The sequence below is a fragment of the Nicotiana tomentosiformis genome, chromosome 1 (assembly GCF_000390325.3).
Source record: "Nicotiana tomentosiformis chromosome 1, ASM39032v3, whole genome shotgun sequence".
NCBI lineage: Eukaryota > Viridiplantae > Streptophyta > Magnoliopsida > Solanales > Solanaceae > Nicotiana > Nicotiana tomentosiformis.
Window position 1 is genome coordinate 2923842 of NC_090812.1, and position 72089 is coordinate 2995930.

At 34.8% G+C, this 72089-nt stretch overlaps 2 protein-coding genes across 7 annotated transcripts; both read right to left on the reverse strand.

Moving 5' to 3' along the window:
• Nucleotides 1-16179: 16179 nt before the first annotated feature.
• LOC104114265 (callose synthase 2) lies at nt 16180-41850 on the reverse strand. Of its 3 annotated transcripts, none has more exons than XM_009624656.4 (44): nt 41627-41850; nt 41236-41322; nt 40785-41021; nt 40057-40157; nt 39326-39447; nt 39134-39227; nt 38825-38935; nt 38624-38740; nt 38428-38520; nt 38248-38339; nt 37594-37720; nt 36738-36875; nt 36578-36654; nt 36424-36508; nt 34867-34989; nt 34643-34760; nt 33328-33662; nt 33153-33205; nt 32991-33051; nt 31795-31876; nt 31640-31689; nt 31463-31549; nt 30901-31035; nt 30727-30821; nt 30453-30537; nt 30197-30357; nt 29965-30088; nt 29784-29881; nt 29580-29703; nt 22170-22321; nt 21296-21405; nt 21067-21192; nt 20901-20969; nt 20628-20817; nt 20385-20538; nt 19812-19931; nt 19616-19731; nt 19386-19469; nt 18899-19011; nt 18591-18820; nt 17696-18493; nt 17558-17608; nt 16784-16969; nt 16180-16703 (listed from the first exon to the last, which is right to left on the reverse strand). In XM_009624656.4, the coding sequence occupies exons 3-44, from the start codon at nt 40969-40971 to the stop codon at nt 16455-16457; spliced, it is 5823 nt and encodes a 1940-aa protein (XP_009622951.1). In that variant the 5' UTR covers nt 40972-41021; nt 41236-41322; nt 41627-41850; the 3' UTR covers nt 16180-16454. The 3 variants fall into 3 exon arrangements, with proteins under 3 accessions (XP_009622951.1, XP_070032248.1, XP_070032253.1); XM_070176147.1 differs by having other exon boundaries at nt 40785-41052; nt 41627-41826; XM_070176152.1 differs by lacking the exons at nt 31640-31689; nt 31795-31876; nt 40785-41021; nt 41236-41322; nt 41627-41850 and having other exon boundaries at nt 40057-40175.
• A 9226-nt stretch (nt 41851-51076) lies between these two features.
• Nucleotides 51077-58853, reverse strand: LOC104114264 (citrate synthase, mitochondrial). 4 transcript variants are annotated; one of them, XM_009624654.4, is made up of 20 exons: nt 58698-58853; nt 58306-58380; nt 58147-58209; nt 57166-57207; nt 56761-56826; nt 56610-56675; nt 56384-56497; nt 55935-55998; nt 55652-55734; nt 54933-54982; nt 54779-54856; nt 54456-54584; nt 54279-54321; nt 54002-54088; nt 52991-53092; nt 52336-52443; nt 52201-52251; nt 51636-51709; nt 51497-51548; nt 51077-51396 (listed from the first exon to the last, which is right to left on the reverse strand). In XM_009624654.4, exons 2-20 carry the CDS (start codon nt 58354-58356, stop codon nt 51307-51309), a joined length of 1413 nt encoding a protein of 470 aa, XP_009622949.1. In that variant the 5' UTR covers nt 58357-58380; nt 58698-58853; the 3' UTR covers nt 51077-51306. The 4 variants fall into 4 exon arrangements, with proteins under 4 accessions (XP_009622949.1, XP_009622950.1, XP_070032267.1 ...); XM_009624655.4 differs by having other exon boundaries at nt 58705-58778; XM_070176166.1 differs by lacking the exon at nt 58698-58853 and adding an exon at nt 58591-58650.
• Nucleotides 58854-72089: the final 13236 nt, after the last annotated feature.

Below are 72089 nucleotides of genomic sequence, written 5' to 3' on the forward strand. Positions count from 1 at the left end.
ATAAGTGATAAAACAACTCATTTTTCATGAAAAATATTTTCCTTCATACCTGTAAGCACATGAATTTTGTGAAATTAAAAATCATATTAATTTGGATAAATTCCTAAATTCAATAAATGTCAAGCTCAAATTAATATTAATAGATACCAGAAGTGATAACAAGAAGCAAGCAGAGAGCTCGTGGATCAAACACCGCAGATTTTTCTACAAGCTACAAGTTCAAGCACTGAAGCTACAAGTTCAAGCACTCAAGCTACAAGTTCAAGTTCAAATTCAAGATCAAGAACGAAGTCAAATCAAATACCAAGGCGTTCAAGATCAAATTACTTGTTCGTGATCAAGTTCAAGTTCAAGAAGGAAATTCAAGACCAAGCTTTACAAGCCCTTGAATCAAATCAAAGTCAAGCTCATTAAGATACTTTGCATTCTTAAAGAATCAGAGGAATACCATAGAGATTGTAACACTCATTTTTTTTTATTGAAATCAAATACTACATTTGTTACGCAATTTTCTAGTCTTGATTATTTATTTTTTTCGACGCGAGAATTTGTTGTTACAAATTTCTGGCACGCCCAGTGAGACAATCTCTACCTCTCATCTCTTCAATTAAAGAATTTCAAGAATACTAAAATGGCTCCTAAGAAGATAAACTTCAAACTCACTACTGCTAAGGCTACACAAGTTTTTCTCTGATGTTGAAAACTTGCTAGATAGTACTATGGAAAGCGTAGGACCTGTCACTAGGAACAAAGCAAACTTGCTGGGACAACAAGCATTTCAAATGCCTTCTGTATCAGTTCCTATCTTTGATTTTCGATCCTCAAAGGGGGAAAGATCATTTTCAACTGAATTGGAAGAAGGAGCGAAAATTGTTGAAATTGTTGAAAAGACATTGGCTCTACTTAGCCCGTCTAGATCTAAGAATCTCATCACACAAGATGATGATGACGTCTTGATCACTAGATCTGCTCCAATCACTCCACGTGAGTTGTTCCACTCAAAGTATGGTGTAAGAGAAAATTCATTCTTTGTTTCACCATTCACAACAGTTATCCAAGCAATGTTGACTAACACTTCAACTGTTGAAGAACAACTCGCAAATTTAACAAAGGCAATTGAAGGGTTAATGAAGCATATGCAAGATCAAGATAATCAAATTGTCAAGATGACAGATAGAGTTGAAAGCATGATGGAGGGAGATTCAAGTCATGCACCTGGAAAGCTCCCTATGATGCAAGATAAAGGAGACTCATCTGCAAGGCAGACAACGACTCCTAAGGAACTTCAGATTTTATCTGATGGGGTTATTCCCATTGACCAATTGAAAGACTTCATTATGGAAACCATCAAATATAAGTACGATGTTGCTACCAAGTCTTCTCTCGCATATGCGAAGCCATACACTGCGAGAATTGATAGTTTGAAGATGCCTGCAAGTTATCAACCCCCAAAATTTAAACAATTCGATGGTACAAAATCCAAAACAATACATTGCACACCTCGTCAAAACTTGTAATAATGCTGGAACCTATGGAGATTACCTTGTCAAGCAGTTTGTCCGTTCCTTAAAAGGAAATGCTTTTGATTGGTACACTGATCTCGAGGCTGCTTTCATCGATAGTTGGGAGCAACTTGAACATGAATTTCTCAACTGCTTCTATAGCACAAGGCGCACTGTAAGTATGGTTGAACTCACAAACACGAGTCAATGGAAGGATGAACCAGTTCTTGATTTCATCAATCGATGGAGGAATGCAAGCCTCAACTGCAAAAGACGGATTTAGTGAAGCTTCTGGAATAGAAATGTGTATCCAAGGAACGCATTGGGGACTTCGCTACATCCTACAAGGTATGAAGACTAAGTCTTTTGAAGAATTGGCTACACGTGCTCATGGAGTTAAGCATGTATTCAAGTGGAAATCAAGGGCCACATGTTTATGAACCTCACAAAGTGAAGGATAAACAAGAAATAAAGAAAAGAGGCAAGTTGATGCCGAAGTCTAAGAGCAAGGAATCAATGAATGTTAATGCCTCGCCATTAATGGTCACTACAAAAGTGAGTAAGAAGCAAAGTGTGAAGACAACGTCCTTACAGGATAAAGTTGGCCGAAAGTTAACTCTGAAGGAAATGCAAGCGAAAGAATATCCATTCTTGGACTCTGATGTTTCAGGAATTTTTGAAGAACTCCTTGACTTGAAACTCATTGAGTTACCTGAAATGAAGCGGCCAGACGAAGCTAGAAGGACTAATGATCCAAATTATTGCAAGTACCATCGGTTGATTAGCCACCCTATTGAAAAGTGCTTTATCTTCAAAGAGAAAGTAATGGACTTGGCTGCTGAAGGAAAAATCTTGCTCGAGGATGAGAAGGAAAGTTCGAATCAAGTCTCTGTCACTTTTGGTTCACTTGAGTCCATTGTCCTTTGCAATTTTGTCGAAGTACATGAATGTGATGGCATCAATATTGCATCATCACCAAATATGATTAATTTGGTGACTTTGAACCTATCGATGTGAGCAAACCATTGCATATCCCTATAGTGGATAAACTAATAGTGGAGGAAAGATCTCAAGAGGAAAGTGAATCACGTGATGGTCAAACTGATGTTGAAGGTTGGATTCTTGTGACTCGGTGGAGACACTACAAGACAAGTTCACAAAGGGAGTCAAGTAAGCAATTGACTAGGGGAATAATGGTGAAAAGACCCAAGAAGAAAACGATAAAGAAGAATTGGAAGAAAACAAAAATGGAGGAGAATCACAATCAAAGGCTACGTCGTCAAGTGACATTGGATGAATTCCTTCCAAGCTGGTTACGCCCGCAATCCTGTGAATATATCAAGGCCTCATGTTGTAAGGTAGATGAAGAAGAGACAAAGAAGGAAGATCCATCATTGCTGCCATCTCCCTTGTCTGAAAACTCATTGAGAATCTCTCTGAAGAAGTGGACATTTGTGATGCAAAAATCACATTTATTAATGATGATCTTTTGCTTGGTGAAACACATCATAATCGCCTCATGTTCATGGTTGGATTTGTGCGTGAGCGGAGAATAAGTAGAATTTTGATTAATGATGGATCTGGTGTCAACATTCTTCCAATTTGTACTGTCAAAGAGCTTGGCATACCAATAGATGAACTATATGAAAGTCATTTGATGATTCAAAGGTTCAATTAAGGGAGGCAAAGAGCTATAGAGGCTATTAAATTGGAAATGAATATGGGAGATATGCGTTCGAGTGCATGGATGCACGTGATCAATGCAAAGACCTCATATAATATCTTGTTATGAAGGCCATAGATACACGAGAACAAAGTGGTTTCATCCACCTACCATTAGTGCTTGAAGTATTGTGAAGATGGGGTCGAAAAGAAGATAGTTGCTGATGATAAACCTTTTACCGAGGTTGAATCATACTTTGCCGATGCAAAATTATTCTTAAAGAATTTTGTCTCAAAGGAGGTTAAGGTTGATGATGTGAGGTCGACCAAAATTATTACAAAGAAGGTTGACGTTACAACTAGTAAGGCAAAGATTACCGTTGAAAAGGATCAAGTGCTTTATGGTAGGAACAAGATAAATGAGAAATCCTCAAGTAAGAGAGTGACTCCTAATCTTCGTTATGTCCCAAAAGTAACGAAGACTAAAGATCCATCTTCTGAACTACAAGGTAATGTGTTAGGAGGCTTAACCCTTCCTATCAAGTGAATTGGTGCAATTAAGTCATCCACAAAGTTGCTTAAAGGGTTTGTCAAATCATCAAATCACAATTCGCTTCTAAATCTAGCACTTCCTTCAAAGCGCACAGATGAGGGCTTTGACCCAAATGCCTACAAGTTGTTAGCAAAAGCTGGATATGATCCCAATAAACCATCCAAGTTGGGAAAGCTCCTACATGAAGCTTCAAACTCTACTCAGAAGATGATGATGGAGAAAGGGTACCCCCTGAAGCAATCACGTGAAGGTTTGGGTTACAAACAACCCGCGCCAATCCGTATCTTCATAAAAAGAGCAAGTTGTAACTACATTACTACTAAATAAGAGCCTACGACATTTAATGAGAAGCCTTCTATGTTTGATTAACTTACAAAACCAAGGACCTCAGTCTTTGATAGGTTGGTACCATTGAAGAAGGAACACAAGCGTCATGGAAGTAATAGAAGGATCAAAGCACTTATCTTCACTAAAAAGGAGATTTTGACCACAGATTGCCCGAGTCTGATTCCCTCTAGAATGAGGCGAGAAACACAACTTGTAGTTTCATGTGGAAAGGTCCTCAAAGCAAAGGCTCATACCATAGTCCATACTAAAGAACGTGAGGAAGATGAAGAAAGTGTAGGCTAATCATATCATATCACCATTCATGACGAACAAAATGCTTCATCTTATACGAAAGTCAAGGAAAACTGCCTTGATATTCATGTATGTCATCACATATCTTTCAATGATGGTGATCCACAAGAGGATGAAAATGCTAAAGATGCACCACCTGAGCTTGAAGAAGGGGTGAAGACAATGGTTGATGCACTAAAAAAAGTTAACCTCAGAGGTGTTGAAGATCCAAGGCCCACATATGTAAGTGCCTCTTTAACTGATGGTGAAGAGAGCAAATATATTGAGCTACTTAAGGAGTTCAAAGACCTATTTGCTTGGAGTTACAAAGATATGCCAGGTTTAGACACCAAGGTGGTTGTTCATCATCTTGCTGTCAAACGAGGTGCTCGTCCTGTGAAGCAAGTACAACGTCACTTCAGACCTGAACTGGTTCCCTTGATTGAAACCAAAGTTAACAAGCTTATTGAGGCTGGTTTTGTTCGTGAAGTTAAATATCCTACATAGATTTCAAGCATCATCCCTGTAAAAAAGAAGAATGACCAAATCCGAGTTTGTGTTGACTTTAGGGACCTAAATAACGCTTGTCCTAAGGATGAATTTCCCATTCCTATCCCGGAGCTCATGATTGATGCCACAACTGGATATGAGGCGATGTCTTTCATGAATGATTCGTCTGGATATAATCAAATTTGCATGGCACCGAAAGATGAAGAACTTACTGCCTTTCGAACCCCTAAAGGTATATAATGCTACAAGGTAATGCCTTTTGGTTTGAAAAATGTTGGTGTTACATATCAACGTGCCATGCAAAATATTTTTGACAACATGCTTCACAAAAACGTGGAGTGTTATGTTGATGACTTGAGGGTAAAGTCAAGGAAGAGAGATGATCACTTACAAGATTTGAGGGTGGTATTCGAACGGCTTCGGAGATACCAACTCAGAATGAATCCGTTGAAGTGTGCCTTTGGGGTTACTTCTTGAAAGTTCCTTGGTTTTATTGTTCGACATCGAGGTATCAAAATTGATCAAGCTAAGGTGGATGCTATCTTGAAAATGCCCGAGTCTAGAGATATTCATGAATTAAAAAGCTTACAAGGTAAGTTGGCATATCTTAGAAGATTTATTTCGAATCTGGATGGAAGATGCCAACCGTTCAGTCGCCTCATGAAGAAAAGAGTTCCTTTTGAATGGGACCAAGCTTGCAAGAATGCTTTTGAAAGCATTAAATCCTATGTGATGAAACCTCTAGTACCGGCAGCCCCCATACCTGGAAAACCATTAATATTATATATTTCAGCACAGGAAAGTTCAGTAGGAGCAATTCTGTCTCAAGGAAACAATGAAGGCAAAGAAAATGCACTTTATTACTTGAGTAGGATGATGATGCCAAATGAGCTCAAGTATTCACCTATCGAGAAGTTATGTTTGGAACTTGTCTTCTCTATTCAGAAGCTGAAGCATTACTTCCAAGCTCAAGTTGTGTGACTCATCTCAAGAGTGAATCCTATCAAGTTTGTCATGTCTAAACTTGTACTAAGTGATCAGTTAGCGAGGTGGTACCTCCAATTTCAATAATTTGGAATAGTGTATGTTCCTCAAAAGGCAGTAAAAGGACAAGCATTAGTAGACTTTCTAGTTGACCATCCAATTCCAGATGATTGGGAGTTGTCTGATGAATTGCCTGATGAAGATGCAATGGTCATCGGAATTCAATCTCCTTGGAAGATATATTTCGACGGCGCTGCACATCGTTAAGTAGCTGGCACTAGAATAGTGTTTATCACTTCTCAAGAAGAAGTTTTGCCATATTCTTTCACTCTGACACAATGTTTCTCCAATAACGTTGTTGAGTATCAAACGCTTATACTTGGGTTTGAAATGGCCGTGGATATGAAACAATTGCAACTGCAAGTTTTTGGAGACTCCAAGTTAGTGATCAATCAGCTTTTAGGTACCTACGAGGCCAAGAAGCCAGAGTTAGTCCCATATCACAAATATGCTCAGAGATTGGTAAGTTGGCTTGGACAGGTAACTATTCAACATGTGCCGAGAAAGGAAAATAAGAGAGTTGATGCATTAGTAGCCTTAGTATCTACATTATCTTTTCCTGATCAAACGCAAGTCATTGTTCGCCAAAGATGGGTAGTTCCTCCACTGAAGGACTACGAAGAAGAAGAAAGCAAAGTTGAGCATCTTGCTTCCGTTCTTGAGGTTGAAATTGAAGATTGGTGACAACCATTAATCGATTATCTTTGTTATGGGATAGTACCAGAAAATCCCTGAAGGAAGGCAGAAATCCGAAGAAGAGACCCTCGCTTTCTTTATTACAAAGATACACTCTACAGACGATCATTTGATGGAGTGCTCTTACGTTGTTTGGGGGCTGATGAATCCCTTCAAGCCCTGCAAGAAGCACATTCTGGAGTATGTGGAGCGCATCAATATGGGCCAAAACTTCATTTCCACATAAAAATAATATGTTATTATTGGCCAACCATGGAGAAATATTGTTTGGATTATGCTCGAAGGTGTAAAGCTTTCCAATTCCATGCTAACTCCATACATCGACCACCTAAAATATTGCACCTAACTGTTGCCTCTTGTCCATTTGATACTTGGGGTTTGGATGTTATTGGCCCATTGCCAAAGTCTTCTGGTGGACATTTATACATTTTGGCTACAACTGATTACTTCTCGAAATGGGTTGAAGTTGTTTCTTTTAAGGAAGTAAAGAAGGAAAATGTGGCTAACTTCATCCTAGTCAATATTATCTATCATTTTGGCATTCCTCAATATATATTGACAGACAATGATAAGCCATTTGATAACAATCTGATGAATAAAATATGTGATCTTTTTGGCTTCAAGCAACGCAATTCCTCCATGTATTATGCTGCTGCCAATGGACTTGCTGAAGCATTTAACAAGACGCTCTACAACATGTTGAAAAAGGTCATCTCTAAGTCTAAGAGAGATTGGCATGAGAGAATGAAAGAATCTCTTTAGGCATATAGGACCACATATCGCACACCAATGCAAGCGACTCCTTATTCACTTATTTATGGAGTTGAAGCAGTCATTCCACTTGAGCGTCAAATCCCATCGTTACGGCTTGCCATTCAAGAATGACTCACTGATGAAGAAAATGCTCGGTTATGCCTTGAATAATAGGAAGCTCTTGATGAAAAGAGGCTAGAAGCTTAACAAAGGCTTGAATGTTATCAAGCTCATTTGTCTCGATCTTTTAACAAAAGAGTGTGCCTTAGATCTTTCCAAGTAGGTGACCAAGTTCTTGTGGTCAAAAGGCCTATTATTACCTCTCGTAGATCTGGGAACAAATTCTCTGCTAAGTGGGATGGACCATATGTCGTACAAGAGGTATACTCAAGTGGCGCTTACAAGATAGTTGACTCAGAAGGTTTGCGGATTCGCCCCATCAATAGGAAATTCATGATGAGATACTATCCTTGAAGAAAACAAATACACTCCTCGACGCATGAGCATAAACTGCATGTTACTCCTGGCCCGCAAGAGTATAAACTATGCACGGTCCAAAAAAAAAGTCTGCTAGATTGAAAACCTCGAAAGAGGCGGCCTAGGAAAAAGTTATGATAAAAAATAACTCACCCATTTTGATCTACGGTATGACTTGATCCTCTTCACCGAGGTAGGTAGGCATCTTAGAGTTTCATTCTAAGTTCAATCATATGAGTTCAAAAATACATATCACCCAAGGCATTATTCAAATGAGGTATGATGGGATGTAATTCACTTGATTGACACTTGAAAATTAGGTGTACATGTATTCTTTCGTTGAACTAGCAGCCTTATTTTGATGGCTTAAGGGGGGCAAGCCCTCCGTGTCAAATTGAGGTCTTTGATGGAATGATTGTAGTTTTTTTTAATATGAGGCTAAATATTCAAGTTGAAGTCTCCAATTCTAAGTCAAGTTGATTTTTCTAAGTCTGTTACATCATCAATTTGAAGTGTTCAAGCCCGTTAGGTCTTAAAGTTGCAGTCTTCAAGTTGAATTCTTCAAATCTACTAAGTGAAGTTGAGACCTTCGAATTCGCCAAATCTTTAAGTTGAAGTCTTCAATTTTGGGAAGTCTTCAGATTGAATCATCAAGTTAAAGTCTTCAAATTCGCCAAGTCAAGTTAAGGTCTTCGAATTCACCAAAAGTTGAAGTCTTCAATTCTGCAAAATTTTCAAGTTGAATCATCAAGTTAAAGCCTTCAAATCCACTAAGTCTTCAAGTCAAAGTCTTCAAATCCGTTAAGTCTTCAAGAAGAAGCCTTCAAGTCTGTAATATCTTCAAGTTGAAATCTGCAAGTTAAATTCTTCCAAGCACCATATTCAATTGAATGCAAATCAGATGCCACCATAATAGTTTTGAAGTCTTCAAATTGATATGGCATTCGATTCTTTAGTTGGAAGCTTCAACATATCTTCAAGTGTATGGTAGGAGACTTTAATATAGTGTACACCATTTTAAATATTTATATCTTGAATTCTTTGAAGGAAGGTTTTAATATATCTTCAAATCTTCAACTGGAAGTATTTAAAATGTGGCCTTGTATGACTTGATTTATGTTGCAGAAAGAGGATTCTTCGACCGTGAGATTTTCTTTACTAAAGTGGTATTGGAATTGATTTCTTCTTCTACCTGCAAAAAAAAAAAAAGGAGAAACATATTTATATAAAGGATATCAGAAGATTAGGATTAAAGAAATATTCTTGGTGGTCAGCGTTTTTGAAAAAAAAATCATGCTTCATACAATCTCTGATTTGTGTATATCAAATGAGGAAGAGTTTTCGTTCCTTTGCGCCAAAATATCAAATCTTTTGGCGGTAAAGTAAAATATGCAAGTTAGACTATATAATGATCTTCGCTGGTATTCATCTCGGACAAAATATAGTATTCAGTTTAGACGGTGTAATGATCATAGCCTCGAACAAAGTAAAGTGTTCAGCTTAGATGGTTGTCTTTGTATTAGACAAAATATGGTCTTTAGCTTAGACGGTGTAATGGTCTTAGCCTCAGACAAAATAAATTCTTCAGGTTAGATGATTATTTTTGCATTGGACAAAATAAGATCTTTGGCTTAAACGGTGTAATGATTTTCCTCGAACAAAAGTAAGATCTTTGGTCTAGACGGTGTAATGGTCTTTGCATCAGACAAAGTAAATCCTTCAGCTCAGATGATGTAAGCGTCTTCACTTCAGACCAAATAAAATCTTTGGCTCAAATGTTGTAATGATCTTTGCCTCAGATAAAGTAAAGTCAAATATTCCAACAAAATAAAGTCTTCAGCTCAGACGGTGTGATGATCTTTGCTTCAGACAAAATAAAGTCTTTAGCTTATATGGTGTAATGATCTTCATCTTAGACAAAGTAAAGTTAAATCTTTAGACAAAGTAAAGTCTTCACCTTAGGCGTTGCAGTAGCCTTCACCTCTAACAAAATAAGATCTTCAGCTTAGGCGGTGTGATAGCATTCGCTTTGGTCAAAATAAAGACTTCGACTTATACGGTGTAATGATCTTTGTTTAGGATAAAGTAAAGTTTTTGGCTTCAGGTTATAATGGTTTTTGCCTCGTACAAATTAAAATTTTTCGCATAGATAGTGTAATGATCTTCTTCGAACAACATAAAATCTTCTCATTGGCCGAAGTAAAGTCTTGGCTTCGAAAGGAATAAAGAAAAATCATGCTGGAACTGAGTAAGAAAAGTCTTATGTCCGGACGAAGTAAACTCTTGGTACCACTTTAAAAACTGATATCTTTACCATAATCGACTCCTTTTGAGCCTTAAAAAAAAGAAGGAAAAGCAGAAGTACGTACAAGAAAAGTAAAGAATTTACCTGGCAACCACAAATAAGTTTTTTGCGACTTCTTTATTTCATGGGATTCTTTGGAGGTCTGGTATGCGGTGATATTCATATATTCCTATATCTCAGAAGGTTGCGCTGAAGTGATGACATCAACCAGAAATGATGTGAATAGAGAATAAAAGTCAAAATTTACGGAGAAAAGGAAATAAAATATACCAGCCATGATACTAGCTAGTTGCAGGAAAAGAAAGAGAAAAAGAATATTCTTGACAGAAGAAAATTAATAAAGTATGTGAATTGCTATATATAAAAGAATGCCTGGCGAAAAAAAATGGCAGCTTTGGATTATATTTCCACTATGCATTACGCTGAAGTAAATTAGCCTTGTGACCTTTGAAGATGTCACAGTTATGGGGCTTTAGCAAATACATGGTTACATATAAATTAAAACTGGCGAACCAGCAAATTCTTTATGACAAAGAGAGTACCATGTAATGATCAGTCGAAATCACCTGGGAGAAGCCTGCTGTTGAATCTGCTTTGGTCATTAATCGAGGACGCAAGAATACAATTGTGTCTCAAGGCTAGAGTGCAACTATGAGGTTTCGTGTATGGAATTAATGAATTCTAGAAACACTAAACAAGTCTGTTTCTTTAAAATGGGGATATGAATTTACGTAGGAGTGGTGCTTGAATCCTTAAATAAAGGATAACAGATCCTTTATCCTACTAAAAGATAAGTGCAAAGGTAATGCAGAATAAAAAAGATAATCTTGAAGCCACATATTGCCGCATATGGAATCTGTAATGTGTATCAAAGATCTTAATCAATTAGAAAATACCTTTTTATTCCATGTAGAAGAATGACCAAGTGATATCACGTGCATGGCACTTAAATCTCTATTTAAATGGGTATAATTACAAGTTTACTCATTGTTTGATCCTTTTTTCAGTGGTCATATAATCTAATCAGGGTTCAATTAATTCAATTAGACTTTTATTTTGACCCAAGGGACGAAGGAGTTGGGCATGACCATAGCTGGTAATTTGCTTTTCGCCGGCAAAGGAAGCATCAAACGCGATTACATTACATGAGATTATGGCCCTTCATTGGTACTTCAAGTCTTATCTCTAAGTGCAATACATTTACACCTCGACAAATCTTGAAGTAGGGGCATTTGTAAGCACATGAATTTTGTGGAACTAAAATTCATATTAATTTGGATAAATTCCTAAATTCAATAAATGTCAAGCTCAAATTAATATTAACTAGTAAATTTGTCCGCGCTTCGCGCAATCATATTGAATTTACTAACAAATCTTTTTCTAATATTTGAACATTAAAAAATATTGTCAGCTCAAACAAAAGGGAAAGAAAAATGATGGCCTCACAAAAGACCTTCATTAAAATTCCCAGGAGAACTTACTCTGAAGTGAGAGCAAATGCATTAGCAATCATGCTTGAACATGAACATAAAATTTAAAAGAACATCAAATCAAAGTTACAAAAAATCTATAGCTGGAGCAAATACTGACTTCCTTAAGCTCTTGTGATTTGTTCTACTTTTATTTAATTGTGTGTTCATATAATCATGAAATAACCTCATTTAACTTAATCTCTTAACAGGTACCAATGTCTGGTCAATCATTAATTCCTAGAACAACCATAGGCACAGGTGCAACAATTTTCAACACTAAATGCAATTTACATTAGTCACACATATTCCACCAAGAAACAATAACTATAAAGTCTACAAATATAATGAATATTATTTATTTGCAGCGCATATAAAATAATATTACTTAACAGCACCCGGAGAAGGCAAAAAAGATGTCACTTAGGTGAGGAGCTTTCAAGCTCTTTTCAAGATAAAATCCGATGAGACTTTTCGGCTTCCTTATGCAAGGGAATTAGTGTTGTGTTTTTATTAATGAGTTTTGAGTTTTTAAATATAAGTCGAATGAAAAGAATGAAGGAAAAATGACAAAAAAAAAAAAAAATTATCAAAAAAATTTGTTCGCAGAAAGCAAAAAAGGAAAAGGAAATTAAACAATTTGGTATTAAGGAGACCTCTAGAGATGTTAATTGAAAAAGTAAAGTCAGACTTTTTGCCTGCACATATTTTGCCAGGTGCAATCTTTAAAATAATATTATCTTTTTTTGTCATAAATAAATAAAATATGTCTAAACGGAAACTTATTTCATACACAATTCAGTTCTCTTTTAATATATGATTATTTATGAGACCCACCTTTTTTGTCCTAAAGATTTAGTTTTTCCAAAATGTTATTTTTACTCGCACTTTTGACTCAAACAAGTTTAAATGCAATTACATTTCAACTCTTAAATTATCTGTAAATATATACAGCGCAAACATATGTTCCAACTTCCAATTATGAATATTATAGAAAGCCTTCATTTTGTTTAAATTTGATGAACCTTAGATATCCAAATTCACCACAAAATCATACTGGTCAAAATTGTATTGAGACCTCCCTCCTTACATTTTTGAAGAATTAACCCAAATAACCATTCATCCAATTGCTTAAACTAAAAATAGTAGTCGGATGTATAATATATCCATAATTTATGTATTATATGTATATAATTATGTATATTGAATGTATAATCTATGTATATGCTAGAAAAAAGTAAACAATAAATATGACTGTCTATTTGTATAAAGATCCCTACCTTTTTAATCAAAATGACCCACATACAAAGCAAAACAATTTGAAAGCACAAAATATTAATAAAGTAATAATCTTAAAAAGAAAAAATAAAAATGAACATTTAGAACAATTAATGTGATATGATGGTAACAACATATTTTCAAACTTAAAATAAAAATAAAGAACATATGTTCCAAAAAGATTCAGCCAAAAAGATTTGTAAATTTCCAAAAAGATTCAGCCATAAAGAACGACAGTAAATCTTGAAAAATCATTGGTATTTGTAAATTTAATAATTTCTCTTGGTTTAATTTCAACTTGGGTTTAGAGGGTTAGGTTGAGAGTTTAAGAGTAAATGGATAAGGATAAGAGATGAAGAGGAGGAATGATCTAACGTGAGATTCAATGAGTTTTATCCTCTTTTAATTGACATGACATGAAATATTAATCTTGGAAAGGGAAAAGAACCAAAATACTTAATGTTGTTAGACATTTTAAAAGGAAGTAAATGAAAAAAAGATAGGAAAAAGTAAAATAAAAATTATTTGATATAAAAAAAGAATAGAACTGAATGAAAACGAACCCTGATGGTAAATTGGTTACAGAATAGTTAGAAGTTAGAACAATATCATTATATATATGTATGTATAATGGTTACTAAATATTTTCAGCATGACTAACCCTATATCTGCTTCATCCTATACGAAATGAAGAAACATTAAAAATGTCTTCTTCTCTATCTGCTAATAGCCAGATTTCGTAGCATTCAATCAGTTCCTGCAATCTATTTCGTATTTAATGCTGATCACTCCAAAATGCCTAGTATTAGATAAGTTCTTCAGTGGTAAGGTTCATATCAATTACCATGTTAGAAGTAATTTGCAATGAAGAGTTCACAGTTCCAACTAATAATTGACCAACCAGATTAAACATCAATAAAACATGAGAGAGAATTGATTAATCTCAAAACCAAAATGAAGGAATTTACGTTGGACAATTGGAATTTACGTTGGACAATTGGGAGAAAGAAACGAAGAGAGGGAGAAATTTACCTCTAGCAAGTGAGAGAAAGAAGAAGAAGAAGAAGAGAAGCAACATTACCAAAAAAATTAACGATAGGCCTATTATACGCCGTGGAAAGAAGGATGGGAAAAGATAGAGGCATGCATAATTAAGATGACTATTCAAATTTCAGTGTCTTTTCAATTATGGGGGCTTTTAAAAGTAACGTTCCAAATTATTAATTGAGCACTAAATAAAGGAAAAGGGAAAAATTTAAGAAAAAAAAGATAAATAGAAATCCTAGTTTCTAAGAGTTGCCACGTCATCTTCTTTTGTCCCTCTTTTATATATATATGTATATAGATTATTTAAGTCCGACATGGATTTAAATTAAAATTCAATTTTATTTGGGCCAATTCATTTAGTTTGACTCCAAAAGACAAGCCCATTTTACTAGCCCAAAGTCCAAATGGCTAGTAGCCCATCTTAAAGCCAAGGTTTATACCACATGTCAAGTGACATGGTAATCCAAGTCAAAAGAACGAGCCAATAAAATCATGCCACTTGTCAAATGATGTGGCAATCCAAACCAAATAAATGAGCCAATTAAGTCATGTCATATGCCAAGAAATTAAGGGTGGCATACCAAGTCAAATCAATAACCAATAGGGGTTGTGCCAAGTGTCTATATGGTATTGGTCAGTTCAAACGAACCAATAAAATCACAGAGCCACACCACTCCCTACAACTATAAATAGAGGTCTTCATAAAGTTAGAGGACACCAGAAGTGATAACAAGAAGAAAGCAGAGAGCTCGTGGATCAAACACCGTAAAATTCTCTACAAGCTACAAGTTCAAGCACTCAAGCTACAAGTTCAAGTTCAAATTTAAGATCAAGAACGAAGCCAAATCAAATACCAAGGCGTTCAAGATCAAATTACTTGTTTGTGATCAAGTTCAAGTTAAGGAGATTAAAGACCAAGCTTTACAAGCCCTTGAATCAAATCAAAGTCAAGCTCATTAAGATACTTTACATTCTTGAAGAATTAGGGGAATACCATAAAGATTGTAACACTCATTTTTTATTGAAATCAAATACTACATTTGTTACGCAATTTTCTAGTCTTAATTATGAACTTGATTTTGATTTTGATTCAAGGGCATGTAAAGCTTGGTCTTGAATCTCCTTCTTGAACTTGGATTTGGATTTGATCACTAACAAGTAATTTGATCTCGAACGCCTTGGTATTTGATTTGCCTTCGTTCTTGATCTTGAACTTGAACTTGTAGCTTATAGAGAAATCTGCGATGTTTGATCCACGAGCTTTCTACTTGCTTCTTGTTATCACTTCTGATTTCTTCTAGCTTTATGAAGAAGACCTCTATTTATAGTTGTAGGGAGCGGTGTGACTCTACGATTTGATTGGTCCGTTTAAACTGACCAATAACATTTAGACACTTGGCACAACTCTATTGGTTGTTGATTTGATTTGGCATCACCCTCTCTTGACACATGGCATGATTCATTGGCTCATTCTTTTGACTTGGATTGCCACGTCACTTGACACGCGGCGTGAGCTTGGGCTTCAAGATGAGCTAATAGCTATTTAGACCTTGGGCTAATGAAGTGGGCTTATTATTTAATATCTTGAATTTAATATGGTCCATTATTTTATGGATTTAAATCCAATAAAATTTAAATGCTTACAATACCAAACACACCCTTGGTGTAAAATATTTTTCTTAGGAAATGTTTCAACAAACTTTGCAACTAAACATGGAAATTAATTATTTCCAAAATCAACAAGAGAAACATATACTTTGAAAGAATATATTATATGATATGTCTTACTCCACTTATTGTTTTTCACATGAAAATTAAGAGAACGATAAAATGTTAGAATTATTGAAAATTTGAAGAGAAAGCTCCAGAGAAAATATTGTTTCTTTCTTAGAAGAGTTAGACATGAAGTAAGAAAAAGAAGTTTTACCAAATACCATGCAGTATGCACGTTTATTTGGTATACAATACTGAAATTAATTAAGTAGAATAGATAACAACGTTCACCAGGTGACAAGGACTTAAAAAACTTTATACGAAGCATTCTCTTAATTCACGAGGGACTAGACAAAAAACTTTTAAAAGAGAAGGGGAAAAAAAAACTTAAAAAGGACTAAAAGTAGCAAGACCTCCCTTTGAAATTTCCATCAACTACTACAACAAAAAAGGGTAGTGTGTACGCAGCCTTATCCTACCTTGTGCAGGAAAAAAAAATATTTCCGATAGACCCTCGATTCAGAACAAGAAATGAAAAAGTCTACAACTAAGTTCCATAAACTAGCTTCAGTAATTGAGCCCTCTCCGGTTGATTTCACATATATCATGTACAGGTCTACAACTCATTTGTAGGAACTATATACACACAAGCTTAACTGAAACTTTATACATAAACTAAGTTCCTTACATATTTACAATAAGATATATATACATAACTAAGTAACTTATGTTATTTACAAGATATTCTTCTGTCCATATATCATCCCATAGCCTCAAGATGTCCAACGATTTCAGCCGTCTGGAAATGAGTATTATAGCACTGAGAACTACTCCTTGTTGCTAGAGGAACGATCCTTCTTCGGTCCACCAAGAATACGAGAAATCTGCAGACCTCTACTGAATGCTTGGTTGAACAACATTCGAGTTTGGAATTCCGAAACAAATGGAAACCAAGCCAAAAATGCAACTGGTGTGAACAAGAGCAACCCCATTATAATTTCATAACCACGAGCAAGTGTCCGAACTGATGCCCAGATGCCAGCACGTTTAACCCAAGGCCTCAAAGCTTGAGCAATCTGAAAGAAGCAGAATAAAGAATCAAAACTCCGGAAGAACAAAAGAAAGATCAGAAGGCAACAAACAAATGAGCATTCACCAAAAGCATTCCCCATCCGGTAGGCATGAAAGCAAGAATGCAAACAATAATGTCGCGAAATTTCAGGTGTAGAATAGCAATCAAAGAAATGAGGAGGGCAACAAATGAGAGGAAAATGAAGCCTTCGATCAAACGAAATGCGAGCTGAAAATCAGCACTGAATTTCCTCCTTCCGACAGACACAACCTGCAAAGAATGAAGAAAAGCAAGACGAAAGATTAATCAGTGTATGCACTCAAAAGCGCAACTAACAAATTTGGGTTAACTGGGACAGCAAAAGCAGGTATACTCATTTTACATGTTGGGTCAACGGAATGAGTCGAGAACAAAGATTTTACAGATATGTTGGTGCGTTAGGAAATCAACTGATCAGGAAAGAACATGCTTTAATTAAACTGATGGTCATAGATTCATAGATCAAATCTTATTTAAATCATCTCAAGATGGAATTCAGCTACTTTTTCTTTTTTATAGAATTATTATCTTAAATAGGAATACACTTTTCTTTATTAGGGAAGTGTTTTTATCCCAAATTAAAAGACACAATGTTCAAGGCAATCATTAGGATAGTCTGTAAAGTAAGAAACTTCACTTATGCAAAACAGAAACTAATAAATGCCGGAAAAACATGAATTGCCACTATATCTTAATCCCCTAAAATCTTTTAGTGGTAACCTACAATTTTGTGAGATAAGATTTTGTATCTGCAAAACTTGTGAGATCTGGGAACTTAACAATGAATACAGAAAGCAACTGAAACTTCTGGGAACTCACCTTCATTACTGCTAATATCAAGAAAATGACGATCCATGATACACCATAAACCTGATTATGCAGCAAGAAACAAACAGGAGTTACTTGATTACTTCAGCAGATCATTTGTGCAAATAGCTATGCAAACTAAGGACATACCAGAAAACTTGTTTCATTGTTCAAAATTGTGAGGTGATATACAAGTCCATACTGATATATAAAAAAGCGCATTGATAACAATATCTCGACTACAGTGCCAAGAATTCCTGTATGATAAAGATGTTCTTGTTCTTTTTCCCACCAAGATTCCCAACTTTTTTCTGGCGATACACCAATACCACCACGATTGCTTATCCATTTATTCCAATCTGTCCAGTCATCCACAATCTTTTGCCACTCGAATCCAGAGGGATTGAACAGGAACGGCGCAAAGAGCCATGTAACAACCAGGAACCATATAGATACAGTTATAAGAACATATGCCACAACATCTCTGTATGATCTACCAAATATATGGTAGACAAGAAGTAACATCATCAGTTCAATTCCCTTGACAATATGGGTTCGAGAGTACAAACGATAGTTTTCAGCAAATTTAGCATGAAATACAACAAAGCCACGACCAGTGCCTCTGTATTGAGCACCCCCATGAAGCAATGTTCTCCCATAATAGTGGGTCCTTGTTCCAAGAGAAAATGTGAAGAAAACAGGAGCAAGTTGTAGTTGCATCAGCACAAAATCAGTTAAGGCATTACGGAAGCCCCTCTCAAGGCCTATTTCCATCATCATTGGCAGTGCCATCAATAGGCCAATTTGCACAAAAGACTGAGAGGCAAGAGCAACTTGAAGAGGCTTATTATTTCGAATAGCTGGGTGCGAACTCAATCCTTCTTCAAGCCCACTGACGACAAGATACAGCCGACCATAAAGAAATACATATACAATAATGACGGTTATCTGCCAAAGCAGAGACACTCATTTAGATAGGACTATAAAGAGAATAAACCCGGTTAGGATCATGAAAGACTAAACTGGAGAAGCAGTTGGGCAATACCAAGGTAGTAAAGTAGAACCCTATAGTGGTGAAGAAGCATGATAGCATACGGAAGAAATCAAATCGATGTCCAAGCCTGTAAACATCACGACTCATTGTCTGCTCACCATTTCCATTAGCTATCTTTGCCTCAAACAATGAAATTTGGTTAAGTCCAACATCCCTTCCTTTACCAACTTGGATGTACTCATGGTGAGTAACATTGCCCCCGCGTAGGGTAGAATTAAAACCTGAGAGATGCATTAAATTTTGTAAGAGTAAGAAAAGCTACAGGATTTACATGTTACAGTTTATGGATTTTCACATACCGGCAAATATGTCTTCACTTAGGTTGATGATTTTGGAAGCCTTGCTCACACCACCTCTTGTTAAATGAAACAATCTATCGAATACATCAGGATGACCATAGTGGAAACGTACTCTGAGACAAAGTATAGAAAATAGAGGAAGCTTCATATCAGTAAAACCTTTTTGACCTTTTTGGCCTAGGCAGCTAGGCCTAGACATGAAAAGGAGTTCAAGTGCTGAATAATAGACATTCAGCCTCTGGCTACACAAGGGAGGATGGGCGGAACATGGTAAGAGTGAGGAGAAATGAAGATTAACAGGGAGGTGCGGAAGAGATTTCAGTGCATTAGCGAAGAAACTCCTGTCATAGATAGACTACTTACAGAACAAAAAACAAAAAAGAAGAGGGAGAAGAGGGGAATAATATAGCATATAACAGTTCCAGTTGGCACTCACAATGAAAGACTTGGAACTTCATGTCCTATACAAAATTTCTTGGCTACTTACTTCAATGGATTGGCCAACAATCTTTGCCCAATTGTGACAAAGCTGGTTTCCTGATTTGACATAAACCATGCTAGTGAAGAAACACTGCACAGAGAAAAATAAAACGGCGACTGATAAGGAAACATACATTTTACTGCAAGATAAAATTTGCATGCACAAGTAAAGTCTTTTCTCCAACCCCACCGTAGCAACAAAAGTTAGTGGTTCTATAGAAGAGGCCATTTCGATACCTGCCAGTGAAAATATGCTCCCGTAGTCCCAGAATAGTCGGATTTCTCACTCCATTCTTTTTCAAAAATTCTTGCAACAAATTCCTCATTTTGAGGGCTTCTTCCATGTAGTTATCCTTATAGTTGAAAAGGCAATAATGTGTCAAACCAAACGTACCAACTTTGTTTCATAGCAAATGAGAATCTTATCGGATACCTGGTTCATATCTATTGTTTGCAATCCTTCCCCACGAGTAAATATTATCGCGTGGTTTTGATTCTCTGGCTTTCCTTCTCCTAATATAGCAGGTCCAGGAAGTCTTATTCGATAAATAACCTAGACAAAAATTCAGAGGTTAATTGCAGGGACTAGAAAGTAATATGGACCAGCAGATGCAGATGTATCTCCAACGTAAAAGCTGGTTCGTAACTGATGAATAAATTTTGAGATTGTTCCTACTTTTTGTAACAGAGAACAGATATATCATTATAACTTCCACAAACAATTGAGTGGATTTTCAAGTATCCAAGCACAAACTCTATGTGTCAATTGACCAAATAATTTGCAGAGATGCAATCCAGCCAGCAGAACTAAACTATAAAAGGAAGGCCACAAACCAGGACCATACATCCAAGAACCAAAATAAAACTAAAGATAAACTCTTGTTATGACACTCTTAAAAAAAGCCAATGCCACAGAAAAAAGAAATAGAAAACTAGAACAGGAGAAAGTGCTTATTTTAGCTGCTAGGTGATCATAATGTTCTAATTCAACACCTGCAATGGGTACCTGATCTAACTTCTGATCTGGCTCTGCTGAGTCCACAGACCTTGGTACAGCCTTCACAAGGGCTGAATAATAGACCTTATCACCAGTCCTTTTTGATTTATCTTTGCTGGTTTCTTCAATCTCATCAATGTAAGCTACTCGAAGAGAAGGGTACCTTCCAAAGAACAAAAGGGACAAACTTTAGAAATAAAAAATCAGACACTTAAAACACAAGACAACAAAGTTATAGCTTCTGGATCATACTTTGTCATTAGTCTCAAAATGTCTTGAGCACGATGATCAGCAGACCTTTTCTGAATGCCATATTGCTGGCACGACACAACATAGGTAAATTTCATGTCTGCAACTGCCTGACATTGTGCCATCAAGGACCTCTCATTTTTTAGCTGTTCGTCAGTATTAGATTCAGCAGCCTTGTAGCCTTTCATTAACTCTGCAAAAATGTAGAAAATGCACTTCATGAAAAATTCCACTCTTCAAAATGACGGGAAGAACAGCAATAATTCTCGTAAGCACCTTCATCTTTTGCCATATCAAGAAAAGCCTGAAGTTCCAAAGCCTGCCGATAGTACATCATACCTCGTACTGATTTTTATAGTTGACCAATCACATCCAAATTAAAAAAATTGTCAAGCCAATACACTGCTCCAAAAGGTCAAAATAAGCATAAAGATAACCATACCAGTTTTGGTCAATGTTTGGCCTCTATATGATGCCCATAGACGAAGTTCTTCCTCCAATTTAATGTTGCCCTTAAGATCCTCTTCACTGCTACAGCTAACTCTCTCAAGGAAGTTCTCCCATTCATCTTTAAAGGTTTTCATATTGATATAAAAACATGAAGAATGATATCGAATCATAATATGTCAAGGTAAGTCCATCATGCCTAAGTTTACAATTAGAATACTAACCTGGGTATATCTTTTGCAAATAAAATAGTATAGAAACACCATCTTCATTTGGCTTTTCCAGGGAATTTATTGAGAAAAGAACCTCCTCGTTGTAGTAAGGTGTCAAAATACTAAAAAAGAAAAAAAGACATCACATAAAATAGTTATAGAAAAATACATTATAAATAACTGACTTTTATAAAATGCACACAGATAAAAGATGTACATCCAAACCATACCACAGTACTCTGAAGCGAACTAGATACCGATGATTGCAAGTTCATGGAGAATAACATACTATCTTTTTTTGACAAGTAAATAATTTATTACCCCAAGGCTAACAGATAAACAGGATCATGATCTTCAAAACTTCTTATCCTAAATGAGTACGATCCTCATAACAGCTCACTCTACTTCCTTCAGGAATGGGACAACCTCATAATCTAAGATGATACAGATGTGAAAGCCCAAGAACGTTGACAAAAGTTGTATCATAACGATAGCCAAGGACAAAGCAAGAATAGTCTACCCATTTAAGAGATAATTTAGATGACAGTTAGCTGCTTGTATGAAACTGTTCACCAAGGTAATGAAACCAAAACCAGAGTTTATCCAAAGATATTCCAGGTTATGGTGTAATATCCACAAAGTGCAAGTGCCTTTATCTATCATTATTGGCCTCGATTCCATCTAGTTGAAGTCTTGAAAATATTTATATGATTGTCATGTTTTAATTTTCTCCAGAATCTCTAATTTTATTTTTCTGCAAGAGGCTCCAATACCGACAAGCTACACATAAATAAGTTGAGGTTTTAACTAACATCCCTGTGATGGTGTCATGATGCACTGTGATTACGTATCCATTAGCAACAGATGTTTTAGTCAGAAAACTTACGAAAAGGAAAGCATATTGCGAACTTTGGGGGCTGAAGGCATATCCATAAACAATGAATTTGAGAAGAATGAGATGCGCCGTCTAGCTTCCAAGTTGGTTGGCACATCCATAGCAGATTCCTTGACAGTAAGCAACAAGTAAAGCCTTCTGATCTGGAAAGGAGGAGAAGCTCATATAAGTGTGGCTCAAAGAGATAACTAATCACCTTCTTTTACCAAATATGTAGTGAAAGGTTATTAAAATGGTTCAACAAAAAACACGAACCTGGCACAATATTGTATACTCTTTCTTCCAAACTTACTCTCTCTCTCTCTCTCTCTCTCCCTCCCTCCCTCTCTCTCTCTCCCTCTCCCTCTCCCTCTCTCTCTCTCTCTCTCTCTACACACACACGCGCGCGCACACACACTAGTTTAAGATAGTCCTACACACACACATTCTTCATTTCATATCTCGCAGAATGGTTTGATGGCATCGCAAATATATACATACACGCTGATAAGTTGGCTTTTTAGCCAATGTCTCTTGTGTTTTTACAAGATTTTATGCTCCATTTATTGGAAAAAGTAACTAATTGTGCTTTGAATGGCTCGATTTCAGGCAATGAAGGTTTGAGTACGCTTAAAGAATGGAAATAATCAAAAATATCAAGAAAAGACCAAGTCCAAGTAAAGAATGGAAGAAAAGTTGAAGTTTGAGCTGAAGACCTTGCGTAGCCTTGCGTAGGCAAACTTGCAGACCTGAGAAGTAAAGATTTGAAGACATTCTGTTTTTGCCTACGCAAACCTGTCTAGGCTACGCAGATATCCTACGTAGAGAAAAAAAAAGCTGAAGTGTTCAAACTTGTGTAGGCTACGCAATTAGCCTACGCCCATGCATCCAACCTACGCAATTGACCGAAGGGCAATTTTGTCCTGTCGTGGAGCTTAGTATAAATAGCTATTTTAAGTCATTCTAGGGTATCTTTTTGGCAAGAATACTTTGTGCAGCAGCTTTTGGGATTCTTCTTTGGGGATTTTGGTGACTTCACCATTGTTCTACGCAATCTTTCTTTCCTCTTTGGCTATTATGTTTAGTTTTTCATCTCTTTTTATATTTTCCTTTCTTAATATGTCTAGCTAAGTTTATTAAGCTAGGATTGTGAACCCTAAGTGTGATTATGTTTTTGGGTTATTAATATAAATTCGAAGTTTGATTAAGCTTTATGTTATCTAATTACTCAATGTATTATTGATTGATTTCGTGGTTGCAAACACTGAATCCATGCCTATTTTGCGTGTTCTAACTTGGAAGAGTGGAACTTAGCTTAGGTACAAGGTAATTAGCAAGGAATTAAATGGGTTAATCACTTGATTAACGAAATCTAACTAGGAATAGTGTGAATACTTGGGATAATCAATTGCTTATCATTGAGCCTTAGTTGTCTTGGAAGAGTAACTTGGGGTAAAAACCTCTCAAGTGTTGGAAGATATTGAGTTGGTATAATAGAAATTGAGGCCATAACACTGCTTAATTAACTAGAATTGAACATTTGTATACCCAAAAGCATAGCCTACACGAAGGGGAAGCAATCCTAGCGTCTTTCTCTTATTTGTTACTACATCACCTTATTTGCACTCTACGTGTTTGATAGAAATCCTTAGTCAAAGATTTAGTAGTAATTGTAGACATAATTGACAATCACTCTTTGTTTGAAGATTACATAAGAATCATCGAGTTTGCACGCATTTGGACTCTCTAACACACACTTACTCCTTGTGGGATTCGACCCCAACCTTTGTTGGGTTTATTATTGCTAACGACCGTGCTACTTTCATATAGAGAGTAGGATTGGACGTCACCAATTTTTGGCGTCGTTGCCGGCTAAGGTTCTTGAGTGTGGATTCTATTAGCCCACTTTGTTCAAAGATGCCAACACTATAACCAACGCTTGTGATCAATGCCAACGTCAAGGCAACATCTCAAGAAAGAATGAAATGCCTTTGAATCCGATTGTGGAGGTGGAGTTGTTTGACGTGTGGGGAATTGACTTCATGGGGCAATTTGTGAGCTCCTACAACAACAAATACATCTTTGTCGCAGTTGACTATGTGTCAAAGTGGGTGGAAGCAGTAGCTCTACCAAACAATGAAGCAAGAAGTGTCACCGCATTCCTTAAGAAGAATATTTTCACAAGGTTCGGCACTCCGAGAGCTATTATAAGTGACGGTGGTTCTCATTTTTGTAATCGATCGTTTGCCACTTTACTTGAGAAATATGGATTCAATCACAAAGTTTCCACACCGTATCACCCACAAACAAGTGGGCAAGTTGAAGTTTCTAATCGTGAGATTAAGAGCATTTTGGCCAAAACTGTCAATGCCAATAGTACGGATTGGTCAAGAAAACTTGATGATGCTCTTTGGGCGTATAGAACGGTCTACAAAACACTAATCGGCATGTCTCCATATAAGTTGGTGTTTGGAAAGGCTTGTCATTTGCCGGTGGAGTTAGAGCACAAAGCTTTGTGGGCCATGAAAAAGCTCAACTTGGAATGGGTCGATGCGGCGAACTTAAGAGTCTCTCAACTTAATGCAATGGATGAATTTCGGTTCCAAGCATATGAGTGCTTCATTATACAAGCAAAGAATGAAGTATCTCCACGACAAGAAGATCATGAAGAGGGAATTCCACCCCGGGGACTTGGTTGTTCTTTACAATTCTAGATTTAAGTTGTTCTCGGGCAAGTTGAAATCAAAATGGTCCGGGCCATTCAAGGTTGCGCATGTTTACCCATTTGGTGCCGTGGATTTGGAGTCCGACGATGGTAAAAGAATTTTTAAAGTGAATGGACAACGAATTCGACATTATTTGGGTCCCATTAATAGAAGAAAAATGGTCTCGGAAGTTGAGTTGGGGGAACCCCCCAATAACATCTTGAGTTGTGTTCGCTATGGTGTCGTACCACGACATTAAATGCGGCGCTTGGTGGGAGGCAACCCATCGTTTTAAAGTTTTTAGTCATAAAAAAAAAAATAATAATAATAATAAAAAAAATCATATATATATATATATATATAAATAATTCCAAGTTCTGTACGCATTTTGATTTTAAATTTTGTGTGTTTTGTTCTTGTGCTTTGATGATTTTGATGTTTAAGTGTGTGAAGGTGAAGTGTTGGAGGGAAGGAAGTGACTCAATTTTACTAAGTGTGCAAGAATGACAAAGTGGAGAGTGAGCCGCTTACTGGTGAGCACACAGTTGCTCCCGTTCACTACCCCCCAAGAATGATTAGGACACCACATCCAGGAGAGCTTAGCGTCGAGGAGCTCAAATTAGTTCGGATGCCACCCCGCTTGGATTGAGAGAGTATTTCCTTAGCGTACCCTTATACTTGTTTTAATTGCATTGAGGGCAATGCAAATTTTTATTTATGGGGGAAGGGCATTGATGAATTTTGGTATAATTGACACTTTTTGTTGCCATTAGTTGGCGTTATGTTTTCTTTTTAGTCATTTCTCTTCTTTTATTTTTATTGGTCTTTTGTTTTTACATTTTCTAGGAATTAGAAATAACCTCGTTGGGTTTTCTTTGCCATGGTTCTTTCCCAAAGATGCAACTTGAACCGGGAATATTTTTATTTTTAGTAGTGTTGGTGTCCCAAAGTTAACCTTTGACTTGTTTGATACAAACACTACTTAGATGTATGCCTTGAAACAACTTTCCATAAAATGCATGTTTTTGAAAATTTTAGAAAGTAGTTGAGTTGGTTATTTTTGGCATGATCCTTAGGTTCCATTGTTAGCCTTAATGTCACTATATAGCTTTTAGGCTATGGCAACTTTTTGCGTTCATGTGTTTCAATTGGGCTCTGAATACATATATCTGCTTTGAGCGTGCATGAGCCATGTGAGGTGAGGTGGTTGTTGAGTTCTTCTGTGTCAATTGTGGTCTAGAACTTGCCCCAAGTGTGTTTCAAGGCGAAATTCTAGGTTGTGCTTGGTTTAGAAAATGAATTTAGGCTTTCTTTGGACAGTTTGTGCCTTTAATTACTTACCCTTGATAAGATTATCCTAGTAAACCCTTTTGAGCATTTAGCCTTTTATTGTCAACCACATTATAAGCCATTTTCCCTTCTTATGCTAACCTCTTTTTACGCCCCGACTTTCTTAAGCACTTGAAATTACAATCTAGGCCAAAAGCCTAAGTTTGGGGGAGGAGGTGGAAAAAGTATGATGTGGAAGCTACTTGAAGGTGAAGCAACCAAAAAAAAAGAGTTGAAATAAAAAGGGAAGACTAAAGACTCATGACAAAGGTGGTGATCACAAAAGGAAAGCCTTGTGAACTAAGGAGCTTTAATGGTGTAATTAAATCATTTTGCCTAGTTGAAAATGAGAGCAAAACGGGTGGAATTTTGAGAGGAATTGTGTTTTGAATTGTCAAGATTGCAGTGCTTAGGAAGGTTGTAATCACTCTTTACCCATATTGATGCCCTACCTCCAACCAAAAACCTACAATACTTTCTCGCAACTCCTAAATGATTTTGAACTAGGCACACATACATTAGTGGAAATTTACGCGAGGGGCAAGCCTATAGCACTACTTTTGTACATTTGAACTTTTTTTGTAAGAGAGAGTGCTTACTTCTTTTGATTCATATCCCACTTTTGCTTATGTGTGGGAATCTCTCTTGATTTGCGAGGGCACATGGAAACTCGGGTGTGATTAATATTTCTTTTCTCAATTGGGACACATGAACAAAAGAAAGTGGCCTTGTGACTTAAAGATAACTTTAGAAGCTTTGGAATCATAGTTTGAAAATTTTTCTTGACTTGTTAAGTACTCATGTGGTTTTGAAATTTAAAATCTTTGGAAGTTGTTGAGGGGTCATGCATATGAGGATAGTTGTGGTACCAACCAAAGTCATGGGTTTTTGTGCTTGACTGCTTCTTAGCTTGATTTTGATGCTAAATTCAGCTTGTGAGTTTAATTGTTTAATAGCTTCAATGAATTGATGCCTAAGTTTGAGTCTTGATTTGGTTTAGGACAACCAAATTGTAAGTTTGGGGGAGTTGATAAGTTGGTTTTTAGCCAATGTCTCTTGTGTTTTTATAAGATTTTATGCCTCATTTATTGGAAAAAGTAACTAATTATGCTTTGAATGGCTCGATTTCAGGTAATGAAGGTTTGAGTACGCTTAAAGAATGGAAAATAATCAAAAATATCAAGAAAAGACCAAGTCCAAGTGAAAAATGGAAGAAAAGTTGAAGTTTGAGCTGAAGACCCTGCGTAGCCTTGCGTAGGCAAACTTGCGTAGGCTACGCAGAGGAAGACCTAAGAAGTAAAGATTTAAAGACATTCTGTTTTTGCCTACGCAAACCTGCGTAGGCTACTCAGATATCCTACGCAGAGAAAAAAGCTGAAGTGTTCAAACTTGCGTAGGCTACGCAATTAGCCTACGCCCATGCATCCAACCTACGCAATTGACCGAAGGGCAATTTTGTCCCGTCGTGGGGCTTAGTATAAATAGCTATTTTAAGTCATTCTAGGGTATCTTTTTGGCAAGAATACTTTGTGCAGAAGCTTTTGGCAAGAATACCATGTTATCTAATTACTCCATGTATTATTGATCAATTTCGTGGTTGCAAACACTAAATCCATGCCTATTTTCCTTGTTCTAACTTGGAAGAGTGGAACTTAGCTTAGGTACAAGGTAATTAGCAAGGAATTAAGTGGGTTAATCACTTGATTAACGAAATCTAACTAGGAATAGTGTGATTTCTACTTGGGATAATCAATTGCTTATCATTGAGCTTTAGTTGTCTTGGAAGAGTAACTTGGGGTAAAAACCTCTCAAGTGTTGGAAGATATTGAGTTGGTATAATAGAAATTGAGGCCATAACACTGCTTAATTAACTAGAATTGAATATTTGTATACCCAAAAGCATAGCCTACACGAAGGGGAAGCAATCCTAGCGTCTTTCTCTTATTTGTTACTACATCACCTTATTTGCACTCTACGTGTTTGATAGAAATCCTTAGTCAAAGATTTAGTAGTAATTGTAGACATAATTGACAACCACTCTTTGTTTGAAGATTACATTAAGAATCATCGAGTTTGCACGCATTTGGACTCTCTAACACACACCTACTCCTTGTGGGATTCGACCCCAACCTTTGTTGGGTTTATTATTGCTAACGACCGTGCTACTTTCATATAGAGAGTAGGATTGGACGTCACCACACGCACACACACATACACACAAATATATATACAAACGCATAAACAGTGGTTTCATTTCAAATCTCACAGGATGGCTTGATGGCAAGGTAAAGAGAATATTATTTTAAGATGGTCCTAATTTAAACTCACTACATTTTGAAACAAGGGGCACACAGAACCAAAAACTGTGTTTAAGTTCTTCCACTTGCTGAATTGAGTCAATCTTTCTCCCATTTCCTATTTTACCATACTAGCCTTTATGCAGGCACATTCTACGTGTAAATGTTTTGTTAATTATTTCAAAATCAAAGAATATTAAAAAATGAAAAAAATATACCACATTTTAGGAAAAACAAATTTATTTGCTTTCACGGCAGAAGGTAAATAGTTTTGAAATTTAGAGGAGAAGTCACGGCAGAACTTTTTTTAAAAAAAGTAAAGATGTGAAACACCAAAAATAAGAAGCGGACGTATGAGAAGTTGGTGCAGGAATTATGGAATGTTTTATGAACACATGAGGTTTGTTGTTTTCTTAAGGTTTCCTCAGTTTTCATGGTGATGTTCTTGTGCTTTACTAGCCAAAACTGGATTGTATTTATTTCACCATGATTAAGAGTAGGAAATTCGCAAGATTAGGAATATGAGATCTTCTAATTGGATGTAATTTTCTAAACCAAGTAGGATTTTATTTGAATCTGCCTAATTATGAATAGGACAATTAATCCAACTTGGAATATTGGTCAACTTAATTTTTCAAGGGTGAAAAAGTCAATTAACATTTTGCTTTTGAAGCTTTATTCTAAAAAAACAATCGTGTATAGATTATGAGAATTTTGACCCATCATCTTTTATTTGCTACGGTGTAATATTAGTCCACTTGACAAGAGTGGGTTGCTCTAGTGGTGAGCACCCTTCACTTCCAACCAAGAGGTTGTGAGTTCGAGTCACCCCAAGAGCAAGGTGGGGAGTTCTTGGAGGGAGGGAGCCGAGGGTCTATCGGAAACAGTCTCTCTACCTTAGGGTAGGGGTAAGGTCTGCGTACAAATTACCCTCCCCAGACCCCACTAGTGGGATTATACTGGATTGTTGTTGTTGTAATTATAGTCCACTGATTGAATCTACTTTTTCAGTCACTTGTCTGAAACTATATCCTGCAACAAAATTAACAGTAAATATGTTATACTCGATTTTGTTGAAGAGATATACTTACTTTTTCCTTCCATGCTTCTGTTTCTGTTACAGGAAAATTAAGAGTGCCAAAGAGCTGAAATTGTGGATTTGGAATCATTCCGCCATGCATTCCATAGGAGCCACCATGGGTGGAATCTAACAAACTACAACAGAGTTATGAAAATGAGAAATAATGATAAACAAATAAATAAAGAACAAGGAAACTTGCTCCAATATGATTTACCTAGGAACAGTGTCTTCCATTATGTCGCGGGTCACAACTTCTAACATATCAAGCAAGAGAATAACTACCTGATCCTTGTCCTCTTTTTTGTTTTCTTTCTACAGAATTTAGAGGCACTTAAGAGAGAATTGTATGACAGGCAAAATTTATTAGCTGAAAATTCGTGTATGATAATTTTTACCAGAAAATCAATAAGCCGCACAAATTGTTCATAGAGGGTAGGTAGAGCGCTCATGTTAAACTCCGGAATCAGATTACCCTGATCTATGTGATCATCAACTTTTGAGAAGATTTCTTTTATCACCCTGAAAAATATTAAATCCCAATTAAAAAAAAAAAAAACAGCTCAAGGTGTCAAAACTGTTCTCTGAAAATGTTTGCCAGGTAAGTAAATGTAACTGATGGGAACTTACTGCTGTTCATGTTCACCCAAAACCAAAATTTTTATAATGCTTTTACATGAAGCATAGCACTCACGAATGGCACTGCGCATATAACTGTCCGCATTCAACCTTTTGGTCAGCTCGCCATCTCTTCCATTGCTATCTTTAGCCATATCCAATGCAATGGGAAGCTAATAGCAGTCATGTGAGATAAACACCACTTAATAAGGTTGCCATTGGATTTCCTTCAAGTTTAGAAAATAAAGAAGCTTATAAGAGCCCAAACCTTGCTAGCTAAGAGAAATGGAGGCCACTGGATAAGGTCCAGATCAGGGTCAGCCCAATATGGCACAAGCAATAAGTTCCTTTCCCTGTAAGAGCAGCAAGTTAGCCGCTGGAAGAATAATATTGCAAGGAAGAAGAGGGGGATAGCAAAAGGGAAGAGAAGGAAAATTGGAAAAGAAACAATAGACAAAACATGAAGCTGGTTAAGGAGGCAAACAGCCGATCAAAGCTCTCAAGAAAAGGATTGTGTGGCACTACCACCATTACAACGGTACCTATTATTTATCAGATCCTCCTCTCTGAAACTCTCTATTATTTTGTTCCACATTTGTGCAAACCTTGCAGCCTCCTTTCCTCTACTAGAAGTGACCTGCAAAAGACCAGTCAATTAACAAAATTATAACACTGATATTTGCGAAGTCAATGCAAAGAGATGCCTAGGACTTGACCTCATCAAATTTCTTAGATAATGTGGCTTTGAGTCCCTTTTTAGGCTTTTCATCCTTTTCCACTGGGATCAAGCAGGCATTAAATGCGCCTGGAAGTGACTGAAACCGCGACCTAAGCATTCCCAATGTACGAATCTGAAAGCAGGAGGGAGGAAGAGAACTTATCACCCAAAAAAGAACATGCCAACTCTGGAAAATCAATGGAATTCAAGGTGGAAGGCATAATTTGGAGAAAAAGAAAATTTTACTTAATTACGTCATATGCTAACTATCTTTGAGCAGAAGTTATCCAAATCACAAAATATGCACTCAGAGATTCTATCAATAGCAATTACTACATACATACTTTCTGCATATCTATGCAATACCTCAAATGACGCATAGGCTTCTGGTAGATTAAAAACAAAATCTAGATCTGACATTAAGATGATACAAACCAACAAGTACGTATGAGATTTTAATCGAGCAACAATTTCATAAAGTCCAAAATGAAGGTTATAAATTGGATGGGGAATTTACTCTAAGTTACTAATGTCAATTAGTGGGTGGAAGCTCTACCAACCTCTCCGAGACGCCGAAACGCGCCATAAATGCCTCCAAATATGGTAGAGAAAATAGCATACCAAATCTGAGTGTCCATGAAATAGACCTGGGATAGTCTTCAATTTAGATGTTGTGCAAAAAAAGTGAAAACAGAGAAACTGCAAGAATGGGAAGACAAGCAAATGGATATGCATACAAGAATGACAGGTGACCATAGAGCAATCACAACACCGATATTGCTTTTCGCTGCAACCATAAGAAGAACAGTATTAATTTACAAATCTTTACTTTAGTGCATAAGTGGATCCACACGTATATGTTAACACCCAATTTTACTTCTCATTCATATACCTCGAGGGAAGAACTCATGCCATCTATAAACGCTGATGTGAACCTTCATGATTTCTTTTGTTGGATCTACAAGAGGTTTTATCTGAAAAAGTAAAATGCTTCAAGTTTTTTATTTTGTATTTTGAGGGCCAATATTTGACATCTGTGCTAGTCCGAAAGTGACATCAAAGTAAAATAGCATGAAGATCAAAGTAAAATAGCCTTGGACTAGATGAAAAGATTAACTAATGGTCTTGGACTAGATGAAAAGATATTCCAGTTAAAACAGTTTCATGGAAATACAACTAGAAACAATCTACAAAAAGAATGCATGGTTAAAGTTCAGTTCGTACTACCATTGTCTTCTTAAAATTTAGTTTCCAGAAAAGAAATTGACAGTTATCAAACTATAGAGAATCTATGACAAATAAAAATATAAGTCTCTTCCTGGTCATCAACTTCTAATATTTTAAATAACTAAAATTTTATAAAAGTTGATATTGGCTAAAATAGTATAAATATCATGAAGATTTCAATTTATTACATTGAAGAAGAAGAAGAAGAAGAAGCAGCAGCAGCAGCCCAACATGACATATAAAAGAGTAAAACTGCTAGTTGTGCTGGATTTTTCTTTTCTTCTTTTACTATGACACCATTTGGGTTATGCACACAAAAGTTTTACAGGATTGAGATTTTTTATTTCTTGAGTATTGAAAATTCTGATTAAAATTTAAAAACATTTGAGTTAATTGAGATAGAACTTTATTTTTTATACAAAAACGCACACACAGAAAAAGAAGAAATATATTTAATCGTAAATTTTTAAAATAAAAAACTAATGTTTAGTACTACATTAAGATGATCCATCAATACATACATGTTTGACATCAATTACGAATTTTATCCACACAAAAAAGGGATAAATATGTGAAATTGTTCAGCGCTTCAAAGGCTAACAAATGGGTCAAGTGCAAGACGCATGACTTTTTTCTATCCAAAAGTTAGCACTGTTAAGATCAGGTCTTATTTCTGCATGTAAATGTTACAAGTTAGGGATAACTTGCACCACTTGGGGGGGGGGAAAGGCAAGACAAAACCAAATACTAGCATTTTTTCCGTCTCAAGTATGTGATAAGCAAATAGCAGCACCAACGGGGATCCCCTTAATAGCAGTCAGACGAGCATAATGACAGAATAGAAATGCGGGAATTAATTACCTCTACATAAAAACTGAATGCCAATTTTGCTGCCAAGAGAAGAACCCAAAACAGTGTGTACCTGGAAAGAACAGCATTACGACCAATATTACAATCAATCAAAAAGAATAGCAGAACTAAATGAGAGTTGCTTCTATCTAAAATTTCAATACAGTAGATTACTTGAAAAGAGAAAATGCATCCTCGTGCATTCCTCTTCCAACATAAAGCCGAGGCTGTAATAAAGAGCATATAAAAAGTATGAGATCAAAGACCACCCAAAAGAAAGAGAATAAATCCAAAGAAGGGAAATAGACGGAATGACAAGCTAAAATAAGAGAGATCGATGTTGGAATACCTGGGACCACCACATTACCAATCTCACAATCTTGTAGTCTGACCTCTCAAGATAACGGCGGATGAAAGGAAACACAAACAGCAATGCAGATAGCATGTTTGGAGACAGGTAAAAAAGAACTGCTATGATGAATAAAGAAGGCGAACTTGAACCATTTCCAAACCAGTTCTTAATAATCTGTGCAAACGCTGGAGGATTTTTCCAGCTATATGCATAAGTCACTGGCAACACTACCACCCATGCTGCTGCTGCAACAGCTTTAAGCACATATCTTAGCTTGACATAGAATGACATGTTGTGTCTTGCTTTCCAGTTCATAATTATATCTAGAACCGCTGCATACACAAGGTAGTCGATAATCATAGTTATAATGATTTTTCTGGAACAGATAAGGATGGATACAGTAAATTATGCGAATAATAAGACTTAGTTCAAAATAAAACCCATAGAGGCTTCTCATCCTTCGCAAAATTTAAAGCACGTCTCTAAGTTCTTCTTCAGACACTTATCCAGAAAAAAAAGAATTAAAAAGGGGATATCATAGATGCTAAGGCCAATCAACTGCCAACTAGAGAAGAAAATCAAAGATGAGAGAAAAATCAGGACAGATGTAGACATCGCTAAAATGTCACTAGTTTATTTAAGTTAGTACTTAGGAGTAAAAAATTCCGAGATCAGTTAAATTATATACAGCCTATGTGATAAACAATTGACTGTTCATTTTAGCTACTCTATTAGATAAGAGTAAAAGCTCCAACATTACTTGCAGTAACACAAACTAATGCGACAATAATCGGATCGCTCAACTTCATGCATAGGAACCGGTCATGTTACTCATTTTTTGGTCCCTTTTCATGGTGACATCAAGCTTGTTTTATTTCATGTTCATTATAAGTTTCATTTTTTTTTTATTGGTTCATTATATGTTTCATTCTTCTTATGAGCTCTTTGAAAAGTCATCTCGAGTGCTAACCATTGGTCTCAAACAAGGGAGAGTGCTACTAATAAAAAAGTTAGTACTTTTTTTTAACTAGTACGAAACAGTATGGAGATACTGGATGTAACTGATCTTAAGAAACTTTTCACTTAACAATATTCATCAAGAGAGTTAACTGATATAAAACTAGTTGAGTACTTCCCCACACTATGTGAGATGACATTTCATATTGACAGAAAAGTACAACCTTCACTTGAATGCCGTTGAAGTGATTTACTTTGAAAATTTCAGAGGTCACATAGTAGGAGAGGAAATTAACTATAACAAAAAGGACAGTGAACTATATCTAGCCTGTCTTTGCCAAAAATAAACCTTCACCTTGAGCAAGCTTCAGTATGGCAGCTGTTATGAAAATGCTCAACACTTTCTTGAACACATCACCTTCAAAAATAGAACCTAGTTGGCCAGATCCATTCCATGCAATAATGATCATCGCCTTCAGTAACACAAAGTAAATCAGCATCCGAAGACACTCAACATGTCGTACAACTAATGAGAAATAAAAGAAAACATGTTGAGATAAAGGAAAAAGATAGACTAACCTGTAAGCATAAAATAAAAAAGCTCCACATCCTATCAAAACTCCTAAAGATGTGCCAATATGAGCGTGTCTCGACAAAATTGATTTTCCCCATCCACTGGTTCCTTTTAGTTGATTCATTTGCCTGAAGATGATCAATATTCAGATTAATCGTGGAACGCTGGTTGTAACAGATTGAGTTATTTAAAATAGCATCTAACACTCAATAATTACAAAAGAACGTAATTAAGGGAATTATGCATGAACACTCGACAGTAAAACACTGGAAAAAAGAAATAGAAAATGAAAAGTAATGAAGTTCTGTGATCTCAAAACTGAATTCACGCCAAATTTCTATTGCCATAACCGAGACAATAAATGAAGACCACTATTCACATGTTCTTACACATGAAGATCAAGAAATATATCTTTTGCCAAACATAGGTTTAGATAGTCATGCATATTTATCAGCTTAACTTCCTTATAGTTAAAGAAAAACTCTGCACCACCTCTAAGAGAAATTTTTTGTTGTTGATTTCATGTTTGATAGCTCAAAATCAATGCTCTATAGGTTTATCTAGTTTACGACCGCATGCAACAGTATGATGGGTTTGACACCTTACTGTTATGCATAAAATTACTGAATTGCTATCACTGAATCTACCCCGCATATATACTTAAGGATGTTGAAGGGTTTCCGTTTATCACCATAAACAGCGTTCAAGAAAGACCTTCCTGAATGTAGTATCTGAATGAATAGCCTGTTCATTATCTAGCTATCTGGTCATCTATACCTCTATGTGATGAAATTAGTTTACTTCAACGTCTTTTATGTTCAAGGTGAAGATTTATCTTTACAGCCTACTCTCAGGCAGGAAACCATCATTTTCTCGAAACAATACTTCCCTTTTAACAGTTTTCATCAGTTTTTTCCTCATTACCAGTTGATCTCTGGTCCAATGCCATTCAAGGAGAAGGTAAGTTCAGTTTGCACTACACTAAAAAGACATGATCTTTGAAGGGGTTAATATTACACATGAGATCTGGCTTCAGGTCATTGTTTTCAACAGCATTGGAACTCCAAGAGCTTTACTTGGCAATAAGTGGTCCGTGCTATACAACCTCTTAGATATTCATAGCAGACTAGAACATTTACATTTTTCAAGGCCTATGTGAACGGGTTAATATCACAGATTCCCTAGATTGTCTGATGTTACAATGTGCCCCCTTCTTGAGGTTTTAAAATATCAAACATAATATTCATCAGATTCCCCCATACTCATCTTGACTAGATTAATTAAAGCATTTCTTTCTCTTGCAATTTCATGTTATCAACTTTGGCTATACTGAGTAGGTCTTAATATCTGAACATATTTGTCAAAATTATGCTTAACATTAGATTCACGGTTTGTGCTCACGATTGAGAGGGGTACAATTTAGTAAAAGTTATTCTTTAGGGAAACATTGAGGAAAATCTAATGTAATAGAAAATCAACACAGGGAGAACATGTTGACAATATATGATATTGGTGAAGAGTGTTATATGAGGGATGGCAAAATAATAGGTGATATTACTTACATCAGCCCGTCGTTGTTCAGCAGAAAGATGGAAGAAATCGGCATCAGCACGCATTGGCCATCCCAGCCTGAAGCAATTGACTGACCTGTAACGTCATGCTAATCATCAGTATACGTTACACAAGAGAACAGATATTCAGATAAAGAGAATATACCAAAAGTACTCATTTAAGTCATCGTAGTTTCTCCACTGAGAATGTTTTGACTTTCCTCCTTTGCTCCTTTTAGATTCCTGTTTGTTCAGGCAGAAAATAAATTCAAGGTGCATCCCGAATAAAGAATCTTGCATTTTGGCCAACAGTGCACGTGAAATACCTCTACTATAGTGTTATAGATGGGAGTCACTACTTTTCTCAAGAAAGCCTCCTCTTCACCACCATAAGCAGGTTTTATAGTTTCGCCTGTCATGGGACTAACACTTCCAGCCAGCATACCATAAAGTTCAAATGCCATCTGAGTCAAGATTTGCAACTAGTAAATGTACTGGAAAACCTAAAAGATAAAAACACTAGATAGGATAACCAGGTCCCAAACTAAACAACATAAGAAATATGATGTCAGTTTCAAGCGTAACTGCCTGATATCTTTCTAAGAAAGAATGAAAACTACACCAATGAAGAGAAGTCTCCAGACATAAAAGATAAAAGATATGATGACTGATTTCTAATCCTATGCTATTTCTAGAGAGCCTCTAGACAAAACGAGAATACACTAGATATAGGCCTCTCTAAATCCCATTGACATGCCTGACATGGCAAGGTTTTAATTATATATTTGTAAGAAATGAGATTAACTTTCAACTAACAATATTTTTAGAAACAAAAAGTAAGCTGAGTGAACTCACAATTTTTAATTTTTGAACATTCAATGTCAAGTTCAATAATGATATGAGTGTCAGTCCTCAAAATTTTATTTTTCAAACTTGGATGAGTAACCCAATGAGCTCTTTATATTAGACACTTTGCAAACTTCAATATCCTATCGAGTTAGATTTGATGAATAGCTAGATACTTAACAGATGATCCAAAAGAAATTATGGTTCAATGTCTCGGGGAATTAATAAAATGATGTGACAGATAAATCAAGTTCTAGAACCTAACAACAAAATAAAAGAAACCGACACAACGAGGTACAGACACACACTTAAAAGATACAAAAAATTACTCCATACATGATGATAAATATAGCACAGGCACTCAGGCATGAATCTTAAATTTGCAGCTTCCCCCCATATAAGAAGATAAAGACCCATGTATAGTAATTTTCGCTGTTGCACTTCTTGCTGGATAGTTGGCAGCCTGCAAGCAAAAACTAGTAGAATTAATAGATTGGACAAAATTTAGAAGTTATAGGCAGACTTTTTTGAAATGGTTAGTCATAGGCAGAGCTATAGTTTGGAGGATATTTATCATAGCATCCCAAGAAAGAGTGGAACGTAAAAAGAAATTCAGATTTCCATAAGAAAGTAAAGTATGCATTAAGGTATACTACCACGTCAACACCCGAGAAATCTAGTACAACAAAAATATTCTTTACAAAATGGCATTGATCTTAATTTGTTCTTTTTCACATCAATTAAACAGCAAAGTTAGCCTTGTCCATTGCCTAGAATTGACCATCTCCCCTTGGCTTTTTCTTACCTTTTCATGTCCTTTTCACATCCTTTTCCTTTTCTCTTGTCGTTAATAACTAGTATTCATTGATTGCATTTAGAACTGCCCAGTAGACAATAATACTTACAATTGCATGGCTATCAGTTAACAAAGCTGCCAGTACTAATAAACACCTCAATATCAACCAATTCATAAAAAGGAGATTAACTCACCAAAGACTGCTCTTCCGACCAAGATACTTGCACCATTTTTTGTAGTTTCTGAAAAGCTTCTTCATAACATCAGTAAGTGCCCGATCATCCAACTAGTATCAGTGATGTACATAACATCGTAAGAAACAAAAACGAAGAGATAGAGAGTGCTATTTCAAATGGAATATCCAAAAAAACAACCTTTGGTTGTTGATCAAGCTTTGGAAATTGCCGGATGTGAACATTTGCCAACAACAGAATCAGATGCTCCCGCTGATTCGCCACATTATCTTTCTGTTTGTCAATCCCAATTATAGTTAACATTGTGAGTGACAGAAGCTAATAAGGATTTACATAACTCAGTGATGTATATACAGAGAATATTGCAGTAGTGTACCTGAAAACCAAACATAGCTTGAAGCCAGTCTAGAATATCTTCATCAACTTTCTTCTTATGACTTTTTGGCCATGGAAGACCTCTTGTATTACGAAGTGCAGCGACAGAAGCTTGAATCTATAAAAAGCAAAAGATCGAGCATGTGATAGAAGCTTCATCAAGGTAAAGTCTGGCAAACAAGAAAAGAGACTACAACTCAACCTCAGGATATCTCATAATTGCTTGATTTGAACTATCAGGGTCAAGTGGAAGTATATTATAAGGGACAAGTATCTCAGTCTTCTCGGCAACCTTTGTATGAGCTTCCAAAATCTACATGTGAAATTCATATAAAATAGAGGATAAGCCAAGATGGTAGATAAAAAGCTGAAGCATATACATAAAACATCTGATCCGCAACACATCTACTTCCAACAATAATATCTCATACTGTCGAGAAGTTACTGGGAGCCCTAGATACCGATAACAACTTGAATAGATTGGAAAGACAGATTTTTTTTTAAAGTCTACCTCATCAGCCACTTCTACAGCTTCTGTCAAGTTAACAGCTTTCAAGACCTCGAAAAGAACAGCAGCTGTTTGGTATGCTTTTGTAAGGCGTGCACTATAAGAAGGCCCAAAGAGAAACAGCTAGAAAGAATCAGCATGAAGAAAACCTAACAGCAAAGTAGAGGATGCAGTGTCAGTATGCCTTAGATATACCGATCAGCTTTATCAGCAGCATTCTGCAAAGCTTGAATATATTTCCGATAGTAATGCTGGTAGAAACTCTGCATTTCACGAGCATCACTTTTTGTTCTTCCAGCCAGGGTTGTTTCATTTTCCTGCATAAATGTGATAATCAATAAAGCTCCTCAAGGTACACATTAATGTTTTAAAACCCCTAAATGTGATGAAGGTGCATAAACTGCGAGCACGCGCTCTACTTTTTGGCTCTGAGCAAACTGTAGTCTTCATCTTGATGTCAGAGCAGCAGTAATGAACTTCATCATAGCTTTCAAAATCTCTTCTTCCTCATTGTCACCCCTTCTCAATCTTCTCTTCATCTACCTATTCCTCCGACGATACCTAACGTTTAAGGTTTTGTTCCTATTGAACTTACCTACATCAAATACCTCACATGGAAAAGGGAATTTTGATCATCCGGAAAAGCCAAAAAAGATTTCCCTGTGCCGTGCCGTGCCCACAACTAACAATGCTAAGTGTAAGTTAGGGTTATACTACTATGCTTATGCGCTACTGAAATTGCAAATGGAAACTGCTATCTCCCACTTATTCCCCCCATATAGCATGAAGAATAAAACTGCACAGAAATCTAAATCATAGTAATATGATTTGACTAATACCAGCACATAAAAAATGTTACGTTGAACCATCACCATATAAAATATCATAACAAGCACATCAATAGTGGTGGTATAAAAACAGTTTACCCTTTCTAACCGTTGAAGAAGGGCAGTTTTGAACTGGCGAACTCCACGGCCACTTGATGTCGGATCTAACCGATGAGCCTTTTCAAAGGCATAAAATCGACCTGATTTTAGTGCAGGAGACAAGCTACGTCAGATAGTTGCACAATCTGCAGGATACCATTACCTCCACCATTATTAAAGATTAAGAAAGGAGGAAACGTTGGTTGCATTGGAGAGTAAAGGTATCATGAAGATGCTCATTACCGTGCAGCAAAGTTATGCTAATTGAACAAAACAGATAACTAAATTGTTGTGTTGACCATTCATTTGATCATGAGCAAGGAAATCGAGAATCCCAATATTTATCATGATAATTAGCTTCAACTGTAGTAATTCTCAAATTCAATTTTAAGTCCACGAGAACAATGCTACCTTAATATATTGAAACAATTTGTTCAGCCTAAATGTGACTAGTACCATAGTTCGTCCAGTTGTTCACAAAAGGAGTAGAGTAGAAAAGCACCATATATATTGTACAAATACAACGCCGAAAACCTCCCAATGATTCAATTTTCCAAGGTACACATTGCCATATAAATACTTACCATGGAGCCCATATATACTTTTCAAACTACATTCTAACATATCTAAGCAACTAAACCTTGACAAATATACTTTTATAAATGAAAAATATGAGCAAACATCCAAGTTCTTGTGCTCCAGCACAAACTTTGACATGTATCACTTACATAGATAAGCTACCCTCGGGTTGCTAGGCTCGACCTCATTGGCGACTCGGAGAATTGGTGCAATTTCACTTAGAGATGATGGCACTAACTCACTGTCCATCATTGACTCCCCTAGATTACCAGCAGTCTGCGTCCGCAGAATACGCCTCTGCGGTTGCAGATCAGATCCTTTTCTCTGGTAAGCCATTTTTCCTTTTGATCCCTCAAAGCTCAGGTTTGCAGCTTTCTCTAACTTGCCTGTCAAAAAAGATATTTACAGCAACCAACCCTACACGCCAGAAAAATACTGACCCCTTAACGTAAAAACCTCATATCCATTACTCAGAAAACAGAGCATGAGAAACAAACACACCTAATTGAGTACAACACTATTTTTCTTGTCAGACATTCAATAAATGAGAAAATAGTCAAATTTCAGAAAAACAAAATATCAAGGAACATATAAACCTACCTTAAGTACACTACACCGCTGGTCCTTGATAAACCAACTTCATAGAGTCACCACGGTTACTTTCCTTTTCAGATTTCTCCTTTCTCTCTTCATATATCAAAACAAACCCAAATTTTCAAGAAATCAGCAGAGTAAGAAAAGAAAAACCAAATTCAAGAACCAAAAAAATAAAATTCCCTTTTTTCTCCTTGATCATAAACAATCAAACTTTAAATTTCTCGAACCGTTTGCTAACTTCTCGATAATCATAAAAAGTGAACCTTTTTTGTAATCAAAACAATAAATTACTAACTTTACTATTAATTCTCACACTTTCTTGAAGAAATAATCAAACAAGACAAAGAACAGAGCACTTTCCAGAAAAGGGTGTGCAAAGAAGATGAAATTGTACCGGATTTTAAGCAGAGTAAATAGGAAAGTGAAATTCTTGAACTTTTGCAGTGCTTTAGCAGAGCACTAATAGATGACAAAGAAAGTTCTACACGAATAATTACTTTACTTGTATGTTGTGGTGAGGGTTAAGTTAAAGTAGTAGAAGACAGAGTAAGACAGTGACACATTGAAAGAGAGAGAGAGAGAGAGAGAGAGAGAGAGAGAGAGGAAGTGGAAGGTGATGTCTCACAAGATAAGAGCTGCCTAACTGACACTGTTACATAGGAGAAACAAAAGGAAAAACATCAACGCGGGTAAAAGCAAAATAAGATGACATTGATTGATCGTAGCATATTAAGATTACCTAAATGCTCTTTATTATGATTTCGTTGATAATGCAGTTTTCTTTTCTCCTCCTCCCCTCCCCCTTCCCCACCCCTCCTTTTGGCTATTCTACTAAATTAGCTACTTTATTTACTATATATGTTCTTTAAATATTCTCGAAGGTTTTTGAACTTTGTCACCGACTAATTAGCTACACTAAGTTTGTAATTTCTTTCTCAAAGTAGTATACATAACCTTATAGTAGCTCCTATAGTATCAGAGTTTTTTGGAGGCGAGAAACTAAAAAAAATATTACAAGCTCATCCTTTTTTGCTTACTTCCAAATATTTTTATCGTAATCATTAATATTTCATAATTAAATTTGCAAGCAATGAATAATAACAATAATATTTATTATTATTATTAGTGGTGTAATTAAATTTAAGAGACTAACATAAGTTAAATTAACCACAAGCAGTAATTAAAAATGAAATTATTCACAAAGGATAAATTAGTAACTTAGCTTAGAATGTGATTTTAAAAGCTTACCAAAGGGGCATGGTTCACAAAAATTATTCGACCAAATGGACTAATACACTCTCTTCCGATGAGAATATTATATAATAATCCAATTCAAAAGACCTACGTACTTTGTTAGTGAGAGTGTTTTATGGACGATCATTCTGGGAAGGGCTTTTGACACGGACTGTGTTATTGACGTTGACGCTGTATCGTAGTAACACAATAAAGCCACCCCCATTATATTAAATTAGATTAAACCTAACAAAAATCCAAACTAATCTGAGTTTCGGAATGTATTAGACCTCTTTAATACTTAATCCTATAACTTAAAAGTGATTATTTTTTCTAGAAAAGGAGGGATCCGGGAACAGAATCCCACTTGCTCATAAATTTCCTAGGAAGGGTCCGGTCCCAGACTCCCAGTTCCTCTTTTTTTTTTTATTACAAAAGAAAATTAGATAACTAGAGACTTTTTAAAAAGGAGTGTATATTTCAAATATTATTTATTTCCAAATCACTTACAGATGCAAAGGATTATACTAAAAAGAAACAACGATAATTTAACATATCAATATATATATATATATATATATATATATATATATATATATATATATATATATATATATATATATATATAAAAGGAGAGGCAAAAGCACAATATTAAGACAAGTGGCATAACCACAAAAAGCCAAGTGGTATTAGGACAAAACAAACTACCTTTCTAACTAAAAAACTTTTTGAATTTTAAATTTTGAATTAATTGGTTGGTTACTCTATTTGAATTAATAAATATAGAGATCTTATAATTAGCTATAATAAAAAAACGAAAATATATATATATATATATATAATAAAATTTCCATTCAAATTGGGGAGTAGTTTCAAGTTGAAGTTTTAAAATAAAAAAACAAAAACAAATTAGCTATAATTAAAAAAACGAAATATATAATTAAAAAACCTACCCATTCACGTGGGGGTAGTTTTAAATTTATTTTAAAATAAAAAACGAAAATAAAAAAAAATTAAAAAAAAACTTTCAATTCAAATTGGGGAGTAGTTTCTTCCACACACACACACACACACACACACACACACACATATATATATATATATATATATATATATATATATATATATATATATATATATATATATATATATATATAAAACTACCAACTCAAATTGGGGAGTAGTTTCAAGGTGGAGTTTTAAAATTATTTTAACATAAAAAACGAAAGTAAAGAAATACAAAACTTTCAATTCAAATTGGGGAGTAGTTTCTTCCTAATATAGTAGTCTATATAAATATCTATTTTATTATATATATAATTATATAATAAATACCATTTAAATTGGGGAGTAGCTTCAAGTTAGAGTTTTAAAATTATTTATAAAAAAAAATATTTAGATGTAACAAAAAGAGGAAAAAATACATATTAAAAAAACTACCCATTCAAATTAGGAAGTAGTTTCAAGTTGGAGTTTTAAAATTATTTTACAATAAAAAACGAAATTAAAAATAAAATAAAATTGTCAATTCAAATTGGGGAGTAGTTTCAAGTTGAAGTTTTAAGACAAAATAAACTACATTTCTAACTAAAAAAAACTTTTGAATTTTTAAATTTTAAATTAATTGGTTACACTATTTGTATTAAAAATATAGATATCTTATAATTAGCTACAGTAAAAAAAATCAAAAAATAATTACCCATTCAAATTGGGGAGTAGTTTCAAGTTGAAGTTATACAAATTTTTAAAAAAATGCCAATTCAAATTGGGGAATAGTTTTAACTTGGAGTTTTAAAATTATTTTAAAATAATTAAAACGAAAATAAAGAAATAAAAAAAACTTTCAATTTAAATTGGGGAGTAGTTTTTTCCTAATATAGTAGTCTCTCTCTCTCTCTCTCTCTCTCTCTCTCTCTCTCTCTCTCTCTCTCTATATATATATATATATATATATATATATATATATATATATATATATATATATATATATATATAAATAATTATACATGTTGGTAGTTTTTTTCATAAAAATAATAAAAAGGCTTATATATTTATACTTTTGATGAATTTAAAATTATAATTTAGTAAAAAAATTACATTATTTAAATTTTTAGTAAATTTCAAAATAAGAAAACTAATCAAATATTACAGTAGAAAAGATACGAAAAGTAAGGGATAAAGACAGTTTTATGATATTTATAGATTTAATTAATAAATAATGAATAATAAATAATAAATAAATAACACTCAATAAAATTATTGATAAATTTAGTCAATTGAAGAATTTTGAACAGTATAACATAATAAGTTTTTAAAAAATATATTTTCAGAGTAATAAATATATATATCTATATTATAAAAAAGAGAAGTAATTTCAAAATATAAAAATAATTGACATGTTAATAAAAAGTCATATTAGTCAATGTATAGTACTAAGTACTTGTTAATTTAATAATAATAAAGAGTAATAAGGAACAAATAATTTATTTGATTACTATTTAATATGTATTCTTTTGTTTTGTATAGATTTTGTTATATTTTTGTACACTACATGAAATAATAAAATAATAACTAATATTTATTAAAATAATTTAATATATTAGACCATAACTTTATAAGATTAATATTCTGTTAAATTATCCGCGCATCGCGCGGGTTCTAACACTAGTATATAATTAAAGAAAGAGATGGAACGATGATAATATGCACGGAGAAAAATTAGGATATTGTAAAACTTAAATACAATCACTATCCTACTAGCCCATCAATATGGCTAGGGGTATACATGGACCGGGTTGGTTCGGTTTTTATTAAAACCTAACCAAACCAACTATATCGGTTTGGATTGGTTCGGTTTTGTCGGGTTTTTCGGGGTTTTTTTTATTAAATGAATATTATTTCAATTTTACTTTGTTAAATTTTTTATAAGCAAATACATATGTTTAGTAAAAATAGAAAAAAATGACAAACATATAATCTATTAACATATTCTTATGGGAGAATTTTCTTATTAACATATGATAGTTATATTTTCAGTCGTTTGACAATAATTTTTCGTTGATGTACACTTTCAAAGTTAACTGAATTTAATAATTAAATATAAAAATCTATATGATACCTATTGTAATACCCCGTTATTTTTTTTGGACTAACTTAATCTTAAGTATGGAAATAGATATTATGGATCGAATAACCAAACTTTTGATTAAAGGAGGAAGTAAGTGGGCCAACCCCACTTCTTAGTGTTCTTGCTTTACAATGTCTTAGCATGACTTACGGAAGAAGAAAAAACACTTTAGATAAAGGAGAAAATAAGTGGGTCAGCCCTACTTCTTAGTCTTTCCCTACTTTGTAGAACCTTAGAATGGCTTAAGGAGAAGCTACTTTAAAACCTTTTTAGCTCTGGAGTCAAATTAAGAAAAAGAAGTTGCGGAAGAACAATTTTTGATCTGTTGCTTGGGTCATTATTGTTTGAGGAGTTTGAGGATACATAATTGGTGTGAGCAGAGAACTAGAAAGCTTGAAAATTTCCTTGTGTAATTCAACCAACAATCAGGTATGTAGATATATAATCTTATCCCTGTAGTATGCCTTGGATTACATTAGGATTGATATGGATATCAAATTCTTTAGAATGATGACAAGAAGTAAATTGAAAGTAATTTGATAAATTCTAAACCCATTTGAGTTGCTGCAAAAAAAAAATTTTTAGATTGGGAACATGATTAGAAATATTAAAATAATGGAGAAATTATTTTTATCTAGTAATGGACAAAGCTTTAAGGGTAAAGTGAGGATCAGATTTGAACGTTGCTAGAGTATTTAGATTATTATTAGGGTCTTAGGTTTTGGATGGGGTTATTTAAGTATGGACATGTAATATTTTTGATACTAAAATATGTTTCTTTCTTTCCATATACCAAGTGGTCAAGGATATGGTAGCAGTACGCTTGACAGAGAAATACATATTTTTTTCACATTAAGTGTTGATTATATTGAGTAATTCATGATTTAGAAATTAGTTCAATTGGTGGTGAATTGAACTTGTTAAGTATGTCCTGATGATCCTAGCCAAAATATTTGTAGATCGTGAGTTATTGAACTCCCGCGGAGTTTGAAAGGACGAGGTGAAGCTAAGATTTGAGGTGAGTTGAGGCTTACTTTCCTAGTAGGAAATTCCATTATAACTCTTGTGCTCCATATGTTAGATAAAGCTAAGTAATCTCTTCTAGTGATTCAATACTCAGTTCACTTATTATTATTTAGTACGACATTATATGTTACATGAATACATGCTTATGTGTATTACCAATTGTTATGCGCCTTTATTTGTGATGTTCTTATTCAGTAGGGAGAAGTGGCCAACCTCCCCCGGCGTGAGTGCCATGATGTCAAGGTTACCAACCCCACGCTCGCAGGTGCCAACTGTTTGTTGGATAGATAGGCTGACACTCCTCCATACGTGTTCCCAGATGCTTACGTACGCAGATCCATTATGCGTAACAACTAACTTTGCAAAGTTACGTCTTAAAATATATATAACTCGGTTTCTATTTCAGATATCAATTATGGGCTCAATTTCTACGTTAAGTTTCAGTTTCAGCTTACAGTTTAGCTTACAGTTTCAGTTTTCAAATTATTACTTAGTTGTAAAATTTTATATGATTTATATGATTTTCCGTATATCCTTTTTCTTTCTTATATTTTTCAGAAGGTCTCGCTCCGCCTTTTTAGGAGGTAGCCTATGAGACTTACTATGTATCCTTTGGTGGTACTTAGCCCGTTTGGATCTGCTACGTCGTGTGGCGGGTATTGAGGACGCAGGTAACGAGGCACGTGGCTAGAGAAAATATTCTAGATTCAGTTTACAGACTCTGTTGATTCACCCTAGCGGTAGCGAACCTTTTTCAGACTATTATTTATATCTTTTTTTTTTCTTTACGTTTACTTTATTTTTGGGGATGCCCTCGTAGGCTATGTATTTTAAATTTTATTTTTCAGATTCTAGAGGCTCATGATTTGGTAAGAATTGCAACTTGATTAGAATTAATATTTAAGCACGTTAGATTCTTTGATATTGAACTTGAAATTTGATACAAATAGTACAGGGTTTACTCAACGAGTGGTAGGTTGAGTGCCAATCACGTCCCATCTCATTTTGGGTGTGTGACACCTATATAATGATACGTTCTATTTAATTTTAAATTATTAAAATACCACTTCAAATTCAAAAAAGATATAAGAATTTAATAGATCTTGACATATGAATATGGAAAAACAAAGAGATTGACGCATTTCACTAACACTTGATAAGAAAGTGATCATACAACCCATTATTTAAAGTTAATAAAAATAGAACACTTCATATTTAACTAAATATTATATCCCATAAGAGAATCACATATATTCCTAGACATTTTTTAAAGAAAATTCTATGAAATGTCTTAAAAATATATAGAAAAATTATATACTTATATATCGGTTTGATTCGGATTTTTTTACTCAATACCAAACCAAATCAAACCAAACGTAATCGATTTTTTAATCGGTTTGGTTTGACTTTTCGGTTTGGTGCGATTTTCCGGTTCGATTTGTACACCCCTAAATATGGCCAGTCAAACTTTGGAAGTTGCCATATTTCTAATATATATGAAAATAAGGGCATAATTTTATAATTCGTAATAAAGCACAGCAATAAAATTGTGTCAGTTATTATAGTTAAGGAATTTGAGGAAAATTTGTAATTTACCAACAAAAAAAAGTTAAAAAGTTTTGAGCCAAACTCGTCTTTGACCACTTCTCTTTTTCTTTTGGACCTATCTAACGAGGTAGGTTAAGTTATAGTATATTGGCCAACACTCTTTTAGGTATGAGTCATTCTAGCAAGTATTTTGTATTTGTTAAAGTAGATGCCGTTTGTCAATTTATTAACCCCTTTTAAATACTACAAATGTGTCACTTTTAACCATGACTATTTGATTCTTGCTGCGCCAATTAGATGTGTATAAATGAAATTCTTTATCTGGAATAATTTCATAGAACGTACCAGGTAATTTCATCATTAAATGTCAATGAAGGAATCTTTTGGAAAAGGGATCGGAAAAGGAACAAAATATGTAGTCCACACAATATGTTTAAAAAAATTCAATACCTCAACTCTAAAAGAGGGTTTCGACACTGTACAACAATAATAACATATTCAATGTATTCTCATAGATGAGATTTAAGAAGAGTAGTATAAATGTAGATCTTACTAGTAAAGATATTTCCGATAGTCCTCGATTAAAAAAGCGTTTTTAAAGACTCACAAGGCGAGGGGAGCAGTTCTTTCCTTTTTTGTTAAAATTTTGATTTCAGTCTTGCAAGTAAAATTGTACTAAAGTCTTTCCTCTGGATAAAAATAGAATAAAATGGACAAAATCTATTGATCGGAAACTTTATGTTGATGGCCGATAAGTCGTTTTGGGGAATCTGCAAAAAGAACACAATGAGAGGTCATCGCGTTGGATTCGCATTTCGCAATAGCTAAGTTTAGATTGCGGCAATTTTTGGGCGGATACGGAAAAAAGTAGCTATAGTTTAAAGATTAAATGGATTTCGGTGTTTCATACTTTTGAAGTTTGATTCAGAAACTAGAAATCCTTTTAGTAGTATTTTGCGCTGTCACTACTAAGTAAGAGATATGATATGAGCTGACGTGGTAAAAAAGCTAATGAACTTGACAAAACAGACCTCACGATTAATAATTATGTTATTAACAAGATGATTATGACAAAAGTGCTTTCGTAAAAAACGTACTTTATTTGCTATTCACATGGTATATATTCTTTTTGGCTATTTCTCTGTCTGTGCGCACGCTTAAAATTAAAATTATTCGTAAATCATAACTGCTCTTCTTTTTTTCAGTTTCCAGTTTGAAAAGGAAAAACACATAATGAAGCGTAGTGGCTAAAATATTTGTACCTTATGCGGAGTTTCATTCAGAAAAATAAAACCTGTTAACTATGGAAAAGATCAATCTAATGCACGATACTTCCCCCAACAAACAAGAAAGATCATTTAGGAGGACTGCGTTAGAGGGCCTTGATATGGAATTAATTCTCAAAAGTACGTGTTTGTGGATCCATGCATATGCTTAAAGCAGAATAATTGTATCCCCTTTTCATAATTGCAATAAAGACAGATATATATTCTTGTCAAAGGAACTTGTTTTATCCTATAATCTGGTTTTGCGATAAAGAAAGTTAATTAGTTTAACTTTTATACCAACATGACACACTTTTATATTATCATGTTACCTAAAATTAAAGTTAACAGCATGTAATTGACTATAATAAATTGCATATTCTTTAGTTGAATTAGTAATACGTAAGCTATAGTAGGTTAACCCAAAATGGGTGTATAATTAATTAAGTTAAACCAAAAGAAGTCGTGGAAGATATTCCATATTGTTAATAAAGGCGATCTTTTTAAGCAAAGTCCTTTTTGCAAAAACCTTTTTGGCATTTGACTAGTGATAATTACATATTTCATGTGTTGCGAGCCTGTTTGATAAAGAGTTAAAACCATGACCTTTGAGATTATTTTTTAGCTTTAAAACAATTGCTTTAGTACCCTTAGGCTTGAGTCAGTCTCGTCGAGAACCTCCAACGTTAACTGAATTGTCTCAGATAAGTAATAAGTTTAAACTCGAGACTTTTTCCATTCATGGACATTGTTAGTCCTGGTCAAAGAATAAGTGGCGGAGCTATGGTCACCCTTCGCCAAAAAAAATCATGTTGTGCGTGTAGCTTAAATGTTTACTTTCTTAGTCCCAATTTATGTGAAGGTGTTCGACTGGGTACAAAGTTTAAGAAATAAAGAAAGACTTTTGAAATTTGTGATTTAAAATAAATCATAGAAATTTGTGTGGCAAAAAATGATCTTATTAAGGGTAAAAATGAAATTTTAAAGTTGAATTATTATTAAATATTAAAAAAATATTTTTTTGGGATTGAGTAAAAAGGAAAGAGTGTCACATAAATTTAGATTGAATGGAATACTTTTTTTGTTGTTGATATAACGTTAAGGGTACTCCAACGGTCAGGAGTGTTCAAAATTAGCTAAGGCTGTTCCCTCGCTTATTGCTAGGATATGGCATTTAATTGAAGCGGAAAACTTATGATATATATATATATATATATATATATATATATATATATATATATTTTTTTTTTTGGGGGGGGGGGGGGGGGGGGGGGTTACTACATGTTCTTTACTTGAACATCAAAACTATTTAAAAGGAGGATATTTGTGCTCATTTTTTATTCCACATTTATGGATTATCTTAATTATTCGTCATTTGTTATTGCAATTCTACCTCCTAAATCTCAAGTCTTATCGTTTACAGCCTACAGGATACATCATAGAAAATTTGATTTGTGATTGGAGAAAAAGAAAAAAATAAGAGTATACACTAGTTTGCAGACTAGTAGATTTTTGTTCTCTTTATTTGGTTACAGATCAATTAATAAACTTATAAACAAAAGCCCTTTGTCTATGTGCACAAAAAGTAATGCGAAACATATTTTAAAGAGTAATACCAAAGTTATGGAATCGCAAAAAACGAAACTGAAAGTAAAAAATCGAATCACGCTGAATTTATTTCGGTAAGGTATTGACATAATATTTTTAAAACCGAAAACTGAAAATACACAACCAAAATCTTTCAAAACTGTACTAGGCCAATCGATGAACACCCCTAAATTGCGACATATCTTGGCCCCAAGAAAAAACTGCTTTGTGAAGCAATTATTCATAAAGATTTTACGTTGTGTTTTATGCTCGCAGAGATTTCAAAATTCATGCTTTCTTGCAATGGTTTTCAAGCCACTCCATTGTGACACTCTTTGGCCTCTCTAGTGGTAATCCAAGAGCTCGATCCCAAATTAGCTATAAAGATCCAGAAGAAGTATCAGTAGAATTTCAAGGGAAGTCAACAGAGGACTAGAGAAGGCACCCAGAAAAAAAAAGTAACTGCTGTGGAAAGTACCTGAGAGCAAATGCCAAGAGCTCTTGATACACCAAAGAGGACCGTATAATATCTGTACAAAAAATGAAAGGAATAAGACATCAGTTTTCAGAGCCGCTTACATCCACTAAATTATGAGAGCAATATGAATCTGTAATACCTTGCTTCAGTTAAACCATAATAGTTCAACAACACACCACTGTGGGCATCAACATTTGGCCAAGGGTTTTTAACCTGCAAAAGAAATCCCCAGTCAATAAACAAAAGCATTCTGCCTATGAAATGACATATCTACAGTAACTGAGAAAAGAGCATCAAAGAAAGAAGACAGCAGCTATACAGGAAGGCGGAGGAAAAATCCAACAGAAGATACAGTGATTCTAAATGAATCACAATGACTACTAAGATGAGGGGAAATTCTTACATACACTGGATAAACGTCCTGATACCTCACTCAATCCCATTTTCAAATATGCGTAAAAAGTGATAATTACCTAACCACCTGAACATTTAAATTCTTCCAAAAAATTAGTCCATAGTTTAAGTTCTTCCAAAATTTTACGTCAATCATCTTACTGATGATTTTGCATTATTACTAAAACTTGAATGCTCTCCCCTTTCCCCGAACCCATAAAAAAAACAAAGAAAGGTGACGTTTGAAAAATCATGCTAAACACAATACAGGCTGACGCAATTTCAGTAAACTATGTTGAATAAAGATTTACTTTGCCAAGTTCTGTAAGGATTGGAGGAACAACTTCGTAGAGTTTTGCAACCTGCAAGAACGCAATGGGAAGATCAAACACATTGAATTGAAGAGCAATTCATTAATTTACAGCTTCAGGTTTCTAAGTACTAACCAGTTGAAACAGTGGATCTTCAGGCAAATGCTTCAAAGCGAACTCTCTCTGGCATGTGTATCTTGGATCAGTCTTGCGCAGAACTCCATGTCCGAAACCAGGGACAACCTGCAATTTGAGAATGATAGAGCATGTCAAACTCAACAATATGGGTTCAGGACTATAAAGTTTGCCGTCATCTACCTAACCAACATCCCAACCCTTTCAATAAAACAAGGGAGAAAGAGAGAGAGAGAGAGAGAGAGAGAGAGCCCACCCATCCACGCACATACCTATGTATATATATATATAGAGAGAGAGAGAGTGAGAGAACACCTTTTGAAAGCTGAACACATTAAAGATCCGATGAATAAAAGCTAAAAGGAAAGTTTTGTTTGGGACAAGGCCAACTACGAAATCTCGTTTGAGAAGTAAAGTTCAGTAACCATGATTAGAAGAGCAGTCAATGAGACAAATAGAATATGATAAACATTTTGATATTTTCGAATACTGTATGACATAAAAAAATATGCTGAAGGGAGAATTAACTTTTTTGAACCTCAATAACATGTGAAGGCGGTCAAACTTTTCATCTAAGGCGAGCTCCAATCAGTGAGTTGAAAAATAAAACTAGCTCAGTCTGTAGTAGTATCATGCAGAGAGGTTCATATACTACCTTGCCACTTTTCAATGTTTTCCAGACGTAGTCATTCAACTGCTCTTTGGAAATGTTCTCCCCACACTCCTCTACAACAGATTTGATCCATAGCAAAACTTCCTGATGGCAAAGCAGAAAGTGGCAGCTGAATCAAGATTGTAATCATCCAACAGATGCAGAATGCAGGTAAAATAAATCACATACACTATAAAAACATAGCTAAGGAAACCGCTGCTTACTGGAATTCTCTGAATTTAATATTACTAGACAAAAAGGCATACCATCTGGAGATAGTGAAATTTTTAAGTGATTGAGTAACATAGTTAAAAAAACAGAGTCTTTAAATGGGAGGGGATAATAAAGCATACTTATTAAATATGGGACAATATGATGAACAGTTGGAATTTATTTGGACGAGTGAAGAAATTTACTGAACAGCTGGCCAGATAACCAGAGACCAGTCCATCAATTATAGAGTCTATTTTGGCTTTTCTGTTAATATTATAGTTTGAAAAATATAAATTGAGACATACAGTGTAGCACCAACCATTGCATGCCAGTTGTGAAGACTATCAGTTAGAGAAAAGAGCATATTCATCTAGTAACTAGAATCTTTGTTTTCCTCCTCATTGGACTTTATCGTCATTTTTCCATCTTAAACCACACACCACTTACTAGTTAGGAATAGGCTTTAAATATTACTATTTTTCTAATTATTATTACTATTATCTATATATATATTTAACTTATTTTCACTACTATTATTTTATTTTGGCAATTGATGATGATATGAGTTGAGCTTAAAGAAAGAAGTGAGGATTCATATCGCTGCCCCCAACTTTGTTTGGGACTAAGGCGTAGTAGTTGTTGTTGTTGTTAAACCACACGCCACTTCATTTTGTTGAGCAATGGGGATAAATATTAGATACGCATATGGCAATAGCCATAGCAAATTTCAGCCAAAGAAAAACCTAGTGTGCATTCACAGCAGTATAGAAAGAAACAACAGTTATAAAGCAGACAAAGCACCTGATTGGCTAAACCATGAAGTGGTCCAGCTAAACCATTCAAAGCAGCAGCGAAGGAGAGGTAAGGGTCTGACAAAGCACTAGCAACCTGAATTTAAGTGCAATTAGTGCTACTGAAAAACTTGATAAAAGAATGCTGACTTATGAAACCTCATTGCTTCATAACGAGGCTTAAGCTATTGTATATGCATAATCCCATTTGACAAAAAATCCCATGTCAAGACTTAAACCACTAGTAAACAGTTAGTTTGTCCATAAACACAGAATGAAGTACGTACCAAGTGGCCTGTGTGAGCACTGACGTTACCACCTTCATGATCACTGCAACACAAAATGAAATCAGTGCCAACTGATACATAGACATAGACGCAACCAGAAATCCTGATTCCCAGGATAGACTTTAAATACTCTTATGCAAGCATCATAAAGTAGTGATCATGAAGGTGGTGATTAACCTGTGTATCGTGACATAGAGCCTCATAAGTTCATGCATGTCAGAGCTACTGAAACCAAGCATGTGAGCGAAATTTGCTCCATAATCCAGTGATTCATCCTTAGGTATAGTGTTGCCGTTCTTGTACATCCTTCACAGTGTAAACAAAGGGTCAGTTTACACATAATTTCACAGGCTAACTTTTCATGTAAACATTAAAACCTCAGAACCAAGAGCTATTAAGCTGAGAGAAAACAGATTATAAAGCCATCTCCTAAGTGCAACACAAATGAGGGACAAAAGAGAATAGAAAAATGAAAACTGGTTGCCATACAATAATCTGACCTGCGATAAACATAAGCAGCAACAAGTGGAACTTGAGCAATCAAACTCATGGAATCCTCATATGTCGGTTCCCATAACCTAAAGATACAATAGTGTTAGTGTTTTCATGGAAAACGAATAACCAGATTCAAGAGATGGCTTTGACAAGGCTCACTTTGATTTGTGAATCCCTTTCTCATATGCCTTCTGAAATTCACTTTGAACCTGCAGAGAGAACAGAAATGAGGGTTGAAATCTCCTAATAAGACTGCAACAAATGAAACCACCAATTTCACGAGTTAATCACAGATGAGGTTCCTTCTTTCATCTTTTAATTCCAAGGTATTCAAAGATCCACAAACAATAAGGACAGTAGAATATGAATTTCCACGACTCAGAGCTGCTTCATGATGCTACGTATCTTTTATACACTTAACATAAAGTAGAAGAAAGATAAATCCTTCGCTCTTCACAGGTGGAAGAATACCAAAGGAAGAAAGGACAGGCTGTCCTTGATTACACGACAAGTCAACGAGAACTTAAGAACAGATGAAGAGTCTTTACGGATTCCAAGTTCACAGAACCAATCAGCGCAGGTATCAAGTTAAAGTTTTTCTTATAAATATTTGAACAGGAGGTTAACCAACTTCACACTCCCTATATCACAGTATCTGGCTGAGAAGCACCCAAATAGTCTGTTCTGAAGATCAACAACGTCAAGCTCAAATCAAATCAGGATCAGTGCGCATGCATGATATCAACAAATTACAGACAAGTAACGAAATAATTGGTATCAGCAACGTCAGACTCAAATCAAAGGATCTATGTGCATACATGATAATTAGGAAATTACTAAAAGCGGAAACAAAGAGAATAAAATGGTTCAAATTTCACCTGAAGAGCCATGACTCCAGTAGTAAACTGAGTCATTGGGTGAGCTGTGACTGGTAAGGCATCAATAGTTTTGTATACATGATCTGCAGCAATAAAGTTACTGATACAACTTCAGAAAAACAAAAACATCAAGTGGTGCTGATGAATGAATATTATGCAACTGATTGATAATAAAAAGGTTCAAATTTAAGGATTTATAACTATATTGTAGAAGCCCACAAACTAACAGCAACAGCTTTCAATAAAGATGAACAGGAAAAATACAATAGACAAGCTAAAGTACCGGGGACAGTAGCACGACTTCGCAATTCCTGAGACAATGAATCCACTTGCTCTTTTGATGGCACCTTCCCAAGAGTAAGAAAGAGAAATAAGTATAGTCTTGAAATCTAAGCAATTTTATAGAAAATCCAAGCATTTATAACCACCCCAAGGCCACATATAACAATTTCTCTAGGACGAATCACATTCAGTTGTGCACACTACTTGCAGTATCCTGTGCTTAGAGAAGGTCCGGATTGTATAAACGAGAAAAGAAATCTATCTACCAGCAGAAAAAGGGCATCAAATCCAAACCCAGGGCTTAAGAGCCCTTCAACAGAGAATCTTTGAACTGCCCTTACCAATTCATACTCGAACTCAGTGACAATAAAAGCCATATTGAAGCAGTTATAGTGAATTCTATTTCAAATTCCACTGGTGATATGATAAATTAAGCACTTAAGAGCTCACCTTTCCTGTTAAAAGAAGCCAGAGAAGACCTTCAGGCAAGGGCTCTCCCCCAGGCTTTGCTGTGGGTAATACCTTTTGGCATTCAGGTATAGACAAGCCCCGGAAGCGAATTCCCTGAGAGAATAGAGCAAAGGTAATGAGTGGGGCAGCAGCAATCAACCGAAATCAATATGTTTTTGCGATTTACTTGCATTCACCATCGGATAAATATTAGGTAGAATGTAACCTCATCGGGGTCAAGTAATGAGGTTTCCCACAGTAATCCTGTCATTCCTCTCATTCCACCAAGAACCTATCAAATTGAACAACAAATGTCATTTCAGATTTATATCATTTATTTTATTACAAACTTATAATTAACTTAAACAGCTATTTACCATATCAACTGTGATGTTTCCCAATTGAACCTTTCCATGTTCTGACTTGAGCTTCTTCAGGCGATCCTGTAATGAAAACGAACATAATTACAAGAATTAGAGAATCAGGAAATCATAAACATGGATATATCATATACATATATCACATTATAGACCTCACAACTTTATGAAAGCCCCTATTAGTGCATAAAGCATGACCACTTCTTTTTCTCTATGTAAAGTAATTTTCATTGGTCAAAGAGAGAAAGAACATGTTATAGAGAAAACATTGTCCCATATAATTGAGAAAAAACATAACCAATAAATGAATTTCATAAAAAAATGTGAAGCAAATAGTGCCTCAGTATATATGAAACTTAAACTCTGCAATCAAAGGTAACTAAAAGAAAATGAATCTAGATATACCTGTTGTTCTGGAATCAATTCTTGCAGCTCAGAACGCAGATCCTATGTCAAATAAATTTAGTAATATGATCATTATGTAGACATTAAGAACCAAGTGCAAGAAGAAGTAATTAAAAGATGAAGGGTAAACATTTTGCATTTATCATTTCAAGTTCACCACAGTACTTCAAATTAGATATCATTTATATACTCTTCTGCCTCATTAATTTTTCCTCTTGTGGAAAGACAAAATAGCAAACAATGGCAGCAGAGGTTCAGGCGGAAATTTACTGGACATTACAAATCAAAGTTGAAAAGAAAGAAGGTAAGCAATCAACCATACAATGGCTATTAGCCCAGGTTTTAAACACTAAAGACTCTCCTTTCTCGTCTATTTCTCCTCTGTGGCATAACAATAAATACTAGCGATCTGATAGCACAATATATAGTAACAGTAATGCACATAGAGATATAAGCTTATGATATATTTCCTTCAGATTAATTGATCGATATATTTTCTTCAGATATTATGACACTAATTCTTAAAATCCATTGTGTATGTAATTTAACATCAAGAACAGAAAGGAAAAGGAAATGAAAGATGATGCACCTGCAATAGACAGCTCAACATTTACCATAAGGCATCACCTGAAATGGCAATCTCAGTTTTTCCCAAACCATTCTCCCACCATCTCCTATTACAAGTGACAACTATTCTACTTAATTTTCTCTGGTTCCCTCTCAATGTCCTCAATTCCAAGTATGTACATTAAATATTCACACAAATGTTAACTAATAATGTCTTTTGGATATGAAGATGCCCTAACACAACAATGATTGGTTATGTTTTATTTAATTATGAAAACTTATATATAGCCGATGCCAGCTAGCCACGGATTGAAGTGCAGGCAAATGATTGGTTGATCCCCAAGCTTATTAATCACGCAGAAATATGTGTATACAAGGAGATGCATATATCGACAGAGAGACGTTAGAACTTACAAGACCAGAAGAGGTTTGGACTTGAAGCCAGCGCACAGAATTGCTAAGACTTGTCTGTTGGACCTATAATTCAATAATTAATTGGATATTAAGTCAGGAATATACGCACTTCAGTAAAAGGAATTAAAAAGGTAAATTAAAATCATTAACTGAACTTACCGCTCGAGAACGCAGCTTTGACAGCAGAGAAACGCCGCGATAGAACACCATGGCTCGCAAAAATCAACTAATTAACTGCAAATAAAGTTTGATTAATGCTTTTAAAAAAGCCATATTATGACCACAATTCCTAATTATTTATCACCAAAAAGAAAAGAGTAAAACGCAACAAAATCGCCAATTTCAAATATCATATGAAAATTCCACGCACTTGCATTTCCAAAACGAGGACACAGAAAAGAAATTGTTCCATAGAAATTCAGCCGAAGGTCGAAAATTAATCACCAATGAATTCAAATAAGAACGTGAAAGCAGATTAAATCACTGATAAAACCATCACAATCATTGAATAACAGATTCTGGAAATGAAGATTAAGAAAAGGGAGGCTTACCTTTTACCTAGAGAGAGAGAAACTACTACTAGAATAGATCTCAAGGTGGGAGGTGGAAGGAAAAAGAACTTTGCTGCTAGAAAAGTGGAGTGCTGTATGGTTGGCGAAAGGTTCTTTATTTTTATTTTGTTTGCTAAAAAAGAAAGAGAAAAGAATATTCAACCGTGGTAGGCTTTGACTTTAAATATTGAAGGCTTGAAAAGGCAAATAATACTGAGCTGAAGATCCACACTAGGCAAATAATAATAAGCTGAAGAGAACAATCATTTTAGTATTTTCTTAAAATCAAAATTAAAGCATATAAAGGTAGTAGTAACGAAATAAAATGAAAGCTTGGAGCACAAGCTACAAATTTTTTTAATAAAAGCTAATCAAAAGCAACAATAAGATTGTTTTGTGTCTACAAATTTGTCATTGGAATTTTATATATCAAGCAGCTTATTTAAGAATATTTAGAGTCCGTTTGACTAAGCTTTTAAAAACTGCCTATTTTGAAAAGGTATTTTTACAAAATAGCAGTTTGTGTTTGGTCAATTCGTTTGAGTAGTATTTTTTGCAAGTTCATTGTGTTTGGCCAATCTTTTAAAAAGGTACTTTTAAGTATCAAATTAAGCAAAAAGGACATAAAGGTTCAATTTGTAATTAGTATTATTTATAAAAAATAAATTTAAATATTTATTATAAAAGAATTTAAAATGTAAAGTAAAAATATAAATAAAATTCTAATTAATATAAAATATAGTTATTCCAAAGCAATAACATTGAGTATTTGATATTACTTATTGTTTAAATGATAATTTAAATATGTCAAAGTACGCCATTCAATATAAATTTAAAATTTATTCTTAGAAATAGGAGAAAGAGAATAAAAATATGATTAAAATAAAAAAGAGAATAAATGTATAGTAGAAATAAAAAAAATATTAAATTAATGACGTATAATTTGGAAAATATAAATTTATTATAACGTTATTTTTGTCTTAAACAAATTAATTTTCTGATTTTGCTTCTTGGAAGAAGCTAGAATTCGTAACTTCTTCCCATAAGCATAAAAACTACTTCTGCTTAGGGGTGTTCAGTAAAAATCGAATTAAACCGACCAAAAAAAAGGATACTTTTTAGGTTTGGTTTGGTTTTGGTTTTGAATTTTAAAAACCGATCAAATTTGATTTGGTTTTGGTTTTAATCAAAAAATAATCGAAAAACCCGAACCAAACCGACTGTAGAAGTTGCTATTTAAATTTATTACATACACACACACACACACACACACACACACACACACAGACACACACACACACATATATATATATATATATATATATGTATATTTTTGCATCAAGTTTTTAAAATTTATGGTACATATTAGTCGTTTGTATTTTTAGACTAGTTTTTTGCTATTATAATAATCTAATTCTTTGCTTTACATTCTAGTCTTATTGGTATTTTTCTTTGACTAAGTAGAAGAATTTATTTCATGTTAAAAATAATCGATTTTTAATTGAATAATTAAATTATTCATCACTATTTGATTCAATTATCATCAATATATCTTGGTAAATAATAGATTTCTCAAAGAGCAATTGGTTTGATAGTGTTACGTTGAAAATGTAGTCTCATGAATATGTTTTTGGTAGTGTATGTCTCATATTTAAGAAAAAATCCGATAAATAACCGAAAAACCCGAAAAACTGACAAAAAATGACAAAAAATGATTTGATAAAAAACCGACGTAATTGGTTTGATTTGGTTCCAATATTTGAAGAACCAACTTACTTGGTTTGACTTCTTTTTAGGGAAAACTCGATCCAAACCGAACCATGAAAGTACTTTTTCATTTTGGCCAAACACGTTAAATTTTTCAAAAAAAAATACTTTTGGCCAAACAGACTCTTAGTTGATCTGAAAAAAAAGAAGGTGAAACCAGAATTTGAAATTTAATGGGTCAAGATTTTATTATTTTGAAATTATTGGGTTTTAAATTAATAATTTGTATATGTTAGTATAATTTTTAAGATAAATATAAATATCAAAGTGAATCTCTAGCACGAAGAAAAATAGGAGCTTATATAATGCATTTAGAAAACCAAAATTACTAATTCTTGTTTCAATTACCTTGTTTTAGCTACACAAATCGTCTGCTATTGGGATATTTAAAAAAAATGGTGAATAGTTAATACAAAACCAATGTGTTATTTAGGCTACGGGATAGCCGCCAGAATAGGCATTCCATTATGACTTTTTAATGTTCCGTCGGGACAACCGACGAAAAATATGGCTTTTCAATGATCAAATTCTCCGTTTTGAATTGTTTACAACCAAGCTCTACTTGTGTTAAATCTTAGGTACCATTTTGTGCCCACCAATTCATTTTAAGGACCACGAAGAAAGTTCCCCTTTCTGCTAAACCTCCTCCTATCTCTTTACGGCATAATATTCGACTCTAGGATATAATAATTGTTTGTAAATTAGAAATAATAATAACAACAATAAATTTAATATAATCTCATAAATGAGACGTGGGGAAGTCTAATGTGTACGCAGACCTTATCCCACCCTATAAAGATAGAGAGGTTGTTTCCGATAGACTTTCGGCTCAAAAAATTGAAGTAATGGGCTAAAATTTTAGGAGTAAGCTATTTTGAATAGCAGCAAAAAAAAAAAAATTTGTTGTGATGGGGAAGCATAAGTTTTGTAGCTTCTCTTCGGGAGTAAAAGCTAAAAATTAAGTAAATTTTTTCAAGATAAAAGTATTTTTACTAAGAATATAAATATTTTTTTCTCTACAATCTCTCTTCGCACGTGATCTTTGGAATAATAAAGTGCAACACCACTCAAAACATTTAAAATTATATATCTATTTATACAATATGTAAAGTGAATTTTTATATGACTCTTTTCATAATTTAACACTCAAAATCACTTTTTGAAAGAACAAAATAATTGTTTCTCTAATACCGACAAAAGTGTTTCTCAAACTAATTGACTATTCATAAAATAATTTCTCTAGAAATCAACTTTGACAAAAAATGCTTATATATATTGTAGAAAGTCTGATCAAACATTCTTAAACTAAATTCTGTTATTTTAATTATCGAATGTGATTGAAGCTAACCGCGTTAAAATTCCACATATTCACATAATAAAAAGAATGGAGGAACCAGAATTTTATTTGAAATTAATTTGCATCCAAAAATCATTCCTAACAGAAGAGAGGAACCAGATTTTTATTTGAAAGTGGTACTACCATAAGAACCCTTTAACAGCCAAATATATTTATTGTAATTTCTCAAAACATGGACAGTCAGCTATTTACATGCACACAAGCAGATCCAGAATTTTAAGTTTATGGGTTCCTATTACAATCTCAAGTTAATTCACATGATAATTGGACTAACGAACTGGGTTCTAAGCTAAATATTCTTGTACTTTTAATGAATTTTTTAGTACAAATACAGGGTCTATACAAAAGTTAATGAGTTCACGGGAACCCGTAATGTTTGCTCTAGATCCGCCCCGCATGCATGCACGATTCGATGCCAAAGAATTTAATAAGGGGATTATATTATTTTGCTTGCCCAAAATCTAGAAAGATGAGAGATGCATGTGTTTGTTTATGCATGCTTGCCTTCACAGCAACCACAACATCAATAGGGATGTACATGAGTCCGGTTGGTTCGGATTTTTTAATTATCAAACTAAATCAATGATGTCGGGTTTTTAAATTTATAAACCAAATCAAACCAAACCAACAAAGTCGGGTTTTTCAATCTCGGGTTTTTCGGGTTTTCATGTTTTTTTCCGGTAAAGTCTTCATAGCATAAAATATGTAACTTGTGCTCCAAATATTTCTTAAGTCCTAGTAAAATACAACTATATAATGTATTTTCCAAGAAACTAACACAATAATATGAGATAAGTCATAGCATTATACTAAAATATTCAATAATAAAGATAAAATAATAAAATTACATAAAACAAATATTGCTAATTAATAAGCCATAATGAAAATTTACATAATCTAAAAATACTATATAGGTCATGCTAAAATAAGTATAGCTAATAAATACTAATATTAATTACATAACTAAGCGCTAAAGAAAAAGATAAACTAAGTTATGCATTTTCATTATAGACCAATGTAAAACTAAAATAATTATCCAACACTATCGTCATTCCTAGTATTGAATTGAATTTCTTTTGTTAGCATTAGTATTGATTTGAACTTTGTTTGAGTTGCTACATTTATGGGTTTTAAAATTTATTTATCATTCAAGATTGTTAAGTCTAAACTTGAAATAATACGTTAAAAGATAAAACTGGAAAAAAATTTAAGAAATATTTATAAATTACATTACAATAAATATTTATATGTATAAAATATTTTTAAAAATAATATAGATGTACTATCGGGTTGGTTTGGTTTCGGTTTGACTTTTTTTAGTTAAAACCAAACTAAACCAATTATGATCGGGTTTTATTTTTCAATACCAAACCACATCGATTTTGTTTTCGGTTTGACTCGAATTATCGGTTTGGTGCGATTTATCGATTTTTTTTGTACACCCCTAACACCAGCTATGTAAAGGTACCAATATATTACTAGTTTGTGGATCGAATTGTACTCTTTCGATCACATTAATTTTAAGCAATTTTCATCTTTAATCTGTTCGTTGTTGTTACAACCCACATTCGCGTACCTTAGATCACGTCGTAAGTTAGTCGACGTAAATCAAAGAAGAGATTATCTTTGAGATGATAATAAGTTAATCCTATTGGTCTTAAACGATACAAGGGTGTATAAGAGTGGTTAACAAGTATTTGAAGTTAAACGAATTAAGGATGTTGTAACCCGTATTTTCGGGTAACACTAGAGGTGATTAATTGTCCCAAGAGGTCATGTTTTAATGTATTTGAATCATATAATATCTGTATCATAAGTCTTGAAGTCAAGCGAGTTATGAAACAAAAGTCGATAAAAGTTGTTGCAACTTACGTTTATAATTTTACTTAAACTTTAGGTCAAATGTTACTACATTTTTCTCCCAATGTACTTGGAATTATGGGGTGATCTACCTATCAAATTGAAGATCTATGAGTCTAGTTTCCAACGCATTAAACCGTTTGTCGATACGATCTCGAAATAGAGAGATATTAGCATTTTCGCGAGAGTGCGCCAAGCAGCTCTCTATGGGGCCCACAAAGGCGGTTTAAGACATATGGACATATATAAGATACCTCAACCCCGTTTTAAGTCATTATTTTTCAGTATATTCAGACCTTATAACCCTAAAAACAGTCTCTCAAGGTTCTCTCATGATCCAAGACCCAAACAAAGGGCAAACAACACAAATCAAATGTCGGGAATCCCGTGGCGCTAGTAAGTTTCTTGTTCTTCTTGTTGTTGCTGATTTTTGTGTTGTTCCAGCTCGTGTGGGAGGTTGTTTTAAGTGTTTTATGTCCTGTAAATACACCTTCAAGTTTTTAATATCAACCCTAGGTGATTTCAAGTCTTCTAAAGTAATTCTAGTGCCGAAAAACCCGAATTAATTGCTAGTTTCGCTTCCTTGTTCTTGTGGCAGAATTGAAGGGATATTTCGTGGAAAATTAAGGTCAAATTGGAGTTGTTCTTTCTGTTTAAAGGTAATGAACCTCTTACTCTATATATATTTAAGATTATCCAAGTTGTGGCTAAGTCGTTGATGCTAGAACTTGTGAAATATATATCGAAAGGCTTGGTAGTAATGTTGTTAGTTGGTGGACTGTTTTGGAGACTCAATATGATTATTAATGATGTGCTCCCAAAGATACTCTACTCTTAGAAGCTAGCAGTACTTACATTGCTGCCCTTCTTATGAAACGATTGATATTGATGTTACTTCTCTTATTCTTATATTATCAATGTTGTTGGTAGTTCCTGATTCTTATAAGATTCTTGATGAAGAGTTAATCCTAATAACGTGTACGAAGGATACCGACCTTACGTCACTCCGAAAGGTTCAAAATGTGATTCCAATGAGTCCAGCATGCATCATATATATGTATCTATTTTACTCTACCGAGCCGCGCTATAGTCGGCCGGGTATGGCACCTATTGTGCAACCACTGATCAGTTGGGTTTTACCGAGCTCCACGTGGCCGGGTACGATTCTACCGAGCCCTATGATGGCCGGGTACGTTTTACCGAGCCTATTATGGCCGGGTACGATATGATGATGGTGATGCCCACAAAGGCGTATGTTTTAAAAGTTTATGTATATATATGTATGTATCATGTATTTCATGTCAGTAGCCCTCAGAGGTACCCAGATGTCACAGGTTGTATATTCTCTATCCCTGTTTACATTACTGTTCTCACTTATGCTTTCCTGCCTTACATACTCAGTACTTTATTCGTACTGACGTCCTTTTTATTTGTGGACGCTGCATGTCGTGCTGCAGGTCCTGATAGACGGGTAGACACAGCTCCCCCATCACAGTAGGCTATTCGGTTCAGCGGTTATTGGCGAGATCCCTTCTCCAGACTTGCCATGGTCTTGGTATGCATTTTTGTTATAGACATTATGGGTATGTCGGGGCCCTATTCCGGCAATGTTGTAGCACTTATGTTCTTTTAGAGACTCATAGACAGGTATCGACTCATGTATGGTTTGGAATGCCTTGTCGGCTGATTTTTGTTATATAGTCTTTCATGGCAGCATGGTAGCTCGTACCTTATATATAGTTTCTTGACAGTCTTGTCGTCCCATGTTATGTATGTTCATGACATTATCTTTCATTGTTGGATGTTCATGATCCATGTCTACCATTTATATTGATCTTGTCGGCCCTTAAAGATAATAAGAAAGGTTAGATAAAATGTACGTTGGTGCTTGGCAAGTATGGCCCGGGTGCTAGTCATGACCCTCCAGTTGGGTCGTGACAGTTGTTTTAATCCTTACCCTATGGAATAACAGAAGCGTTAAATGGGATTCTTTTTATGTGATCAAATAAATAAAGCTTAACTTATGTACATTGACTATTAGGTCACTCAAAAGATTTTTATACGAAAATTATCCGCATAAATAAAATCTGTATAGCACAGATGCCTTCTTTCTGCAGGTCGCGAATAACATGGAGAAGCACGTGCACTGATAAGGTGCTGTGTCCTTCGAATTTGGAATCTTATTCCCGACAAATTAGTAAACCTTCATTGAAATGTTAAAGAAGGGACGTGGAAGTACAAAAAGGGATAATTTTATAGATAGATAATGAGGGCTAAAAATAAATTCCCCGAGATTGGAATTAATAAAAAAACTTTAAGTAGGTAAATTTTGTTTGCAATCACATTATTTTTCCTTTATTAAGTACGGATATGTTATGTTATAAATATATTATATTATGGATGTTCATTTAGTACTCCGTTGAAAATAAATTTTCTTAAGAAACTTATTTATATGAGACTCCGCCGTAAATATTTTTATCTATTTAGTACTCTATTGGAAATAAGTTTCCTCAAGAAGTTTATTCTTTCAGTACCCCGTTATGGATAAACATTACCCCCGGTAGAAGATTATCTATATCTGGTAAAATGAGCTTATCCTTTCAGTACCCCATTATGGATAAATTCACACCCGGTAGAAGATTATCTATATCTGGTACAGTGAGCTTATCCTTTCGGTACCCCACTTTGGATAAACATTACCCCCGGTAGAAGATTATCTATATCTGGTATAATGAGCTTATCCTTTCGGTACTCCGTTATGGATAAATATTACCCCCGGTAGAAGATTATCTATATCTGGTACAGTAGCAACTTGTAGAAGCAGTATACACAACATCTTGCTTTCTTCTATAAATAGAAGAGATTTCAGTTCATTATGTACATAAATTTAAAGTTTGAATAATATATCAGTTTCTCTCTATACTTGTCTTTACTTTACAACATTTATTTTATAACACGTTATCAGCACGAGACTCTGCCATCTCGAGCAAATACTTTGAAAGTATCAGAGGTACGAACTTTTTTTTTCTAAATAATGTCAAATCTTTCTAAACTTGAGTTTGTAGCCCTGGATATATCGGGCAAAAACTACATGTCTTGGGTGCTTGATGCTGAAATTCATCTTGATGCGATGGGTCTGGCAGACACCATCATGGACAAAAATCAAGCATCAAACCAAGACCGTGCCAAAGCAATGATATTCCTACGCCATCACCTTGATGAAGGCTTGAACATGGAATATCTCACTATTAAAGATCCAGTCATACTGTGGAATAATTTGAAAGATAGATATGACCACCTGAAAATGGTCGTTCTTCCACATGCAAGCTATAATTGGACTTATCTAAGGCTACAAGATTTTAAATCTATCAGTGAGTATAATTCTGCTATGTTCAGAATTATTTCCCAATTGAAACTATGTGGTGATAATATTACTGATCATGATATGTTGGAGAAAACTTTCACCACTTTTCATGTCTCGAATATGCTCCTGCAGCAGCAATATCGAGAAATGGGATTCAAAATGTATTCTGAACTTATCTCATATCTTCTTGTAGCCGAGCAACATAATTGGCTATTAATGAAAAACCATGAAAGCCGACCTACTGGTTCTTGTCCATTCCCTGAAGTAAATAAGACGAACTTCCACTAAGCTAAGCGTGGAAGAGGACGTGGCCTCAGTCGTGGTTGGGGAAGAAACTCTAATCATGGTAATAATAATGCACCAAAAAACCCTCCTCACTACCAGTAGTGAAAAGGAAGGAGCAAAAGCATGAAGCGGTGCAAGCAGCAAAGCCAGAAAATGCATGCTATAGATGTGGAGGAAAATGGCACTAGTCACGTACATGCCGTACGCCAAAGCACCTGGTTGAGCTATATCAAGCCTCCCTGAAGAAGACAGAGAAAAATGCTGAAGCAAATTTTATTTCTGAAGATAATTTAGACTTCATGTATTTGGATGTAGCTGATTACTTTGCACTCCCGGAAGGAGAAACAAGTCATGTGATCAGTGATGAATCTGTAGAGATGTAAATATTTTAATTTTTGTTGTTTGTAGTAGATAGTATGGTTATGTAATTATTGTACATAAATAAAAGTTATGTTTTGATAATGATATTTACTATCATATTTATTTTGTTTATATCATTTTGAAGAATATGGATAATCCTCAAATTATGTTTGGATCAAAGACCAATCATGAAGATATTTATGTAATTGATGGTGGAACAACTCATGCCAAATTCAAATATCAGAAATACTTTTCTTATTTGCATAAGGAAAAAGCAAATATTTTAACAATTTTTGGTAATATAAGTTTAATTGAAGGCTCCGGAAGAGCCACTATATTTCTATCTAAGGGAACAAAACTTATAATAGACAATGCATTATTCTCCTCCAAGTCCGGAAGAAACTTGTTGAGTTTTGTGGATATCCGCCGAAATGGGTATCATGTTAAGACGATAAATGAAATGAATATGGAATATCTTTATATTACAAAGAATGTTTCTGGCCAGAAGTGCATTGTAGAAAAGTTACCAACTTTATCTTTTGGCTTATACTATTCAAAGATTAGTACAGTTGAAGCACACTCTATCGTAAACCAGAAGTTTACTGATTCAAATAATTTTGTGCTTTGGCATGGCCGTTTGGGCCATCCTGGATCAATAATGATGCGACGAATTACCGAAAATTCGAGTGGGCATCCATTAAAGAACCTGAAGATTCTTACAAATAATAAATTTTCTTGTGATGCTTGTTATCAAGGCAAAATGATCACCAGACCATCACCAATGAAGGTTGGCATTGAATCCCCTGCCTTTTTAGAACGTATACATGGGGATATATGTGGACATATTCACCCACAAAGTGGATTGTTTAGATATTTTATGGTCCTAATAGATGCATCTTCAAGATGGTCTTATGTGTGCCTACTATCATCTCGCAATCTGGCGTTTGCAAAACTATTAGCCCAAATAATTCGATTAACGGCACAATTCCCAGATTATCCTATAAAGGCTATTCGCCTTGATTGTCACGACCGAAAATTCCCACCTTCGGACTGTGATGGCACCTAACATTTCACTTGCTAGGCAAACCAACGTTAGAATAATATTATCTATTTTAAAAATAAATTTTAAATTTATTAATAACAAAGAACAAATGCGGAAGTAAACTCTGAAATGTAGTGAATAATCCATAAAAATAACGGTGTCTAAATACCATCCCAGAATTGGTGTCACAAGTGCACGAGCTTCTAGAATAATACAAATAAGGGCCTGAACAAAATAAAGTTGTCTGAAAATAAACACACAGCTAAAGTAAAGTAGACGGGGACTTCAGAACTGCGAACGTCACGCAGTTATACCTCAAGTCTCCTCTGAGTAGCTGAAATCCGAGTAAGTCTATGGTACGCCGCTGGGACCAACTCCAAAATCTGCACAAGAAGTACAGAGTGTAGTATCAGTACAACTGACCCCATGTACTGGTAAGTGCTGAGCCTAACCTCGACGAAGTAGTGACGAGGTTAAGGCGGGTAACTTACATTACCCGTACGCAATATTAGTAACAACAACAATAATAGAAATAAATTAGACAACTCATTTATAATAATTGAAGCCTATTGCGGCGTGCAACCCGATCCTCCAATATAACCATTTCAATCAATTTTGTTGCGGCGTGCAACCCGATCCTCCAATATATCCATTTACCAATTCTTATAGAAGAAAATTTTCCAATAAATGCAACGATTAATATAAAATTATAAGACAACAAGCATACAATAATTATGATTTAATTATGAAACAAACAATGACAAATAGCAAATTATTATGAAACTCAGGGAGAAAATAGGCAGTTTAATATTTAATATGCTAAATGTCAAATAACAATTAAAACACATAATTCAAATAGCATGTAACAATTAATGCAGGAATTCAAGAATTAATATTTGACAAAGAATACAAGAGAAAAAATTATTATAATAATTAATTTATGATTTAAAACAATTTATGATTTTTCAAGTAAGCAGGCAAACAATTAATTTGACGACGTATAGACACTCGTCACCTTACCTATACGTCGTTCACATGCATTTCACATAACAAATAATTTAAGGGTTCTATTCCCTCAAGTCAAGGTTAACCACGACACTTACCTCGCTTTGCAAATTCTAATCAATTACTCGACCACAGCTTTTCCTTTTAAATTTGTTTCCAAAAGTTTTAAATCTATTCTCAGACAATTCGATATACTCAATACGAATCATAGGAATTAATTCCATATGAATTTACTAATTTTTCGGATAAAAATCCGAAATTTATTAAAATATTTAGTAGTGGGACCCACGTCTCAAATCCTGAAAAAACTCATGAAATCCGAACACCCGTTCCGCTACGAGTTCAACCATACAAAAATTATCCAATTCCGATATCAAATAGACCTTTAAATCTTAAATCTTTGTTTTTGGAAGATTTTATAAAAATCTTATTTTTCTTCCATAAATTCACGGATTCATGATATAAATGAGTATGAAATCATAAAATATAATCAATATAGGATAAGGAACACTTACCCCAATATTTTTCCGTGAAAATCGCCCAAGAATCGCCTTACCCGAGCTCAAAAATGGAAAAGAGTTGAAAATGGGACGAATCCCATTTTTCAGAACTTAAGTTCTGTTTTTTTAGATTTTTATTCATTGCGATCGCGGAAATTCGTTCGCGATCGCATAGAACAACTTTGCCCAGATTCATTTTACTCTTCGCGATCGCGAAGCACATTTTTGCACAGGCTGCCACTTTGCTCTACGCGAATGCAACATCACACACGCGAACGCGAAGCATAACCCCGTAGACCTACGCGATCGCGGACCGTTTCATGCGAACACGAAGAACAAATTTGAGTACCTCAGCTTCTGCCTTATTTAATCTTCGCGAACGCGAGGACTCGATCGCGAACGCGAAGCTTTGCACTTCGACCCTTCGCGAACGCGTGCCCTTGGTCGCGAACGCGAAGCATAATTGTGCCAGTCCAACATTTCTCTTCGCGATCGCAGGAATGGCTTCGCGATCGCGAAGCACAAAACACCAGATGACAGCAGAAGCTAAAAACCAGATTTTTCTAAGTTCAAAATCATCCCGTAGCCTATCCGAAACTCACTCGAGCCCTTGGGGTTCCAAACCAAACGTGCATACAAGTCCTAAAACATCATACGAACTTGCTCGCACGATCAATCACCAAAATAATACCTAGAATTACGAATCGGACACCAAATCAAAGAAAATTTTCAAGAAAACTTTAAAACTTATATTTTTACAACCAGACGTCTGAATCACGTCAAATCAACTCCGATTCTCACCAAATTTGGCAGACATGTCATAAATATTATAGTGGACCTATACCGGGCTCCGGAACCAAAATACAAACCCGAGGTCAATAAATCCAATATCAGTAATTTCTTAAAAATCATTAAGCTTTCAAGCTTTTAATTTTTCATCAAAATTCCATATCTCAGGCTAGGGACCTCGAATTTCGATTCCGGGCATACGCCCAAGTCCCAAATCATGATACAGACCTACTGGAATTGTCAAAATACTGATCCGGGTCCGTTTGCTCAAAATGTTGACCAAAGTCAACTTAGTTGAGTTTTAAAGGTCTATTTCACATTTTAATCCATTTTTCACATAAAAACTTTTCGGAAAATTGTACGGACTGCGCACACAAGTCGAGGAATGATAAATGGTTCTTTTCGAGGTCTTAGAATACAGAATTACTTATTAAATTCAAAGATGACATTTTAGATCATCACATTGATAATGCTGGAGAATTCTCATCTTAAGCTTTTGATGATTATTGTCTATCAGTTGGGATAAAAGTTGAACATCCTGTAGCTTATGTTCATACTCAAAATGGCCTTGCAGAGTCATTTATTAAATGCCTGCAATTGATAGCAAGACCACTACTTCTGAAAACAAAATTGCCCACTACTGTTTGGGGCCATGCTATCTTGCATGCAGCATTACTTATCTGTCTCAGACCGACACAGTATAATAAATATTTTCCGTCACAATTAGTTTTTGTTCATGAACCAAATATTTCCTATCTACAAATTTTTGGATGTGCTGTATATGTGCCAGTAGCACCACCACAACGTAGTAAGATGGGTCCGCAGAGAAGATTAGGAATATATGTTGGGTTTGAATCACCCTCTATTATTCGCTATCTTGAACCATTGAGGGGAGATTTATTTACTGCTCGATTTGCTGATTGTCGGTTTGATGAAACAAATTTTCTACAATTAGGGGGAGAGAAAAATGAAATCAAAAGATAAATTGTATGGAAAGTTTCATCATTATCCCATTTTGATCCATGTACCCCTATATGTAATCAGGAGGTCCAGAAGATTATTC

Coding starts and splice junctions, on each gene's coding strand:
- LOC104114265 (XM_009624656.4), bottom strand. CDS start 40,971: ATGGCTTACCAGAGAAAAGGATCTGATCTGCAACCGCAGAGGCGTATT. Junction 38,521..38,623: donor AAGCTATGTTTGGTTTTCAG/GTACACTACTGC, acceptor ATTGACAAACAG/AAAGATAATGTGGCGAATCA. Junction 34,761..34,866: donor TTTTTATTTTATGCTTACAG/GTTAGTCTATCT, acceptor GTGTTACTGAAG/GCGATGATCATTATTGCATG.
- LOC104114264 (XM_009624654.4), bottom strand. CDS start 58,356: ATGGTGTTCTATCGCGGCGTTTCTCTGCTGTCAAAGCTGCGTTCTCGA. Junction 54,089..54,278: donor GTGCTCACACAGGCCACTTG/GTACGTACTTCA, acceptor ACTTAAATTCAG/GTTGCTAGTGCTTTGTCAGA. Junction 51,397..51,496: donor CTCTTGGCATTTGCTCTCAG/GTACTTTCCACA, acceptor GGATCTTTATAG/CTAATTTGGGATCGAGCTCT.